Source organism: Tursiops truncatus, chromosome 11 (assembly GCF_011762595.2).
Source record: "Tursiops truncatus isolate mTurTru1 chromosome 11, mTurTru1.mat.Y, whole genome shotgun sequence".
Taxonomy (NCBI): Eukaryota; Metazoa; Chordata; class Mammalia; order Artiodactyla; family Delphinidae; genus Tursiops; species Tursiops truncatus.
Window position 1 is genome coordinate 65,429,075 of NC_047044.1, and position 60,948 is coordinate 65,490,022.

Genomic DNA, 60,948 nt, shown 5'->3' on the forward strand with positions numbered 1-60,948 from the left:
GTGGGTGGTGAGGGAGGATCGGGTCCTACCACTGCCTCAACTCGGCACCCACAAAACCCAGAAGACTGTACGATCGGGTCTTCACTCAAATCCAGGTGATGTAATGCATCTCATACAGTGATGTTATCCACGCTGTACAACATTCAAAGTGTGGTAAGGAGTTGAGGTTGGTATCCCTAGACTAGGTAACTCCTTCCTGGGTACTGACTACAGGAGCGGGTCTCAATCCCTTTTTTGGGAGCCCCATATGGCCACCCCATCAGTGGTTGATGAGTAACTCCCTCTTGGCAATCTTCCATACATCCTCTCCCTCTCTCCTGTAGTTCTCCTCTCTCTGGAGGTTCCAATCCTCTGGTCTCCTGGCTTCTGAGTGGGTTTTCAGTTATTCTCATTATCTACTCCACATGGTTCTACCGTGAGATGGGGAAGATTCAGATGTCTGTGGGTGGAGGCAGTCCCTGACTTCCCCTCTTGCAGTCCCCTCTTCCCCTCTTGGGGGAAGAGTTCCTGATAATGATCTGGTCTCTGGGTGAGACCACATTACGTTGCAAAGGTTAATCTCCTGCTAGTATAATTTTCCTACCTTATTCGGTTAAAACAGCATAGTCCTCCTTCCTGGATTTCAGTTGTATTTCCTAAAGCTGCCTTCCACTACCATACTACCCTAGATAAACTAGGTGGCCCAGCCATCTCTATCACATTAAGTCAATTTATTTTATTCTTGGCACTCAATATTAGGTAAAAACTTACTTGAACTCTCTTACATACGAATTGCCTCTCTCCCCATCTTCCCCCTGCCCCCAACCCCACTAGAATGTAAGCTCCATGGGAACAAGGGCATCACCCCTCTCAGGATATTCACTACTTTATACTCAATTCCTATCAAGGTGCGTGACACAAGGTAGTAAGTTTAGGATCTGCATTTCCAGTTGTTGGTTACTTTTATCACATGGGCACTTCAATGACAACTTGGAAAAAACTGAATTCAGGAAAGATGTTCTCAGAAAACCTCCTCTTCCTCCTTTCTACCATTTGCCCCAGCTGGAGAATTCAGTCATCCTGAAATCAACCTTCTTCTCCTTTCTCCCACATTCTCCACACAAAGGAACTCCCACATTCCTTTCTTCTTGCACCATTTTCCTCCTTCTTACCCTGCACCCATCTCACCCGCTGCACTCCCTTGCCACATCTACTTGGCTCCCAGCTTGTGCCAATTCTTCATCCTCAATCATCCCTCCTTCCCATGTGTAAGTGTTACCACTGCTGTGAAGCTCTTTCCTTCCCACCACAGTTATTGGCTGCCATCTTTGAGCATCACACCACTGTGTCCCTTGATTCACTCAGTACTTTTTAGGTCCCTTTAGGGTCTCACACTTTCTCAAGAATCTGATCAAAGTCATGGGTCCAAGAAAATCCATATACACTCAAAACTTGACATAAAATGGCAGGACCCTGTATTTTAAACGTTTTACTGCAATATGCGTCGTGATTATTTTGTTATAAGTATTTATTCACAGGGGACACACCTGTCTCCCTCACTAGAATGTAAGCAGTTCTAGGGCAAGTTTGTATGTTTTATCTTTTTCCTTTAATCTCTTTGTGTGTAGCACTGTGCTTCGTATGTACTAGATACTGAAAAATGTTAATGAGCAGACTATCTAGGGTGATACTTAGGTTATTTTATTTCGATATTTAGGTTAATACAATGTCTTCTTAATATCAGTCACATGAGTAGCACCTTCACAGTGCTTGCCATATCAGCTACAACTTGTCCTATTGTTTACTTACTTACCATTTAGGGTAGATTGTTTGCAAAATTATTGCCAAAGATCCCTTCCACCTCTGAACACAAGTGCCCCCAAAAGATGCAAAGTCTATTTCTCTTCCCTTGAATCTAGACCTGTCCTGTCACTTGCTTTGACCAATAAAATGGGGCAGGAGGGATGCTTTGTGACTTCCAGATCTAGGCCTTAAAAGACCCTTCAGCTTTTTTTTTTTTTTCTTCACTGTCTTGGGATCATGCACAATATAAAAAAGCCCAGGGCAGACTACAGAGACCACACAGAAAGAGAGGGGCTCAGCCAGCTACAGCCATTCTGGTCAATCCAGCTGGGCTGCCAGAAACATGACTGAAGCCATCTTGGACCTTCCAGTCCCAGTCGAGCTCTCAAGCCACAAGAATGATCCCAGCAGACATCATGTGGAAAAGAATTGCACAGCTGAGCCCAGCAATCCATAGAATCCTAATAAGTCATTGTTTCTTTTTTTCTTTTTTTTTTTTTACATCTTTATTGGGGTATAATTTCTTTACAATGGTGTGTTAGTTTCTGCTTTAAAACAAAGTGAATCAGTTATACATATACATATGTTCCCATATCCCCTCCCTCTTGCGTCTCCCTCCCTCCCACTCTCCCTATCCCACCCCTCCAGGCGGTCACAAAGCACCGAGCTGATCTCCCTGTGCCATGCGGCTGCTTCCCACTAGCTATCTACCTTACATTTGGTAGTGTATATATGTCCATGCCTCTCTCTCACTTTGTCACAGCTTACCTTTCCCCCTCCCCATATCCTCAAGTCCATTCTCCAGTAGGTCTGTGTCTTTATTCCTGTCTTACTCCTAGGTTCTTCATGACATTTTTTTTCTTAAATTCCATATATATGTGTTAGCATACGGTATTTGTCTTTCTCTTTCTGACTTACTTCACTCTGTATGACAGACTCTAGGTCTATTTACCTCATTACAAATAGCTCAATTTCATTTCTTTTTATGGCTGAGTAATATTCCATTGTATATATGTGCCACATCTTCTTTATCCATTCATCCGATGATGGACACTTAGGTTGTTTCCATCTCCGGGCTATTGTAAATAGAGCTGCAATGAACATTTTGGTACATGACTCTTTTTGAATTAAGTCATTGTTTCTTTAAGCCAATATGTTTTGGGATAGTTTGTTAACACAGCAATAGATAATAGATATCTGCTTTTCTTTAAATCATCTCTTTTTGTTTTACCTCTTTTGTTAAAATTTTTCTTACTTCTATAAATAGAAAATTAGTGTCACTTTTCATAAGACTAAACATGATGAAAGAAAAACAAAGCAATATTATTCACTTCTATCCAGATACTACTGCCTACAGAAGCCTCTATATTAGTTTCAAAATAAGACCTCCAAATGTCAGAGAGGTATTAAAGATACCCCAGAAGTAAACTGGAACTCTCTCCTTGGTGTAAGCTAGACTGTAAGAAGATATAGTGAAAGTAATGTGGTCATTCAGAAATATGATATCATGTAGTGCTCTATCACCAAAAATCATTGTCATGCTGCTATAGTTAATAAGTAATAATGCAGAGAGTAAACATCTACAGCAAACCTTGTGAGGAAGTTACTCGAATGGTTGACACTTGGAAGATGCAGTATTAACCTAACACCTCAACATTGAGATAAGCTACAGACAGTCCACATTTTTAGGGCCTGCTATACAACAGTACAATGCTAAACAGAGAGGGATGTGAATAAAAGATAAAACTTAAAGCGATCATGTCCTAGAAATGCTTATATTCTAGTAGAGAAGACAGGTGTGTAAATAAATAGTTATAACACATTAACCATGGTAAACGTAACTGGATTCGATTTAAACTCGAAAGCCCATGGACTCAAACTCCAAATCCCTGACATTTTATGTAAGAGCTTGAGGGTAGATGGCTATTTCCAGGCCCATAACTTTCATCAGCTTCTCAAAGGAGTCCAGTGGGACACATTCTATCATTTAGGACACACTGGATTAGATAATGGTTCGATTGTTGCTACCTCAAGACTTTTCCAGATTGCCTGGACACTTATTTTTAGTCGGTAATTCTGAAATCCAAACTCTTACCTTCTCTTTCCTCCTCGTGGTTTTACCTTTCTCACATAGGTATACAAAAGCTCTCTTAAATTCTCTGATCACCAGACTTCCCTCAAGATCTCTACTACAATGTAAGTTCTTTGAAGCTAGAGATATGTCATATAACTTCCTGCCTTCCATTATCAATAAACATCTGTTAAATGAAGAACACACCTCCTAGAACTCCTGCAGGGAGTTTCTCCTGCTGTCTAGGACTGATTTTGAAACGTGTTTTCTATTGCTCAGACGCTGAATACTGAATGGGTATTTAATCTGAAACGTGTGCCAAATAAAATATTGGGGGGAAGAAAAGCACCAAGTTCTTCCTGCCATGTGTTCTATGCGTATATTCATCAATGTCTGCAGGGACGGGCATTTTCTGTCTGTGCCTGTTTCGGTCAATGTTGAATATTTTAAATGGTTTGGGGACCGAGTTTACTGACATTCTGCATAAAGCAGCATTGCGATGTGCTTCACACACGGGGCCTCGGGGCCTCTCCCAGGCATGAGAGTGCTGCTGTTAATACGTATGCTTTCCTCACTGTTTCTTCTTTTATCCCATTCCTCCAACATAGCGATTTTGTTTCTCTCTGGAACTTAAATTCAGTGAAAAATAGAGACCTCTAAAATATTAGTACTTTCATCAGAATTTAAAAAAAAATTTTCTTTAGCCGTATTGTGAAGCGAGGGAGCTGAAGTCTCCTCTGTTCAAAGCTCTTAAAGGTTTGACCTTTAAATTTCTTCTAAAATAGTTTTTGCATGAAAACCCAAGAAAGGGAGGATTGTGGTTTGTACCTTGGCATGGAATTTTATACGAGCGGGACGGAAACAGAGAGGTGGTGTTGAAGCCGTCTGCAGGGTTGCTGGCACTGATTGGGGCAGGAGTGGCCCAGTGTCCAAACAAGCACATAATTCATATGACTAATTCTAGCTTTTGCCCAATCCTCTGCCCCACCCCCATAAAACGATCAACATATACGGAAATCTTAGCAAAGCCATCATTTCATTCCCTCGAAATGACGGATTCTCCTCATACCCATGCCTGAACTTTTCCACAAAAGAAGGGGACCTTCGGGGCAAGAGGTTGCAAAGGGCAACAAATCAAAGTGAGCACCCCTGCAAAACCTTCTGTGAAGGGAGAGAACTAAACATCTTTCTTTCCAAGACATTTTCTGGGGGTGTGCTTCTGAGCCATAGAAGCACTGGTGTATGGCTCTGAAAATATTTTATTTATGTATATAATTATATAGGCATATGCATATATACACAGATACACAAAAACTCTAAACTTTACCTTTTTTTCTAAATACTTTTTAACCTAAACTTTAATTTTTAAGGACTAAGTATTGTCTAAATACACTCCTTAGTTCCATGTGTCCTATTCCAGTACTTGAAACTCCCTTTTCATTCCTCTGTAGCTCTGAACCTTTTTAATTACACCTCATTATAATTAGGAGTTTGAACAGACTAGCCGTGACATGACACAATCACTTGCAGAGACGAACACATGTGTGTATTAATATGTGTAATAGAAAACACCTGCCGCTTGTAATGTACAGTTCACCTGATACAAAATAGCAGATTTGGGGGAGAATGCAGCATCAATAGAGTAAGCGCCAGAGGCAAGGCGGGACCCACACAATGATTGCAACGACAGCCCTTGGAAGAGAAGGAGAGTTGTTTTCTTTCTTTCTTTCTTTCTTTTTTTTTTAGGAGAGTTGTTTTCACGCTCAATCCTCACACCTTTTCTCTTAGAGCTTCTTCCAGAAGGGAACAAAACAGACGTGTGCGTGTTCCTGAGTTGAGGTAGAAAGTTCTAGAAGTAGATGTTAGGTGTCTGAGATGCCAACGAAGCAGCTGAATAAAGCAGGGTCCATAAGGACAGGGTTAAACCAGAAGTCCTGGAATGTTTCGCTCCAAGTTCAAAAGTCTACTCTTCTCTGATTAGGGGCAATTGAACGAGCATAAAAACCTGCTTCTCCCCAGATCTAAAGAGCTAAAGGAAAAAGTGGAGTGTTTACTGAAAGGTGGTGGGAGGATGAACAGGCAGGGAGGCGCCATCCAAGCCCAGTGCCTCAGAAGCTGTGGACGGAGGGGGAGGCTCCGGGGTGCTTTGAGCCTCTCCACTCAGTGGATGGGACAGCGAGGCCATCCGTCCCCTGAGCACACCTGGAGCTCCCCTCCACCTGGTGAAGACACCCCGTGCGCCTGGATGGACTGTGCACTCACACAAACACCCCTGGGGTGGGCTGCGGTGCAGACAAGAGCAGGAGAAAGACATGGAATCTGAGTCTTTGAAGTAAAATCTCCTTTCCCTGACTCCTCCATCCACGCGGATAATGGTGTGGAAGAACCGAGAAACAGTCAGAATGTCTGGGTCTGTTCTCTGCTCTACCGTTTACTTGCATATGACCTTATGTAAGTGACTAAACTGGTCCCAGCCCAAGTCTTTTTTTTTTTAATTCTTTTCCATTTTGGTTTATTACAGGATATTGAATATAGTTTCCTGTGCTGTACAGTAGGACCTTGTTGTTTATCCATTCTATATATAATAGTTTGCATCTGCTAATCCCAAACTCCCAATTCAACCCTCCCTCACCCTTACTTCCCCTTGGCAACCACGTCTCCTCTCTATGTCTGTAAGTCTGTTTCTGTTTCATAGACACGTTCATTTGTGTCATATTTTAGATTCCACATATAAGTGATATCATAGGGTATTTGTCTTTTCTCTTTCCTCAGAAAGAAGATGCGGTACATATATACAATGGAATATGGCAACACTTCGTTTAGTATATAATCTCCAGGTCCATCCATGTTGCTGCAAGTGGCATTATTTTATTGTTTTTTACGGCCGAGTAAAATTCCATTGTATATATGTGCCACATCTTCTTTACGCATTCATCTGTTGATGGGCACTTGGGTTGCTTCCATGTCTTGGCTATTGTAAATAGTGCTGCTATGAACATAGGGGTGCATGAATCTTTTCAAATTATAGTTTTGTCCGGATATATGCCCAGGAGTGGGACTGCTGGATCCTATGTGAGCCCAAGTCTTTTTAAACTGCAAAATGGACATAAGTGTAGTGTTTACCAAAACAAAGTGGTGAGGGAACAGCTCCTGTACTTGTGTGCCTGTGAGGGAGGGGCAAAGGGGTGGCCTTTCACGGACTGCACTAGTGCACAGGGGACAGAGAACAGCAAATAGCACCTCAGTCTGTCAAATATCTCATCTGCCGGCCAGAGTCCAGCTAAGCCACACTGAGTGGACATCTGGGCCTCCGCCCGCACAGGGCCCTCTGTCCCACAGCCCTGCCTCCCTCCTGCAGCTAGGACTGACCGCTTCCTGCCTCTGCCGCTTGTGCACTGGAGCCCAGCCCCTCTCACCTCCTCCAAGACAGTGCTCCGAACAGTCCGCTGGCTCTTGCTTCACTGAGCTGTTATTCTCTACTGGATCATTCCCAGCACACAACCGTGCTGCCGTAATTTCTCCCACTTAAAAACATTTTAAAACTTTCCTGGTCCGACATCGTCCTCCAGCTACCACCCTATTTCTCTTCCTTTTGAGAGGAAAACTCCTCTAAAGAGGACCCTAGAGCCTGCCTCCTGTCCACCTCCTCCCATTCCTTCTGGAATCCATTCCAAACAGCTCTCAGCCTCATTACTTCATCAAAATAGTTCCTGTCGAAGTCACCAATGACTTCCACGTTGCTGTCCCCAAGGTCAGCTCCCAGCCCTCCTCTAGCCCACTCTGTCAGCCATACCTGACACGCTGGATTCCTCCCTCTTTCTGAAAACCCTTGATTCACTCAGTTTCTGGGACTTCATTCTGCCCAGAATCCTAGAACAGTATTCCAACCCACTTGGAATAAAAGCCAGAAGCCTTAGAATGGCTTTAAAGGCCGTTTTTGAGTCCTGGAAATGTTTTTCTTCTAGATAACCACAGAACTTCTTCCCTCAATTCCATCAGTTCAAACGTTAGCTTATCAGCCTGGGGGTCTCTCCCTGGCACCCTAGGTACAATAACGGCCTCCCTAATGCCCTCATTCCCTTGCCAGAAGATTAATATTACAATTGCCCTTGTAAGATATATTGTATAAATTATACAATTACAGGTTTACTTATTTTATATAAACTGGTTTTGCCCACTGCCCTATCCCCAGCACCTACAACACTGTCTGCCCATAGTAGGGATCTGGGTATTTATAAAATGATTGAGTGAAGCAATTCTAAGCCCTGGAAACTAGACAGAGGCTGTGCACACAGGCAGCCTTCAGTATTTAGTGAGAGAGGGAAAGTTGTCAGAATAGAAGTGGACAGAACTAGGGATGTTTTGTCCACCCTACTTATATTGGGCTGGATGGAGCTCTCCCTGTCCAAGGGTGAGACAGGACAAAAGCAACCTGATGCCTTTGAAAAGATTCTACCGTACCAGGGAAAATCTTGATGTCCTGGTTGGTGTCCTAAATAGAGGTGTATGAAAACACGATCTCCATGAAATCAGAGGACGGACGTTCAAGAATGAATAGGCTATGATGAAAGGAGAAAAGAGAATGAAGCCACTGGAATATGAAGAAAACATGCAAGGAAATTCAAAATGCCGTATCAGAATGAAAGTCTTCCTTTGAATCAATAATGATTCTAATTGGTCCTGCAGAAAATCACCTGTAGTGAGGATGGATAGCTTGAGTAGCTCTTCTGAAATGCAGCACATAGGTGGGGAAAAAATGCATAAACAAGAATAAAAGACATTTTCCAATATATTAACAATGTTAGGATCTTCAATGATTTTTTTCTCACTTCTATATACTTTTTCCTATTCCTAAATTTTCCATAACTTATGTGTAGAATTATAATAATATCCAAAAAAGGGAAAGGGAAAAAATAAATACATATATCTTAAATTATTTTTTCACAGTCTTTGGGTTTTTTGAGAGAGCAGGAAATTATTCCCTAGCTGACTGTGCCCATGCAGCCTAGTAATGCAATTCTTTCCCCCTGGCACTCAACTACCTAATTCAGAAGAGACCATGAAATTCATTCTAGTAGTAATTACTGTAGGATTTGGCTTTTTTAATATGACTAATCTCAGGAAGGTTCCAATACTTTGGGTAAGATTAGGAGCACTGAGAAATCATGAAACTGGGAACACTTTATTTCATAATCCTCTGCCTGTCATGGTGATGGGTACACAACCATTTTGTTTAAATGCCTGTTAGGATGGAGAGTGCCAATTCCACCTAAACGTACACATTCTGAGTAAGGGGTGAAAAAATGTTCTTGGGCTGCTGGGCCTAAGTGAATGTTAGAGCTTTGATGGAAACTCTGCCTTGCTGTCCTACAGCCCTAATGTGGTGGTCTTGGTTGCTTCGGGCATACTTCCAAGACTGCAGTTAGGCCTTTAAAACGTCCATTGGTTCTGCCACTATGTAGTGCTATTTCTTTCCCTCCTCCCCCAAACTTGCAAGCTCATTTCTTCTTAAATGCGCCATGAGACGATGCATGAACACATTTTATTTCCTCAATGGAAATGAGGATGCTGTACAGCTGTTAGACTTGAAATCACCAGGTGGTGCTTGGAAGCAGGAAGTAAGATGCTGTTGCCAGGGTAACCACACATTCTTCCAGTGATGGCAAGAGCTGCCATGTTTTCTGTGCTCTTAGGAATATATGTTATAAAAGGATTGGCTTAGTGCATAGGAATATTTACTATTTTAAAAGAACACGCATTTCTTCATAAACCAGCAGAATATTTTTTCATATGCCTGAAAGAAAGATTTTATCTTTGCAGGGCATTAGGTCTCATCTTTCTTTGCCAATAGAATTGTAAGGATCCAGTAATAACTCGTATTTTATGTTACCCATAACGTACTTGTGCATCTCATTTTACACATTAGATGGATTCATTTTAAGTATGAAATTAGAGTTTAGTATTCATACCACTGTGAATTCTATAAGAAAATATATTTACAGAATGTATTCAATTCATCAGTTATGAAAATCATTATTTCCATTCACAGTAGAATCTCAGAGATATAGAGGCTAATCCTCTGAGCTCCTCAAACTTGCACTGGAGTTGACAGACCTGTAGGGCAGTTTGGGACCACCCTGGCAAGGAAGAAGCAGTCCCATAACACACAGAACAAACGAAAAAGAAGCCAATAACACAAATTTCCCTCCTTCCTTCCTTCCTCCCTCCCTCCCTTCCTTCCCTCCTTTGAGTTCTGTGTACTGAGCTCCTACTTCATACTAGGACTGTGGCAGGTGCTGTGAGACTTTCTCTAGGGATTAAACCCAGCAATGGAGGTACAGGTAGTATGTTAGGTTCATCTTCAACTGTACTAGATTTTGTCAAATTGTTTTCTAAAGTAGTAATGCCAGTGAAATTCTCCCACGAGCAATGCATAGGAATTCTCTTTGTTCTATGTCCTCACAAACACTTGGTCTCTGGTGGATGTGAAATCCTACCTTCTGACAGTTTTCATATTGCATTTTGCCCTGATCACTATGCTCTCGTGATTACTGGCTGTGTGAGATTTCTTTTCTGTGCACTGCCTGGTCGTATCATTTCCCGATTTTTCTATTGGGTTGTCTTCTTATCGATCTATAGAGATTATTTATATATTCTGGGCATTAATTTTTTTTTTTTTTTTGGGGGGGTACGCGGGCCTCTCACTGTTGTGGCCTCTCCCGTTGTGGAGCACAGGCTCCGGACGCGCAGGCTCAGCGGCCATGGCTCACGGGCCCAGCCGCTCCGCGGCATGTGGGATCTTCCCGGACCGGGGCACGAACCCGTGTCCCCTGCATGGGCAGGCGGACTCTCAACCACTGCGCCACCAGGGAAGCCCATGATTTTTTTTATATGTTTAAATCTCTTTCGTACTTGCACACTTGTCTTTCACTTGTTTGTGTCTTTTCATCACAGAAGTATCTAATTTTAACATCGTCAAGTTTATTTATCCATATTTTTCTTTGTATATTGTTTAAGAAATCCCTACCTATCCCAAGTTCATAAAATATTTTCTTTTACATGTTTAAATATATGATTCTCATATTTAAGCCTTTAATCTCTAATTGATTTTCGTGTATAGTATGATATAGGAATCTAATGTTACTTTTTTTCCTGTTATAATAAAATCCATTACTAAGCCATCAAACTTTTCCCCAGAATGACCTCTCATATATACCAAGTTTTCATATATGTGTAGATCAGGTTCTAAACTTTCCATTCTGTGTCATCAGCATGTATATCTAAGCCTTTGCTATTACTATTCCGCCTTGATTACTACAGCTTCATGATAAGTTTTCATATCTATTAAAGTAAAATTCTGCACTTCTTTGAAAGTAAAATTCTATTCTTCTTCAAAATTATCTGAACTATTTTCTGGCTCTTTGCTCTCGTATGTATGATTTAGAATAATTTGTTGAACTGCTACTGTCGTCATGAGTATTTTATGCTATGGATTGCACAGCTGATTTTTACATACAAAGGTTAAATAGATATATACAATCTGATGAGTGGGAGCTCCACTACCAAGTAAGTTATATATACAAATTAGAAAAGTGCCATATCCCCAAATCATATCAAAAAATGATTGCTGTGTAACTTTGGTTGATTATGGATATTGACAGACATTGGGTCTTTCGTCGGTAAGAGCCTTGGCCATCTCACTCCGCTTTGTATGATGCTACCATCAGCAATCAGTGGCCAATAATTCTTTCTCCTCCTGATTAGTGTCAGTAGCTGGTAGAAGTTTCTACAGTTCATGATGACACAGGAGGAGGTCCCAGCACTGGCTCACTGGCCGGTGTGCGAGGTGAGACTGGAATATGTCCCACCTCATCCACGCTGCTCCCTGGCACCTCCAAGCTGCTTGCCCCTCAGAGTCCTCAACATTAATCACACTTCTGGGATAGGATTTAAATTAGTCTGTACATCTTTGGAAACTTCAGGCTTGTCACTGGCTCCATAGCAAATGTAGGAATCTTGCACAGCTAGGAGAATGTTATGTGTATCTTCACATTCCTATCACATGTTTAATGCCTAGTGGCACTCAGAAATACCTTTATTAAATTGCAATAACCTAGAGCCACAATAGCTCTGTCTTCATCAAGTGCTGGCCATGAACTCTGAGCACATTTTATGCATCAAGCGTAGTGCTAGATACTTTGTACATATTGTTTCAGATTATCCTTACAGCAATCTTGCAAAGTAGGTAATATAATCCCAAATTTGCAGGTAAGGAGGCTGACGATCAGAGAAGTTATTGCCTAAGGAAAGTGTAATAACTAGCAGTGAAGATTCAAACTCAGATCTTTTCAGATTCCAAAGTCCTTGCTCCTTCCTACACCACTTCAGATCATGTCAAAACCATCAAGTTTAAAACAATAAACATAATGTGACTATTTACATTTAAGGATCCTTATTTACAAATTGTCATTTGCCCATATGATAAACAATTCAATCACTTACTTAAAATGCATTAAATGCCTATAACATGCTAGGCACTGGCAGTCCTTAAAAGCAGCTGAGAATTAACCTGAGTGTCAACACACCCTGAAAATAGTTAGAAAAAGTGAAAATGTCAAATTAGCTGGGGCATATAATATGCAAAACAAAACAGAAATTCAAGGTTCTCTGACTGATTACTTGGAAAGGCTACAGATATACTAACTACTATAAATTTTGCCCCAGAGTTGTTTATTGTCCTTTTGTCTAGTCTGAGTTGAAAACCCCAAGAATTTTAAATCATTCCAAAAGATTCTCGAAATAAATTGGGACAAATTCACAGGCCAGATACCAAGGTAGCTATTTCCCACCACATGAACTATGCAACACATAATTAAGCAAGCAAAAGATGTTTTTAAATTGTAGTACTGGTTAATGGAAAATATGGGGACAACTCTCTTTTTTTAATCAATAAAAGGTAAAGAGCCTGGTTCTCTCCCTATATCCTTTGGGTAGCATAGTACCGTTTGTAAAAATGGAGGAAATCATAATAGCCATCTCGAAAGCTCAGGTTGATTAAATGTGGTAATGCACTGAAAAGTACTTTTGAAACTCTACTGTGTTGAGTACATGTTACTTATTATTAGATAGAAGTTTGATAATAGAAACAATTGCCTCTAGAGTTATGTTTATACTACAAGTGAGAGAAAAAGCAGAGTTCTACCTCATTTCAGAATGGAAAAAAACATAGGGCAAGAGACGGGAATGGAAATGAAACGTTTCTAAATGAAAAAGGGATAAGAATAGAACCAATAGAAGTTATTTCAAGTTTGCCTAAGAATGAGAGTAAACATATTTGGAACAATGGAACTGTGAACTGCCTTTTTACAGGTGGCACTCTCTTTGACAGGAGAGTAAAGATATTACCTGATTCCAAAGTTCAGAACCACTGAAACTCTCAATAGAAGAATCTGTGGAGGTAACGTCAAAGAGTCAAGACTTTCCGCTATGTTTGGTTGAAGTCCAAACTTTAATGTGATTTTAATCTCTTGTATGTCCAATGAGGAATTTAACTGAGGATAATACTGAAAAGAAATACTGGCTGAGAAACAAGAGAGGCCAAAACCCACAAATCCTGTGAGGCCACTCCTGACATGATTTTATGTCAATAGACTGACTGGTTTTTAGCCAGGGCCTTTTCCAAGTACTCAGTCTTTCAGCTTGTAAATCATTGGAAATAGAATAAAATGCATCATCTTAAACTATAAGTGCATGTAGATAAAAAAAGACCAATGACATTGCAGAAATGATTTCTGGCTAAAAGGGTCTAATATTCTGGTGCCTTTCTCCTCATTTTTAGATGTGTATAAGGTTTGGCAGGACCTTAACCCTAAATTAAGTGCCCTAATAAAACCTCTGATAGAAAACAGTCTTGGACTGACTGTCAGCAAGATGCTTGTGGATTATCTTAAGTAGTAATTAGCAGCTGCCCAATGGATTCAATGACAAAAACCACTCAACCATCTCTTCCCCAACTCCGACTATTTAAGTAGACTAAGACTGAACAAAATGAACAGCACTTCTCCTGAGCTGAAGCATAGGCGGTGATACCCAAACACCCACTTTCAAGGCTACCACATTCAGTGTGCAGTTTGGGTTCCACACCGAATCCTGGGTGGAGGAAGGGCGGGGGCTGAAATCCAGCCTGTATTACACTTTTCAAGCCCTGCACCCTGGAATGGGACTGCATCAGCCAGGAAGAAGATGAGCCTTCTTCAAATCAAAAGCCCGTGAGTCTGAAGGGCTGCAAGGCTAGCTGTCACAAAACTGTCATAAAGACTAGTGGACCCTACCTGGCTGACTCAATTGTGAGTCCCTAAATGACTTCGGGAAAACCATGACTTTTCCATTTCCTTCAGAGTAAGCCTTTCACATTATCAAACTACAACTGCTTGACAATCCACACACTGACTACAGCCCATCTCCCACTGAAGGGTACCACCGAGGGTCTTTATCTCCAATGGGAAAAATATAAACAAATCAGTATGTAGCAAGGCCCCCGCCTGGGGCTTTAAGCAATGACATTCATACTCTCCTATACTTTCCTCACCATCTTGTTCTCCAACTTTAGCCCCAGTTGGATAGAAGCACCTAGAAGCTGTTTCACAAGAGGGGATAAATCCCAAGGATCATTTTTCTTTTAACTTGAACTAGTGATATATTGCTTAAACTGCCATTTGATATTAGCATCTCTGACATGGCAAAGACAAAATTCAAGATTTTTTATTTGTTTAAACTAACACTACCATAATGCTTCATAGGCACTAGGCATGGTTCTAAGTGCTTTCTTTATGAGTACAAACTCATTAAATCCTCACCAGTTATTATTCACACTTTACATTTGTGAAAACTGAAGTTCACAGCTGGTAAAAAGCAGAACCAGAAATCAAGGTAGGCCATCTGGGCCCAGAGTCCATGCTCCCTAGATTGCCTTACTGTAGTTGCCACTGTATTTGCAACAAAACAGTCACCTCTGAAGAATATATTTTCCAATCCTTCCACGCTGTGAATAATGCCCTAGGTTAAAGTCTTTGGCAAATAAATGCTGTGGTCCTTGAAGCCAGATATAATACCTAAATTTTTAAAAAATATTTAAAATATCTTATCAAAAGAGTATATTAGGATGCAATGTTCTCAACTTAAGTAAGCAAAGACCAGCTAAGAAGATTTGCTTCATATTCAACAGAAAACATAATTTCTGCAGAACATCTGAAATATTTTAAAGCAAGATGAAATGCTTGCCCTCAGATCCCCTCTTTCCAGGACCAAGGGATGCAAAAATCCCATATTCTTAATAATCATCTGACTTGTCACAGAAGGCATTCAGCACCTTTGCTCTTCAATTCTTTGTAAATTTAGGTTACAAAGTTTATGAAGAGAAAAATTTCAAATTGTGTTAAAAAACATAAGGGGCTGGGGAAGGGGTGTCTCTAACCAGGACTTCTCATGAAATTTCAGAATCATAAGCAGCTTGAAGAAGGAAACTAGAATACTACTTCTCAGATACATGTTCTCTTAACTTTTCTAAATGAAATTTCCAGGACAAAGGAACTTAGTAATCATAAACCAGTACTCAAAATGAACTTTGGGCTTCCCTGGTGGTCCAGTGGTTAAGACTCTGTGCTTCCACTGCAGGGGATGTGGGTCCCATCCCTGGTCAGGGAACTAAGATCCTGAATGCCGCACGGCATAGCCAAAAAAAAAAAAAAAAAGAACTTCTAATTGTGATCAAAGATATATGTATGCATGAATACATGCATGTATATGTAAATAGATATGTTTTATCCCGTTATAATCAGCTAACTTGAAGCATAATGCAAATTAAATCCAATTTAGAATCAACTTTACAAAGTAACTAGAAATTACTAATTAATTAACTAACTTCTGGTTTTCCAAAATTGAGAAAGTGGATTTTAGCCTGATGGGTTAAAAACGTAAGTGCTAGGTACTTGCTGAGAGCACATCTGGAATCACTTTATCTGGAACTGTTGTATAATGAGGTGATAACATAGCCAACTATGGCTCGCCCCCCACCGAGACAAGTGTGTGTGTCCTGGACTTAACCCCTTTTCAGTAGCGAGTTCAAATTCCAGAACAGCTTGTCCAGGGATCATGTTGGCAGGAATGTGCTTGTCTTGGAAACCTATGGACCAAAATATGCTCATCCTCAAGAAAAGCAGGTCCTGCAGATAACAGGGGCTGGTCAGTCAGTGTTCTCAGATGTCTCAGAACTTCTGGTTCTCACAGATTCTTACCCTCTTCCCAATACCAAGCCCATGTTCTCTTCAGCACTACTTGTAAAACAAAAGGCAATAAGCAAGAAGTGATAAAGAGTCCTAACAAAATATCAACCAGACCAAGATATTTGGGGAGAGGCAATTTTGGGAGGAGAAGGGCAATTTTTCACAATGGCAATGCTGAAGGCTGTGAATGGACCATAGATCTAGATCTACGTACCATAGAATGTACCATAGGTTGTCAATTCACAAGTTTTCTGGTAGAAAGAGATTTATCTAACGGCTGAATAATACGATTTATTAATTCCCATGACATGACACTCTGAAGTGCATGAGGTCACGGGAGACCTGGGTTCTGCCACCAGTCTTGCTGCTAACCAGCAGTTCAACCAGCGGTAAGTCATCTTCCTGCCTGGCCTCAGCTGTTTCCCTCCATAAAATAAGACTAGGCAGATAATCTCTAAAATCCCTCCCAATTTAGAAGCTCTCCTAGATTCAAAGTTTTTTAATGAACCTCAAATACATTTGTGCATGTCTGTGTGTGTAAATATATGTGTATATAAATGTGTGTGTGTGTATGTATACGTATGTGTGTACACACACACACACACAGGGAGAGAGAGAGAAAGAACCCAAACAACCTATTGAGAATTCGAGTAGGCATGAAAATCCAAAGGATCCTCTATACAGTCCAGGAACAATTGTTTGATTGTCATCTCCTCCTCGTGCAGGCCATATGGGTGTTCACCCAGACAGGCCTTGAGTTCTCACCATTTATACCTTTCAGCCTCTCTCATTTCCTTCTCTCTTCTTAACTACCCTGACTCCAGAAGATGTATAGTATAGGGCAGAAATTTGCAAAACTGTGAAACGATGCCATGCTTCTCCCTAAATTTTTTTATTCTAAGAAATATAGCTATTTTCACTTTAAAAAATTTATGTTAGCATTTTATGGGTTCATTTTTTTAATGAATTAAATGTTTTAATTTCTAATATGGTAAATATCAACAGAATAAGCCACCTGAAGAAAACTCTTCGTGGTCCTCAATAATTTTTGAAAGTGTGTGCATTTGGGCAGGGGGGAGCAGTTCTAAGACCAGAAAGTTTGAGAACGCCTTGTGTAGTGGTTAAGATCACAAACTCCAGAGCCAGGCTGTCTGAGGTCAAGTCCCACTTCTACCACTTAGGATTTGTGTGACATTGAGAACAGTTGCTCAACATCTCTGTGCCTCAATTTCCTCATCTATCAAATGGGGGTAATAATAATAGTGCTTACCTTATTACCTTGTCATGAGGCTTAAATGAGTTGATACGTGCTGTACGTTATCCATCATTCTCTTCGGTGTCTTTCCCTTCCTCTTCTCCACTCCGCAGTTCATTCTCTTTTATTCTCATTCTCATTCATTCTCTCTCTCTCTCTCTCTCTCTCTCTCTCTCTCTCGTTCTCTCGCTCTCTCGCTCTCGCTCTCCGGCCCTCGCTCTCCCCCCACCACCATTTTTACTTGTTTGGTTTTGCTTGGTTTGGTTTGATTTGCTCTGCTCTAACTACTGCTGCTTCTGCCCTAGGCCAGCAAGTAGCTGTGACTGGCGCTGCTTCTCCAAGAGTTAAAGGCTTAGCTGCCGAGACCTTCCCCAAGGACCACAACGACCGCTTTCCTACCCCTGTGCTGTGGCAGCCAGTTATACTTTGAATTTGCCCTTCACAAACACTCCATCAGCAAAAGACAACTGGAAAATCAAAGTAAGCAAGGCTAAGTTTTTAAAAACACGCTATGTCAGATGAAGTAGAATGTAAAGTAGAAACTTTAGCCTCAGGAATAATCAATGAAACAGAAGGAAGTAGAGAGAAAATGCAGGCAATTACATTCATTCCTTAAAGGAAAAGGTGATATTTATGCAAACTCTTGCCAAATTCGAACTGTTTTCTTTCACAGCCTTCCATCTCCTTTCTTAAATCTTTCTTCCACTTCCCAAAACGCCACCCCCCAACTCCTAGAACCTTCAAGCCATCAACTGGCCTCAACATTCTGATGAACTGATCAGATTCCGATCAGAGGCCGATCATGAGCACGTTCTGAGGGCCCTTTAACCTTGGGGTGGGGGTCAGGGTTGAGTTTTATTAAGTATACAATCACAGTCCCTTGTTTCTGTATTAATATTCTAATCTATAAAGTATTTTCACATAAATATTCCTTTAATTCTTGACAATCAGCATGGGATTATTCCTATTTTATAGTTCTGGAAACTGAGGCTCAGAAAAGTGAGGCCACAAAACTTTGAACTCACAGAACCGAAACTGGATTACAAATGAAATTGGAGAACTGTGAAAGACTCGGGGAGGGGGAGAGAGACTTGGCCAGGAGGGGCGGGGCCTGATGGAGAAAGGTGGAGCTAGGCTATTTTTGTTAGGGGGTTACCACTTAAGCAAATCTGCTTTACTGTGGAATTAACCTCTATTAATTCCCCAGGGTTTTTCACAGCGTCTTTATTGCCTCCACAACTCAAGCTATCCATTCTCTAAAAATTCCAAGATTTATTTATTTATTTGTTTGTTTATTTATTTGACAAATTTTTTGTACAATGGCTACCTTGGCGATACTGTTCTAAGGAGGAGTTTAAGGAAGGTACACCCGTATGTTTTATATTTGTGCTGCTTCAGAATAGAGTGTTTGTAAATTGAGAACTGTCCGTATGGCATGTGTGATGTCATTAAATATATATTCGGTCAGTCCAAAAGTATCTGGCATTTGTCCTTTACCAACATTACTGAGTATTTTAGTTTCTCAGTCATGCGAGCTTAAACTGCACAGCCGAATCTAATGAATGTCAAACTTGTGCAGTGACTCAAGTCGATTAAAGTATTTTTAAGCAGAAAAAAATTAAGAGTCACAAAGGATCAATTGGGGTGAATAGTCATGTTAGGGGAATACAAAGAGGAATCCTTTTGAACCATCCGTTCTTCTGAATATGTTTAAATGTGCGTTAAATACAACTGTTAAGAAAAAAATGTTTATGTGAAATAACACACATCTGAAATGGGAATGTGTTGTTCTTTGTATGTAAAAGAACTGCTATGCAATCTGAAATATTTTTTAGTAATAGAAATATATGTAAGTTAATAAAACTATGCCCTTTTACCTATTTTTGGTAACTATCAGCTCTGTCCAATAGTACTTTCTGCAGTAATGAAAATCTCTGCCCAATAGAGGAGCCACTCGTCACATGTGGCTGTTGAGCCCCTGAAATGTACCTAATGCTACTGAGTAACTAAATTTTTAATTTAATTTTAATCAATTTAAATTTAAATAGCCTCTTGTGGCTACTGGCTGTCTTAGAGAGTTATCAGGTTCCCCTCAGCTGTAAAAAAAAATCCTATGATTCTATCATTCTAAAGACCCCAAATTGTGAGGTCAGGATTAAGACTGGGGTTATTTATTAATTGGGTGCAGAAATAAAGTAAGCTAACCTGACAAAATTTTTCAGAGGTTGTTTTTGCTCTTATTTAATAAACATCAAAAAGTATTATGTGCAAAATAACAAGTTGGACAATGGGATATATACCCATGCTCAAAATATATATCCCTGACCGGGTAGTTTATATCTAGTGGTAAAGAAAGAAAGAAAGAAAGATGATAGATAGATAGATAGATAGATAGATAGGAAGAAAGAGAAAGAAAACAAGGAAATATAAGAAAGGAGGAAAGTGGGAGGAGTTTGGACAGAGACTATGTCCCAGTGGGTACACTGGTCTCACAGTTTCTGTTAAATCCCAACTCAGTACATCTAACAAGACAAGGCTGACCAGTAAACTCATCCTTTTAACTAGTATTGCTTACTAAGCTCCTATTTTAGGACAAACAACTGTGCTGACCTCTGGTGACACACTGCTGAGAAAGACAGGATGCCCTTCCGGAAACTTAAGAATCTTCTAGGAAGTAGAGTCAGGTGAGCAAGCAATGAGAATACAATGTACCACTGCAGGCATAGATTCTAGGTGCCCCAGGAGCACAGAGAAGAGGCTTCTAACCCAGTCTTGGAGGCTCAGGGAAGGCTTCAAGAGCAGAAAAGAAAGTTCCAGGAAGAAAAAAAAGAAAAAACCTGGAGTATCTTCCCTATTGAATCCACCTAATATTTATATTTCTTTGTGGAAATTTCCTTTTCATTGGGCATTATGTCATCGACCATTTCAAGGGTGTTCACTTCTTGAGTACATTTCAATCGATATATATTATTCAAACTGATGATTGAACAGCTTCATCATTTTCCTGGAGGGCTTACCATGTCCTAGGCGCTAAAGGTATATGTGGAGACATTTCTCCTAAGGAAAATAAGTTCCCAGGTCAAATATTTCAATAATCTTCCATGCAAGAAAAATGTAATACTGCCCTGGGATGCATGGTTTCTTCTTAAGAGTTTCTTTTTTAAATTATGTGATTTTCTATCCAAACTAAATTTAGACATTTCTCCGAAATAAACTTTAGGAAGGCTAAATAAGTAAAAGGAAAAAAATCCCCAACGAAATGTAAATTTAATATTTCAATGCAATTATGCTTGTTAGTAGGGAATTTCTATAGCATTGTGACCACAACGTGGGATTTACCTCGGACAGTTTGGGTTCAAATTACAGTTCTTCCACTTACAAGCTGGAGGGGACTTGTTATCTAACTCGACTGTGCCTCAACTTCTTATCTCTAAGGAATGAAGCTAAGCTGGTTAATGGGACAATAACAGCTCCTACTTCACACAGTGGATGAATTAAATAATCGCATATTTATAAACAACTGAAAATAGTGCCCGCCCCAAGTACTACAAGGACATCAGCTATTCTTATTAATTACAATAATTCTAATTGCAGAAACCTACGAGAAAACAATACACACAGTTCTGGTGGGAAAGTTAAAACTGGTGTGGAAAAAAAGGGACATCCGGCAAGTCCCCAGTCTGTACTTTTGCCTCAAGGTGGGAGTGAGAGAAAAAAGCCCCCAGAACAGACTGTGAGGAAACCTGAAAAGAGCAAATCCATAACGCTGTCTTCCCAGGCAAAGCAGTCGGTAAACAAAGATCTTAACTTCCTAATTCGGGCTAGTATATATATTTTTTTAATTTGCTTCCAAGACTTTGATGGAGCGACTTGAGGAAAAGGAAACGGTCACAATTACTAGAAAGAACTTAAAAAAACACTGGAGATGAAGCAGTTGGAATACTTCTGGAACAAATGTTTCCTTGTAAGAGCAGAGATAGGGGCGGGGTGTCTGTGTAATGTCTACTCAACGCAATAGAAGGATCAGAGGAAATCTTCGCCGATTTCGATTTCCAAAAGTCTTAACGGGGAACCATCTGGAACCTGCTGCACAACAAATCCCACGTTCACCGAATCCTCGAGGATTTCCTCGTGGGTCCGGGAGTTTCATCTGACAAATACCAGTGTCTCTGGGACTCCCCGGGTACAAGGGATGGGTCAAGGCCTCTCACCCTTTCGTCCCTCCCTCCGGTGCACGCTTTCACAGCCACAGTACCCCACGGCAAGAGCCACGTACACAGGCACCGACAGCTGCCAACAGGGCGTGATCGCTTCCCAGACTGCAATCTCCCCAGCAGGGCATTCCCACGCGGCCAGGGGAGTCCGTGAAAACTCCGCAGGGCCTCGAGGCCCCCTGCGGCTTTCCTCAAAGGACCCCGAGAAGAGCCCTGATGTTTAGAGCAGTGTAGGTTTTGCAGGTCGCAGGCGCGGGCTGGGCGCGCCCGGTGCAAGCCCGGCTGGCGTGCACTTGGCAGCCTCCCAGCTGACGGAGCTGGACCAAGGGGGCATTGCGGGGGCCGAGATAAATGCTCGCGTCTCCGCACCACTAGTCTCCTCTCTCCTGGACTCCCCGGCCTCCCCCATCACTTCACTCTTCTCCTCCCCCCCCGCCTTCCCCTCCCCGGTTCCCCTCCTCTCCCCTCCGCTACCCTACCCGGGGTCCGGGAGGCGGCGCCTGCTGAGTCACCGTCACGTGGCCCCGGGTGCGCAGGGGCGGGCTGCGCCTCGGCGGCACTGGCGCTCGGAGCCCTAGTGGAAAATTTTCGGAAACCTACTGGGGCTGCGCGCCCGAGGCCCCGCCTCTCTCCCCTCTGCCCCACCCCCACCCCCACCCCCTTCCCGGTCCCCGGCCTTCCGGCCGCAGCCTGGCGCGCCGCTGTGGAGGTTCCTTTCTCCCCGGGAGCGGCGCTGCGCACGCCCCGCCCGCCGCCGCCCCCTAGGCTGGCGCCGCCCGCGCCGCTGGCCCTCCGGCCGGCAGCCCTCACTTCCTTAGCGACCCTTCTTGGAGCTCCGAGCCGCCGTGCGGTCTTGCCCCCGACCTTGTGTGTACCCGGCTGGCATCCTGAGAGGCGAGGAGCGGCGTCCTGGCGCCTTCGCCTTCGCCTCTGGGGCGCCGCAGCCCCCTCGGCCCCGCCACCTCCGATCCGCGTGACACGGGTCCCCCCCATACCTCTTGGGGGGGGGTGGAAGACAAAGGAAGGAGATGGTTCCAGTGGGCGTCTTGCCTTCTACTCATTTAACGCCCTGCATTGCCTCGTCGTTCGAACACATCGTGTACTCGGCCCTATTGTAAATAGTTTACTTACCCCCGCTTACCACCAGGAAAATAAACAAGTTGTTTTCCCTACCCCATAACATTCCCCACTTCGTTTTTCCAGCCACGAATAAAATGTATTCCTGAGACAGCAACTTTGGGGAGTTCGTTGGCCTCACCCACCCAGGGGTGACAAATGGTTACACAATGACGATATTTCACTCAAAAGGGGTGTGTTAATGTGCGTGGATCACTTCAAGAAAGCAAACATTTCACAGTTTCCTCGACTGGTGGACTCTTGGACTGTCCTTTCGGATGGGTGTCGCTGAATGGGGAGGGGGGTTGAGAAGTGGCGTCGGCACCAGGTGTCTCACGATGAGGTTAGTTAGAGGTGGACGCAGGCGTCTTAATCGGACACCAGGTACCAAAGATTTCGTCCAAAACAGTGGGAGTTTTACCTGAATAAAGATCCCGGAACCAAGCCCAGATATTAAAATGCTTTCCAGCTAAGAACCAGAATTGCAGGTATGTTAATTTTAATAAATCCTTATTTCAGTATCTTAGCTCTGGGCAAAGAAAGATACGGAAACTGACTGAAGGCCAGGAATATAAGTCCATGGTGGCTTAAGAATGTTTTGAGTAGAACACATCATTCAGTCGCTGTCATTTTTCTCTGGACAAGAAAACAGACTGTTAACAATTAAGCGTAAAAATAAAAGTATTTTTAAATCGCTCTATTTTGGAAAATTATGAGTCTGAAATTTTAAAGTCGCTTACTGCTCATTAGCAGGTGTCAGTTTACCCAGTGAAGGAACCATGGTCAATTTAAAACAATCCATCATCTTTCTGACACTGTTTTCATTCATATTCATTAGTATATACCACACCTACCAAAATGGACCATTCCAAGGTCATAGGAAAATGCCATTGGGTAAAAACCAGAAAAAGGTCTTTAATCAAGTCATTTCTTCCCCCTTTATTTGGTGAGGAGATGAGATAAACAGAGTACTGATACTCTAGGAAGTTCTACAGTCCTGACATAAATATGTTTATACTAAAATGTCTGTAAAGCTATCTAAATATTGCTAAATTTTTTTAAGGTTGAGTTTCTGTGCACACCATAATTTTCTTTTTCAATGAGTGGTGAGGTATGCACTCACAAAACGTTAATGCTTGTGAACGTATGGATTCATAATAAAAAGTGGTTTTTTTGCGTGACTATGTTACCATGCCAGTAGGATCAGAGACATCCACAGCAGTACTTCCCGGAAATATCATCTCTCTTAATAAAATTGACTCACAGAATTGGTACTTCTTTCTTTTTCAGTGGATGTGGCCCTGTCTGCACATGAGCCCTGAAACCACTGCAGCCAACGCGTGACCATGACAGGCAATAGCTCCAGCATGCTGAAGATGGCAGAATGAAAAGACGGTGAGCTCTTAATCTTTGAGGAGATTAAAAGGCCTAGGACTAGAGGCCTAAAAGAATTAACCTTAGGACTGCCCTATCTGTAGACTTCCGGTTATACGAGATAGTAAGTGTCATTATTTAAGCCACTTATAATTGCATATTGTGTTTCTTGCAATAAAAACTCTTCTGCTACTGACAACCTCTCTGTGGTAGCTAGCCTCCAGAAGGCCCCAACGATCCTCACCTTCTGGTAGTCACATCTTTGTATAATCCCCTTGTACATTGGATCGGGGCTTGCTTTTGTGACTAGTAGAATATGGCGGAAATATAAAATGTGATTTCCAAGTCTAGTTTATAAAGGCATTGCCTTGATCTCTCTTGGATCACTTGCTTTGGAATCAGCCACGTACCATGTCATGAGGATGCTCAGTCAGGCTTGTGGAGAAACCTTCTTGGAGAAAAATCAACTGGCCAGTACCAACTTGCCAGCATGTGAGTAAGTGACCTTAGAAACAGATCATCCAACCTTAGGCCATCAGATAACTACAGAAATAGTTATCATATGGCTACAACCTCATAAAAGACTCCAAGCTAAAACACACAATTGAATTGCTCTCGAATTTCTGATTCATACAAACTTTGAGAGTTTCAGCCACTGAGTTTTGGAATAATTTTTACACAGCAACTGCTACCTAGTAGAGTATCCTTCAATACCAGAAAAACACGCCAAAGTCACCTGGGTGCTCAGACTTACTACTATTGCTTGGGGCTTAGGAGCTGTCTTAACAAAGATAAAATATAGCCCTTCATTTGTTGGGCCCCTACTAAGCATAATCTCAAGAATAAAATATAAAATATGACAAGAAAAAAAAGAAAGGAATTTATTGAGGAACCTGGGAGAGATTAATGCTAAGAAAATATGGAAGTCATTGGAATAAAGGGAGGCATCTGAGCTGAAGGGAAATGGGGGGCGGGGGTGGGAGTTCACTATTGCTCCATAATGCCAGTGTCCATACTTGAATTTTCAATAACACTGTCTGGACAAGAATGTCAAAATGTGTACATTGCAAAAAGTCATATTAATTAGGTAAAATGAAGCCATTAGAAAGCAATTCTTGAAATCAGTTCTCATGCTTGTGGCTTACAGAAGACTGGCCTCAAGGAAAAATCTGTCCTTTTCCACCATCAAGTCATTGCAACAGACGTTTATTATGTGCTAGGCACTGACGGATAAAGTTAAATGTGCTAATTCAATCAACACTGTTGAACTCCTTCAGTGTATGAGGCACTGTTCTAGGCAGTGATGATTCAACGATGAGCAAACCAAAAGACTTATCCTTACTTATCCTTGTCTCCAGAAAGGAGTTTGAGAGGGAAAATGCAGGAAGGGGGAAGAAATCATAGGCAAATAAACAAATAATGAAATAATCTGTTCTTATACCATGAAAAAATACAAAAACTAAAATACGACAATGAGGAAATGGAGATTGCATGCAAGGGGCAACTTTTGCTAGGATGGCCAAGGAAGACTTTTTTTTATAAGTTAGAATAATCTCTTTTTATTTTTAATTTTTAAATAAATGTATTTATTTATTTTTGGCTGCGTTGGGTCTTGGTTGCTGCGTGTGGGCTTTCTCTAGTCGCGGCGAGCGGGGGCTACTCTTCATTGCAGTGCGCGGGCTTCTCATTCCGGTGGCTTCTCTTGTTGTGGAGCATGGGCTCTAGGCACACGGGCTTCAGTAGTTGTGGCTCGCAGGCTTCAGTAGTTGTGGCTTGCGGGCTCTAGAGCGCAGGCTCAGTAGTTGTGGCACATGGGCTTAGTTGCTCCACGGATGTGGGATCTTCCCGAACCAGGGCTCGAACCCGTGTCCCCGCCGTTGGCAGGCTGATTCTTAGCCACTGCGCCACCAGGCAAGTCCAGAAGACTTTTTTTTTTTTCAGGAGTGATATTTAAACAGACCTAAGTGATGCTACCCAAACATAGAGACAAGGAGATTTCCAGGTGGAAGAAACAGCAAGTACAATGCCCTGAAAAGGGAATAACTTAAGAGTATTTCAGGGACAAAAAGAAAATCATTGTGGCTAATACATAGTGAAAAGGAACAGTATAAATCAACTGTACTCCAATAAAAAATAATTTTAAAAGAAGATAGAATGATGCAACAAAAAGAAAAGAAAAGAAAAGGAAAAGAGTGGCAGGAGACAAGGCTGAGGAGGTAGGCAAGGGCACAACCAGGCAAGGCCATGGTGAGTGAGGAATATGGACTTCATTCTGGTTGCAATTAGAAACCACTGAGGGCTTTCACAATTTATTCTTTTAAGCAAGGGATTTCATTTACGTTCTGAGAAGATCTTACTTTCTGCCAGGTGGAGAGCAGACAATGAACACCAAGAACGGAAGCCCAGAGATGAGTTAGGCTGTGGCGTTTGCAGTGATCCAGGAGAGAGGCGATGGCCGCTTGGACTAGGATCCGAGTAGTGGAGATGGCAAGATTCTGAATATATTTGGAGGCAGAACCCTCAAGACTTGCTGATGGATTGGGTATTTGAGGAAAAGGAGGGCTCCCTCATGAATGGTAGCATTATACTTCTAAATTGTAAAGAATTAGGAGAGGAACAGTTTTGCTAGGGAAGTCAAGAGTTCTGCTTTGGGCTTCCCTTTGGGCGCAGTGGTTGAGAGTCTGCCTGCCGATGCAGGGGACACGGGTTCGTGCCCCGGTCCAGGAAGGTCCCACATGCCGTGGAGCGGCTGGGCCCGTGAGCCATGGCCGCTGAGCCTGCGCGTCCGGAGCCTGTGCTCCGCAACGGGAGAGGCCACAGCAGTGAGAGGCCCGCGTACCGCAAAAAAAAAAAAAAGAGTTCTGCTTTGACCAGTAAGGAATGAGATAGATGCTGTTTAGACATATTAGATAATATGCGTTCTACTGTGTACTCCTACATTTATTCATTCAACAAAAATGTATTACCAGGTACTGTTCTAGGTACTGGAGCTAACAGTGATCAAAGCAGGTTAAACCTCTGCCTTCATGGAACTTATATTCTAGTGAGGGAGACCAACAGTAAACAGATAAATAAATATAATTCGGGTAGTGGTAGGTACTTAAATAGATACTTCAGTGTATTTCATTCATCCAAATACTCAAAAAGTACCTTCTTTTTACAAGTGACTAGGTCAGTTGTGATCAGCCAGATTCTACCCTAAAAGATATTAACAGAAAATGTCGTACATAGACAACACGAAAAGAAGTGGCACAAAAAGATACTTACAAAGCACTACGTTCAAAGTATTGAATAGAATGAGATCAGTTGCAAATGGGAGCATCAAATAAAGAGAAATTAATGAAAGGTCTGGCATTTAAGGTGGGCCTCAAAGGAAAGATAAGAGTTTAGATACATGGTGATAGCAGGGAAGAGGAGGTATGAAGAATATTCCAAGCGGTGGGTAAAGTTTGAATGGGATATGGGAAATGGTTCGAGAACAGTGGCAAACGCACAGCGTAGAAGAAGGGGAATGTATTAGTTATCAATGGCCGAGTAATAAACTACTGCAAAACTTAGTGGCATAAAACAACAAACATTTATTATCACTTATTTCTGTGGGTCAGGAATCCAGGCTGGGCTTAGCTGGGTCCTCTCACTAACGTATTAGCTGGGACTGCAGTCATCTCAAGGTTCAGCTGGCCATGACCAGCTTCAATGCTTACTCTTGTGACTCTTGGCAGGCCTCCCTGGGCTGTTGCCAGAGACGTTAGTTCCTTGCCCTGTGGGCATCTCTGTAGGACAGTTCACAAGATGGCAGCTGGTTTCCCTCAAAGCAAATGAGGGAGAGAGCAAGAGAGAACAAGATGGAAGCCAGAGACTTTTTGTAACCTAATCTTAGAAGTAACATACCATCACTTTTGCTGAATAGAAGCACATCAGTAGGTCCAACCCATATTCAAGGAAAGGGGATTACAAATGAGTATGAATATCAGGTGAGGTGCACTGAGCTTCATCTCAGAAGCTGCCTACCACAAGGAACAGTGGGGGATTAGGATGGAAATATAGGCTAGTGCCACTTCAAGGGAAGCCACGAAAGCCAACCTGAGAATGAAACTACTCGGCTGGACATGAAGGGTAGAGACAAGCAAAGATAATGTGGGAGCCCACTTCGGGCAAACTGAAATGCTGGATAAATAGAATTTTGAGGACCATCCTGAAGACGATCTTGTTCAACCACAGGTTGGGAAACAGCTAGAGCCCCCAGAAACAGACCCACTCTATTTTATTAGGTGATAATGGTCAAATAATTCTACAGAAGAGAGCTATCTACCCTCCCTAAAAACTTCTACCGACCTATCTTGACAATGCAGTGCATTCCTGAAAATCCAGAGTTGGCAACTAGTATTTGTGATTATTTTCCTGTCTTAGGATAGGTTTACTCTTAGTAGCTTTGAAAATTCTTTGATCCCAGCCCACAGTAAGAAATAGATTTTACTTCATAACTCAGAATATATACATATTTGTACATAATCCAAATTAGTTTTATAGAATAGTACTAGCATTACTATATATGGCATACTGATATTTTAAATTCTATTTTGTTCTATTGAATTAAAGAAAAAAAAAAGCGTGTAGTAATCCACTGAATTCATCACTGTCCTTTCCTGGGTCCCATTCTGCAGGTCTGAAAGACACTGTTCTGCTAAAACATTTGCTTAGGAATAGAGCAAAGTCATAGCACTTCTGACCAACAAGAATTTGGCGGTATAATTTCCTAGAAATTGGGTCAGGGTACTGTGTCCCATGCACTCTAGCCCAGGGCATAAGGGCAAAAACTCAAGCACATCAGGCCTCACTTGGAAGCCACTTGAGTAACCAGATATGCCTCAAGTGGCCTCTGAAAACATGAATCAAATTTGCAAACGAAAAATCAATGTTTCAATACCTCCCCCTCTTTTTTGTCATTTACTGTTCAGGTTCTTGTCATAGAGAAGTCAGAACAGGATTACAGGCCTCCCCCCAACACACACGCACACACCCCCTCAATTTTACAGGTTTCCTTAAGCCTGCACTGCAATCCAAACCACCAAAACATCCAATGGACAAGAGAACTAGTCTGAGAGTAGGATTTGCCAACCATAACCACCTCTGACTATGCAGGGGACTAACCTGGATGAAGAACTGATTTAAGGTCTTTTGATTTTCATCAGTTGAAACCTGATAGAAAGGAACTTCCAGCGAGTCCTCTCTAACCCACTACTAAGATTGCTTTCCAGACAAGAGTTGATCGGTGTTATTAGGGAATGTGCGTGGAAGCAAGGTAAGTTTTTTCAGCCCCAAATGTGTATCAAGTGCCAAACTTGCCCTGGGGAGCTCACAGTCTCCCTGGTAAGACTACAAACTTGAACAATTTTGAGTACACGACAGCATAGGTTTTAAAAAGTCCTCGCCACATGGGTTAGAAAACAGTCCCTGCAATAAGAGGGGTGACGAGGGAGCCTTTCCTGAGGCTCAGTGACTAAGCCTTGAGTGATGGTGAGAAGCTGGGCACTAAAGCAAGCAAGAGTATTGTTTAGGTGAGACTGGTCTGACCAGTCGAAGGGGTGGGGGAAGAAAGCAGTATAAAGGGGAAATCGGGTCCCCCCACGTCAATCATGAACACTGGTGCAGGCCGAGGGCACCCGCAGCCTCACGTGCCACGGAAATAGACAGTTGTACAGATTTCCTCAGGAAAACATTGAAAGCAAAAATTGTGATCACACCCAACCCTGCCCAATCTCTCCCACATCCTCAAAAGGAAGAGAGCAGTAAGTCAGATCGTTTGTTTATTCATTCATTCAACCAACAATTCTCTCTCCTAAGAGGCCTTTGTTTCCAGCCTTTCCGGCAGCACCGAGTATTCCACAGCGAAGGGGCCCCCTAGTTGCCTGGCTCAGCAAGACCACATCAACACTGGAAGGGGAGGACCAGCATTCCAACCGAGGCAGCGCCTATGTAAATACAAGGAGAGAGAGGCGAGGAGAGCTCTCCAGTTGGGGTGGGGTGGTGGGATGACTGCAATGTGTTTGCGAAGGGAAAGTGGGACTCCTACACTTCATCGGAAGAGCGAAGCCCCCAACCAAGGACCCCTTTCAAGGAGTCTGGCTTATTGGGCAGGAGGTAGCTTTACCCTTAATAGGGTTTTCCGTGTCCGTATAGAAAGGATCTCCCGAAATGGAGCTGCCAACCGACCTAATCAGGCTAGTTTTGAAGAGTGAAAGCAGGTCTAGGAGGAGAAGAAAGAACGAGAACAGAAACCTACCATGGAGACAACGTTGCTGCGTTGGCCCAACTTTGCTAGAGAAAACCCCCCATGTAAATCACAAAAATAACCGGCAGGAAAGGATTGGGTGGGTGAGATGTGTCCCCAAAAAGCCTCAAGGAGAAAGCAAAGCCTGCTGGAAACTCGGACAAAAGGGTATTTGAAGGAGAAGGTTCCTGAAAGACAACCGCATGTCTTGGGCACCAGTCCGGGCTGAAAGGGACAGACCGGGGGAAGCACGGGGGCCGTCTTTCCAAGGCTGACCAGGAGACAGCAGAGCGGGGTTGGCCCGGGAGGAGGGGGGCGCCAGCGGGCGGGGCTCGGCGGCCCGAGTCAGCCGCCGGGGACGGACGCGGGTGGGGCGGGGTGGGGCCTTGCGGGCCCGGGCGGGCGGGGGGCGGAGCCCAGGTGGTGTTGATACACAAAGAGCAGGCACCCGGCGGCTGGGGCCCCGCCCACTGACGCGTCCTCCAAGGCGGCCGCTATAACCCGCTGCTCGCGCCGCTGGCTCCAAAGCCGCGCGAGGCTGCCGAGCTGGAGCGCTTTTCCTGCAGAACCGCCAGCTGCCCGACCACGCGTTCCCGCACACTCGCTCCTTTCCCTTCAGACGGCGGACGCCGGACGATTGGAGCGGCAACTTGCCATTTCCTTGTTTAGTTAAAATTGCTTTCCTGCCTCTAGTTGGATTTTCCGTTTTGTTTTTCTTTTTTTTACAATTTTTGTTTGAGAAAAACTCACCGAAGGCGTTTGCGTGTTGTTTCCGGGATACAGGAGTCGAGCCTACCGAGGTAATGCGCGCGGGGGCGTCTGCAAAGGGCTCGGGGCCCGGGCGGGAGTGGGGGAGGGGCGTCCGGGAGGGGCCGCGGCGGGAAGGCAGCTGCCGCGGTCGTTTACTCCTGGGGAGGGCTTTTTCGGTGTGCTAGCCAGCCTTCGATCCCGGTCCGCACCGAGGTCGCGGCCCTCCTCCGGGCGAGGGAGGGGCGCGGGGGCCGCGTGCCCGCCCGGAGCGGAGCCGCATCCTCCTGTTAGGGGGAGGGGAGCCAGCCGGGCCCCGAGGCTCCGTTGCGACAAGTCTTGTGACTGAATTGAATTAATAAAAATAATTACATAAACGGGTCTTGGAATTTGGGGGCGACGGGAGTGGGTTCGGGCTTTTAGTGTAGCGGAGGCCAGGATTGGGGAAGACAAGCGGGAACGTTTGACAATCGGCGATCGATATTGCATCAGTTTCCTTTTCGGGCAGAGGAGGGGCCGGCCGGGCGAAGCGCTCGCTAGCCAAATGCCTGTGGACTGGTGTGCTCGAGGGCACGGGCGTGCGCGTGTAAACAAACCCTTGACGCCTCTGCGCGCCCTCTGCTCCCTTTCTCGGGAGAGGACTCATGTTCGCCCTTTCCGCCCCCTTCGAGTCTGTCTGCTGCTGAGGCATTTCGCCATCTGGGGGCTCCAGGTGTGAAAGGACGAATTACGCGGCATTGCTATTGTAAATGTTAGAAAGGGGGAGCTGTGCGCCTGGGCTACATGCAGTGCACACCTAGCCAATGCCTGGGTGGGATGTTTGCCCTGCGTGCCTGTGCACGACCTAGGAGGCTGCGGGAAAAGCAAAACAGAGCCCCCGCACCCCTCCCGTGAAACTTGAGAGAATGGAGAGGGAGAAACACTAAATTCCGTTGGAGAGGGTCATCGGGGTCCGGGGGGGCGTGGGCCTCTGCAGGCGCAGCGCTGCAGGGGGACCATCTTTGTTCTCCGCGGCTCCGCGGTCTGTACTTTTCCGCCCCTCGGCGCGCGCCCCCGCCCTTCGCGCTCGGCTGGTACTTTTCCACTCGCCTGGCCGGGGATGAATCAGCCTAGCAGCGCCGCCCGGCGGCGTCACGTGACCAGGGCGGGCTCTGCAGCCCTGACGCGTCGCCTCTACCTTCACAGGCAGCCGCGCGGGCCAGTGCATCTCCAAGGACAAAAGGAGCCGAGCGTTACTCGCTGCGCCTGATTCCTCCTGCCGACCAGCATGAAGAAAGCCGAAATGGGAAGGTTCAGTATTTCCCCAGATGAGGACAGCAGCAGCTACAGTTCCAACAGTGACTTCAACTACTCCTACCCCACCAAACAAGCTGCTCTGAAAAGGTGGGAGAAGTTGTGTGCTTTTTAAAAAAACAGCCTGTGTGCATCGGAGGTTCTTTACCTGGAACTCTTCTTCTGTTGCTTTAAATTACTGTAGCGTTTGGAGAGAGCGTGTAATCTCTGGAAGATTATCCGGTGGTTGCCATGACATGGTTTCGTGTGAAAGTCGACTACTACTTAATACGCATTTAAGTAAAGATGTGTGACAGCTAAATGCGGGGACCGTTTTCTGTTGAAGCATTCCTTTGTATATTTCAATCCAATTTAGGATTTTTTTTTTCTTTTTTTGTAGCCATTATGCAGATGTAGATCCTGAAAACCAGAACTTTTTACTTGAGTCGAATTTGGGGAAGAAGAAGTATGAAACAGACTTTGTAAGTTAAAAATAATTTATGTTTCTGTGGCTTTATGGAGTAAAAGAATAGTTTTACTTTTAGATTTCAAATCTAACTTGCCCAAAGCTGGTTTTCTCCATTTAATTATTGTTATATGTTTGGTTATCGTTTTCCCTCTATGTAGCATCCAGGTACTACTTCCTTTGGAATGTCAGTATTTAATCTGAGCAATGCGATTGTGGGCAGTGGAATCCTTGGGCTTTCTTATGCCATGGCTAATACTGGAATTGCTCTTTTTATGTAAGTATGTGTAAGTAGTGAGTCTGCCATGCAGGGCAGTAAATATGATGATACAACATATATTTTGGCTCCAGAGACTGAATTTACAGTTGAAGTAGTTGGCTTAAAAATCATTTGCTTAAAAGTTAAAATATGAGAAATCTGAAAATCTCTTTATTCTGCTACGTAACTGCATGATATCAAAAAAGCCAATTAGGTAGGAAAAATTAGGACAACTCTTAAAACCGATAATTAAACCAAAAAGTCTTTAAAGTCAAAGGGGATAGTTACAGTTGAATAGGGCTTGAATATTTAAAAAGAACTGTTGATAAATCCAGGGTAGAATTTTTATTCTGGCAAACTCTGAAGCAAGAAATATTAAAAGCATGGTATCCTTCAAGTCAGTTTGGTAAATTGACAGTCTCCCCAAGGACCTGTGGCTCCTTTTGTACATAAAGAAAACAACTTTTTTTTTTTTTTTAATGTATAGGGTGTGGTGGTATTTGTCTAACCTAGAACATGTTTTTAAGAAAAGTGAGTCAATTTTCTGGACCCTGAAAAGCAACCCATATGTGATTTTTTAATTTATTTTTTGTTTTCTTTTTAATATTTATCTCTTCCAGGTCTATGTGATTGCCACAGCAAAAGATGAATATTTTAATAAGTACCTGCTTTGAATTCCCTTTTTTTTCCCCCTAGTTGTCCAGTTAGAATTAGTTACTCCTGTGCTTTCCAGCGTAAATACCTAGAATAGAATTTTGGAGCTGTAGAAGACTTTAGAACAGCAGTTTTTAACCATTTGCGGGGGGGGGGGGTCACTGACCTTTGGAGAATGTAAAAGCATGGACCTTATTCCCAGGAAAAAACAAGCGTAAAAGAAAAATACATGTGAAGTTTAGTATGCGTTTTCAGTGATGTTTGTATCATAGCAACTAAGATTGGGCTTCTGTGGGCTCCTGGCTAAGGAACTTTCAGTGGAAGATAGTGTGATTTACTATCAGGCAAAGAAACCACATATGCACGTAGCATGGAATTGTCTCTTTGCTACAGATATGTTTTAGTTAACTGACTGGTGCCTTCTACTCAAGTTATTTTTTTCTAGCAGAGTAGAATGTTCATGAAAAGAAAAGCAGACCTTCGCAAAGCTCTGCTTCGTGGTGAAATTCCACGCTGAAGTTAAGCATGGCTTTGAGCTTTGGAAGCTAGGATTCACTCAGCTTGCTTCATGAGCATGAGACTTTTTGACATCTAAGACCAAGAGCCAGGAATTTTTGTAGAAAGGACCCTAGAGTTTCAAAGTTTTTAGTGGGGTACTTGAATGGCATCATTGTTAAATATTTGAAACCCTTCCTAACTCTTAACATAAAAACTGGAGGCAGTTTTTAAATGCTCCCAGTGTGGTTATGGTGCAGAATTTACATGAGATGACATGGCACCTTTGTTTCGTGAGAGAAAGCAAAATTCTGATATGTTACCCTTGCACTTTTGAAATTATTTATACTCTAATAGGGTCTGTATAAATTTGATGATTAACCATTTAATAAATGGTTAAATAATATTAAGAGTGCTAAAGTGAGTTTTTAAATCCATCAGTATTTTACAACGTATATTTGGAGGTACAGACGTAAATGGTTCAAAAGCCACATGGCTGCTATCATCTGGTTAAACAACTCTTGTAGCTTACCCTATAACGTAGACTCAACTTGAGGTTGAAAGTGACCTCAAGGGTTATGAAGTCTGTTCGTTCCTCATTGTCCTTTCTGTGTAAAAGAAAGGACTGAATTTGTCAGCACACTTTGAACATTGTCTTTGATTAAGCCATGCTTTGTCCAGTTAGAGATGAGGCTGATTGTGTCATTTCCACTGCAGATTAGACCCCATGAAACTTGGGGCATTAGAATGGCAGCTTAATGCTACCACCTATGTTTAACTAAGAGACATCAGTTTCTTTGCCAGTACCATATAAGGTACTGTATTCAGTTTGCCAGTAAAGAATTTGGAAAATGTGACTGTCTTCTTGTTTGCAGAGTTTTCTATGAGTTTCCCTGATTTTGATTTGTTGTTGTTCCTTTTAATAAAAAGAAATTTATATTCTTCTTGGCTTGCGTGGGGGGAAGAAAGTAAAGCTGGAATGAGAGAGGACGTGTGCCCTAAAGGAAAGCGTAGTGGCTTAGTAGAGAACTTTTGGTTCCTCTCTATTCTTTTTTTTTTTTTTCTCCTGTTCCATCCAAGCGAAAGTACTGAGGGAGGAGACAGCCCAGTCGGACTGATAGCCTGCTTGTTCTAGCGCAGGCATTGTTTAACTGACAATGCTGGGCCTGTCTTCCATACCATGGTGTGCAATGTAGTATATGGTTCCAGTAGTTACTTCTCTGATTTGTGCCCATTTGTTTGTAAAGCTGTGCCTGACACTTAACATGTCAGTATCTTTCCCTCCACTTCCTTTATAGTCCCATTCCTTTGCTTATCTACGTGGTCCAAGTAGTCTCAAGACCTTTCCTGAATCTGTCTCATTTGTATTTCACAAGTAACTGGCAGGTGTTAAAACCATTTTATAGATAAAAGGAACTATACAATGCAGAGAAGTGGCAAGTACACAGCTAATTATCATGGTGCCAGGATCAAAATATAAGTCTTGTAACTCTACCACTGAAAAGTTAGGTTTTCCAGTGTCTCCCAGCACCTTTGGTTCAGTGGGTGAACGCTGTTCTTAACCAGTACTGTAGAGTTATTACCTGAGACATGATGCAGTCATGTTTAGTGCCAGGTAAGAGAACTTGTTGACACTCTAGTCAGGAGAGTGAACACCTGTCCTTGGGGGCATTCTGTCTAGTACACAAAATATTAGGACAAGTTCCATATTTAATCTTTAAATAAAGCCAAAAAGAATTGTTTTTAAATATAGACGTGCTTATTTATAACCCTGTGCCTTTTCCTTCTCTCATCAGAATCCTGTTGACATTTGTGTCAATCTTTTCCCTGTATTCTGTTCATCTCCTTTTGAAGACTGCCAATGAAGGAGGTATGGTAGCATTTTTGATATTTCTAAAACAGGTATGCCTGTCATGATTTTCTTCCTCTTATAAAATACTTGCTTCATGCTTCTGTGTTCCTTAAATTACAGGGTCTTTATTATATGAACAACTGGGACATAAGGCATTTGGAATGGTTGGAAAGCTTGCAGCTTCTGGATCCATTACAATGCAGAACATCGGAGGTAAGAATTTTTAAAGGACGATTTGGGTAGACTTTTTTGCTCTTTATGTAGCGGAGAGTGGTGACACATTACTTTTGGTGTCACATGCCACATTTTGCACTTGTAATGGTATAATTTTGTTTTCCTCCAGCTATGTCAAGCTACCTCTTCATAGTGAAATATGAGTTACCTTTGGTGATCCAGGCATTAATGAACATTGAAGATACAACTGGGTAGGTGCTAAGTAAGGTTACTCCTAAGAAACAATTACAGTCTAAAATGGTTAGATACATTTTTATCAAAGTTGGATACAAAATGATTATCAGTAAATTATTTTTTGCAAATGCTCCTGTTGAAACTGACCAAGAAGTCCTGCCGGAAACTGATTTGAAACTTTGAGAATGAAAGGCCAAAGACAGTAGTTATAGGACAAGTTATACTAGTTCTATAACTCTGAATAACAAATTTCTAACCTGCGTGTGAAAACAGGTTTTCTGGAACTACTTCCCTTTTCTCTTTATTTTTACTGTCCCAAGATATTATAGTTGAATAACTCATACCCCAACCTAAGTTAGGATTAACATTTTGAATTACATTAAAAATCAATTCCTGTCTGATTTTTGTGAATTTGAAATTTCATATATTTAAAGTGCAGAATACCAGAAAATGTATGGCTATGCTGTACAAACCTTGTCCTTCTAGCGAAGTTATTCATCCGAGTGGACTAACAGGTTTTTATCTAAAGTACACATGAGGAGGGATAATGTACTTCACAGCTTACATGCAGCTCATTATCTCAAAATAGAGAGGTTTGGTTATCTCTGTGGCATTTGAAATTTAGTTTAGTAAGCTGATCTTTAAATATTAGTTTTCTGTGTGTGGGGGGTCTTTATTGCTGAAGTGAGCAGAGTACAATTGACAGGGCAATTAGAATTTGAAAATAAGCGATTTTAAATGGTGTAGTTGATTACCTAAAAAGGAAAAGGCATTGCTAGAATTCTTAGGAGAGATGCATAACATTTTCTCTTGAGTTCAGAAGGGATCTTTTTACTGTTGGAGTCAAGGTGGGTCAAGGTGTCACAACATACTCTTGGCAACCTGGAATAAGTTCTTGTTTTAGGGGACTGGGTTTTGTTGTTTTGTTTTTGCCTATGTATTTTATCGAAGCGTGAGAAATTCCTTGTTGAAATGTTTAGTAAGTACATTTGCTAACAAATGTCTGAAAGAAACTTGTTATAAAATTTCCTTGTTTCCAGCATCAAAAAAAGTGAGCTAAAGCTATGATGAAGTTGGCACACAGTTTTCTAAAAATGCTTAAAGATAAGATTACTGGCTTAACAATGCCACTTTGTTCCCTACATTAGTATCAAGCCTTTAAGAAGCATTTTATGTTATGAATCAGCTGGCAGCCTTCCCAGAGCAAACAGTGGGACAAAAGTTACCCTGTTTGAGATCCCATCTCTAACCTGAGTGAATATTCATTGAGCGCTCAAAGTTAGAAATCTATTCTGTCTATGTGGGCTTTTTGAATAAGCGATACTCTTTCCAAACCTGTCTTTTTTTAAAGTATAAAACGAGTCTTGTGAAAAGAAATGTATGTTATTCTGAGTATTTTTGTGGCTGGTTGTGACCTTGTTTTTCTTTTCTTTAATTCAGATTGTGGTATCTGAACGGTGACTATTTGGTTCTGTTGGTCTCACTGGTGCTCATTCTTCCCTTGTCCCTGCTGAGGAATTTAGGTGAGCACACCCATCTCTAAAGAAAATTGAAATGAGCCTCACCAGCTGGTTGGCTTCCTTTTCATAGAAATTAATAAGAGCTAAAGAGCCCCGAAAACATACCTTTGTGAATTTCAGCATTCAGAACTTGTAGGTCTTTGAAAAATTCTAGCAGGATGGTTACCAAAGGGCCCAAATAGTCTGTTGACATTTACAACATCTTGTGCTTTATAAAAATAAAAAAGGATAGTTGTTATTGATTTAGTTATTAACAAGTATTTTTAAGTTATTCTACATCTTACTGTATAAGCATTAGAAATTTGATGTGTCCACACTGAAGTCTTGCAAGCAGAATTGAGTTATATTTGCCCTAAACCTGTTTTAGTAAACGAATACCAATTTTTTTTTTCTCCTTATAGGATATTTGGGGTACACCAGTGGCCTTTCCTTGTTGTGTATGATGTTCTTTCTGATTGTGGTAGGTATAATTTTTCTTTAAAGCTAGAGATTCTTTTTCTAAGCCCTGTCACATTATTCAGTCTAACAAATGCAAAATAATGTATTTTCAGGTGGTTTGCAAGAAATTTCAGATTTCTTGTCCTGCAGAAGTTGCTTTTCTTATTAATGAAACCGTAAACAGCACCTTAGCACAGCCAACAGCTTTTGTACCTGATGTGGCTTTTAATATGACTGAAGGTGATTCTTGCCAACCACATTATTTTATCTTCAACTCACAGGTAACTATAATCTTTGTGTCCTCAGAGGAAGATTTTAGGGAAGAAAACAGGGAAAATACCCACTAGAAATTTTAAAACACTCCCAAGGTAAAGGAAGATCAGGTAATAGCTGCCCTTTAGGAAACATGATTAGCTCATTATTGAGGACTGAGAAGAAAGTGTTGGTTTGTAGCTTAAAATAGATTGAGAGATGAAATGATCATCTGATGTTCATAACTGATACATTGGGAAATGGAGGATATCGATCACACTTAGTGAAAAAATTAGAAGAGTGGGAGCTAATTGTGCCAGAAAACATCATTTTAGGCTTTGATTCTAAGATTAATAAATATAAATACAAGCTGCAGAACTGTGATAACATGAGTTTGTTATATCAGGATATTAAGAAAGTGTTTACGTTTTTTGCAGACTGTCTATGCTGTGCCAATTCTGACCTTTTCATTTGTCTGTCATCCTGCTGTTCTTCCCATTTATGAAGAGCTTAAAGGGTGAGTGCTTTTTACCTACTTTTATATACATTTATTGGAAAAACTAGAAAAATTTTCAATTACTGCTATAACTGCTGCTAAAGTATGCATCTGTATTTTCCTTTGAATTTGTATAGCCGCAGCCGTAGAAGAATGATGAACGTGTCCAAGATTTCATTTTTTGCTATGTTTCTCATGTACCTGCTTGCTGCCCTCTTTGGATACCTGACGTTTTATGGTAAATAATGTCTAGTTTACAAAAAGGATAGTTAACGAAATGGAATTGATACTTTTATATGTATACTTCTGTCACTTTAAAAACTCGGTCTGTTTTGGTATATTTCATATTTGTGATGAACGATTGAATTTAGAGCTTAGAATTTCCTGTAGCGTATATTGAGTCAGTGACTTCTAGAATCCACGTTCCCAAATCTACCATTAGCCATTCGAGGGCATTTTTTACGTGATGTGCTTGCATTTAGGTTCTCCCACCCCCTTCAGATTAATACAGCACACACACACACACTGTAAGCCAGACCATGGGATTGAGCTATTTAGCTCCTGTTGTTTTTAATGGGGGTCATGTGGCTAAATCTCTCCTTGGTATTTCGAAACTTTTTTTCAATGTTATTTTAATTGCATTAACCCTAATTCCAAATTAATCTTATTAACCTCTTAGTTTGTGGTCGTTTTGTGAGTAGCTAATAACTTTGGTGCAGATTTTCCCGTTAAGTTAGATTTTCTAACTAATCTCCAAAGAGGACAGCACACTTGAAGCTGTTTCTTTTCTTGGCCTTTCTCTGTAGAACACGTTGAGTCAGAATTGCTTCATACCTACTCTTCCATCATGGGAGCTGATGTTCTGCTTCTCGTCGTCCGTTTGGCTGTGTTGGTGGCTGTCACCCTGACAGTACCTGTAGTTATTTTCCCAGTAAGTAACCTTTCAGTAGGAGTGAATTGTGAAACATGAAGATTTGTGTGATTTCTGTGTTTTGGGAGAAGGGAAACACTGCTACAGCAGTATCGAGTTGATGCGGGTTTTTGAAGGTTTTTTTTTTTTAAATGTTTCATACATCTTTAAAACATATCCTGGGGGGCTTCCCTGGTGGCGCGGTGGTTGGGAGTCTGCCTGCCGATGCAGGGGACGCGGGTTCGTGCCCCGGTCCGGGAAGATCCCACATGCTGCGGACAGGCTGGGCCCATGAGCCATGGCTGCTGAGCCTGCGCGTCCGGAGCCTGTGCTCCGCAATGGGAGAGGCCACAACAGTGAGAGGCCCGTGTACCGCAAAAAAAAAAAAAAAAAAAAAAAAAAAAAAAACATATCCTGGGACACTTTTTTCCATAATTGAAGACACAGTGATCTTTCTAGTGTTCAGATATTTAGAAAACAGCAATTGAGGAGGGGTACAATTTTAGTATTTAAATAGCTGCTAGTTGATATATATATCCTGTTGTTTGGGGTTTGTTTTTTTCATTAATTAAATCTGCAGTTTTTATTTATCCACTTATTTTTGCAGATCCGGAGTTCCATAACTCACTTGCTGTGTGCAACCAAAGATTTCAGTTGGTGGCGTCATAGTATCATTACAATGTCTATCTTGGCATTTACCAATTTACTTGTCATCTTTGTACCAACTATTAGGGATATCTTTGGTTTCATTGGTAAGTTTTAGGAAGTATCAAAGTTGCTTGAAATATCAGGGATTTTAATGTTTATAAAATGAATAACAAGTGATTCTTAAGAACTGGTAAATGTTCTTTTACAGGTGCATCTGCAGCTGCTATGTTAATTTTTATTCTTCCATCTGCCTTTTATATCAAGTTAGTGAAGAAAGAACCTATGAAGTCTGTACAAAAGATTGGGGTGAGTGAGAGATTATGACTGGAGAAATAATAATAATCTAATGCCAGAAGTTCCTCAACTGATTTTAATTTTAGTCTCCTAAATGTCGTTTATTGTAGTTTCATTTTAAGTTTCTAGTAAACAAATATATCTGTAACTGTGTACTTCACAGATGGAAGATTGGGAGAGGAGGTGAGAGATGGTTTGCCATCTAATATGTATGCTTAAGTTAACTGCAAGAAAGTTATTAGATATTTTAGGAATAGAGATAGAGTGTAAAGTAAAAATAATACAGACTCAACTTTCAACGTTGTTTAACCAGTATTTGTTGGACTGCCTACTACTGTATGACCAGCACTTAAATGGGCCTGGAGTATATAAAAGAGAAATAATGGGGTATTTAGTCAAATGAGACTAACCATTTTCAAAGCAAAGCTTGGGGGTTAGGGAGGGGGCTACTATTAGACTTTAAAGTATAATAACGACTGATTTTACAAAGAATATATGGTATGTTAACCACAAATGATCCTGGTGGGGATATTTAGGAGAAAGACTGCATTTCAGTCCTTATTCGCCACTACTATTGTAGTCTGAGTAAACTACTAGAATTGTTTGTGAACCAACAACTGTCATCTTATTTCACCTAAAATATGTAGTGCAGTAACTGAAGGGGGTAGGATTAGGAGTAGACCTCCTCATGTCTCTTAGAAAAACCTCCAGCTTCGACTCAGGCTGCATTTTTAAGATGACTTGGATTTGATTTTGTAAGTTAAATTTTTTTCCTTCTAAAAAATGTAAAAATCCCAGTCCAGTTCTATTATATGAAATAATTTATTTAGCAAAGAAAATTGTTTACCATTTCATACAAAGGAATGAAAAGGGAAAGTTTGAGAAGGTTTCAAAGATACAGTTACTTAGTACTCTATAGATAACCCCTTGATCACTCACTTAAGACAGTTTAACTATCTTTAGCAAGGTAAAACTGTAGCTCTGTGAAGTATTATGGACATGCTTTTAGTAATTATAAGCCCATTTTTAAAAGTAGAAAGAGGGGGCTTCCCTGGTGGCGCAATGGTTGAGAGTCTGCCTGCCGATGCAGGGGACGCGGGTTCGTGCCTCGGTCCGGGAGGATCCCACATGCCACGGAGCAGCTGGGCCCGTGAGCCATGGCCGCTGAGCCTGCGCGTCCGGAGCCTGTGCTCTGCAACGGGAGAGGCCACAACAGTGAGACACCCGTGTACCGCAAAAAGAAAAAAAAAAAAAAAAAGGAATATTTAGCATATGTTTTGTTGCTTGCTGATCCGTTTTCTCTGTGTGCTCATTGCAGGCTCTGTTCTTCCTGTTAAGTGGCGTAGTGGTGATGACCGGAAGCATGACCTTGATTGTGTTGGATTGGGTCCACAATGCCTCCGGAGGTGGCCATTAACCAGCAGCACCACTAAAACTCGATAGTCCATTTGATGCCAGTGTTGAGTCAACTCTCAGCTACTATGAAATTTCACCTAATTTTTCAGTTTCACTTCCTTTTGAAGTGCAGATTCCTCGCTGGTTCTTCTGAGTGCAGAATAAGTGAACTCTTTGTTTGTTTTGTTTTGTTTTTAAAGAAACTATTCTGTATGATAGAAATGGATATTAACAACAAAACCACGAGTCTCGGGTTAAGGGAAGTGACAATTTTATTCCATTCCAGAGAATGGACGAACTCTTAACTTTAATCAAGCCACATGTTTGGCTGTGTCATTGTTTAACTTGGATATTTTATGATTTTACTTGAATGTGCCTAATGGAACCATTCGATGTGAGAAACAATTCTTCTTAATTTACAGCAAAGTATTGAAATAACCATTGGGAAAAATACTATTATTTTTTTGTACCAAAAATATTTAAAGACCTCAGAAGCACTATTCTTTAAAAATTGCTTTTTTTGAACTTTATCCAAAAGCAGTTGTCAGTGAATTCTGTTAAAAAATAATTCATTGTTATTTAAAAACAAATACTAGTATTATGAAATGATTTGCCTTTTTGTAGGCATACTAAGCCAAATACTTTTTTTACCCAAAATAATTTTTAGAGAAAATGATGTAATGAAACATTGTACCATGAATAGGAGCATAGTTTTTATTTCCATTCAGACTTCACCATGAAAGGATAATTGGTTGATTGTGGCTATACCAAATCAGATGAACTCTCATCATCACCTTTCTTCTCTGTCCCCAAATAATTTGGTTCATTTAGACTCTGAAGTATTTATGGCTTCAATCTATTAGAATGGAAGATAATGCAGATATTTCTATGGGAAATAAAATAACTAATTTTGAGGTACCAAATAGTGCAATTGGGTAAAACAGGGTTTATTCAGTTGCATCTGCCTCCAGAGTTGTGTTAACAGCTCTGGGTTTTTTTTTGGGCCAGCCCTTTTTTGGCATTGCTTCCAGCAGTGGAAAATGGGCATTTGATGGCTGTAGGCCAAAACTATTCTACCCAGAGAGTACAACTTTTCAAAATGCTCATCTGCTCCTGGAAGTGTGAATTACTTGACAATGTATGGTTTAGTTGTGTTCATGTTTTGTCTACAGTAGAGGTCTAATCCATAGGTTACACCAATATTTGGTACAATATAAGTTCTCTTCGTATAGGCCACTGGGTTTCTCATGCAGTAAGCTTTTTAAAAAACTCATGTGCACTGGCTTGTCATCTCATTCTCGTACAACATAGAATTACTTGTTTACATCCAACAAATGGTTAGCTAGGGAAAACAGTGCAACCTGAGTGTAACTATTGGTCCGACTGCATGACCACCCTTCCTATTTTAATCCCAGTTAGAAGTGAAAAAATTATTTGGCTTTAAGAGCACATTTATTGTACGTCATGGTGTATGGTGAATATATTATTAAATAATGTGGTACTTTGCTCATCAGGCATAATGTCTAAAATCTAATATACATAATTCCATTAGTGGTTGGGGGAAGCAAATAATGGAATCATTCATTGGTCACCTGGCTATAAGGTTGTTCTCTTGAACTAAACATTGCTAGTTTTAGGCAAGGGCCAGAAATGTGGCAGACATGATTTTTGTTATGCATTCTTGTATTATATGTGACTAAATTACAGACAAGATGCGTCTGTAATCAAAGACCCTTGTGGAACTGGAAGACGTCTTGTAGTGCTACATTGGGTGAAACCAATGGTCCGTTTTTGTTTGTTTCTACGAAAATTAAAGTGGGGACCATCTCGAAAGGCAGTGAGAAGACAGATTCTACAGCACTGCTTTCATTCAGTTGGGCTCTTGGCACTCCATTCGACTCCAGAACCTCACCTCTAGCTCAGACCAAGAATTGGCACTTCTGGTTGGATTCCTGGAAAGAATTGCTCGTTGTGTATCTTAAGACTTGACCAGGGAATACCAAGTAAAGAGTTGTTCTCTACAGTTTACATCCTTTCTTATGGGAGAAAATACCATGGCAACCAGGAAGAAATGAAAAAACAAAATTCTTCTCACGGCAAATCGATGTGGGAGGCTCCTCCAATCTCCTGGCTGTTTGAGGTTCAGAATCAACTGCCACGGGTAAATTCCATTGCATGATTTTCTTGGAGCTATCTCGTCTACCTGGAGGTTCCTAAACAGTGAATTCCCAGTAATGAGCAGTCTTCAGTATTAAAACCACTGTCGTGTCACCTCATTTTGCATTACTGTCTTCCGTGGATGTTTCAGTTATAACTGTAATGTTATTTATAGAACAGCATTAATCCATTAAAGCTAACCTATTTTTCAATATTTATGATAATCTTATGTACATACATTGTCTGTCCATATGTATTTGTAAATAGGTTGTATATAATGTCAGGTTTGGGTCTTGGGTTCAAATGTATATATTCCTATAAGTTTCTTAACTGCATTTTGATGAATTCACATTATGTATCTATAAGAATGGTCCCAAAAGTACCTGTACAGAGATTTCAATAAACAAATTGTGTAAACACTAAAAATTTAAAATACTGTGTAAATTGTATTTGCAATAAACAGACTGGCTGAACATCACATTTTTTTCATGAAAACTTGGTGCAAGTTCAGATCTCTTACTTAAATTTTAAATAAGGTCTAAATTTTCAAAATGCAGTAGTTAACAAAATGATCTAGTGTAATAAAATCAAATATGATCTAGTGTGATTTAAGACCTTTGAGAGCCTGGGTGTGTTAAGCTTTCTGTATATAATGTAAATATCCCCACTGTACTGTTAGAGGCCAACAATTCCAGTATGACTTGTTGGCAAAGAGTGCTACACCGTTTCAATGAAACATCCTATGTTTGTTTTAACTGAACTAAAATAAATACATGCTTAATCCTGAGTAGCGGTGTTTTATTTAAAGTAATGATAAGTCGTGTCTGGTGCATTTTGTAAGCACAGCAACCTAGCACTTAGTAGGGTTCCATACAATGTTAGTGATTATAATGAAGAGAATGGTCAGGAAGTTTAAGTTGCTTTTAAGTTCCTAATGATGATAACCAAGTGTGAGGAGGAATGAAAAAAATGCTTAGCATCTGGAAGACCCAGGCTTGGGCCTGCTCTAAGCAGTGCGTCAAAATCACATCTGGGGAGCTTTTTTAAAATGCAGCTTGCTGGGGACTTCCCTGGCGGTCCAGTGGTTAAGACTCTATGCTTCCACTGCAGGGAACACGAGTTTGATCCTCGGTTGTGGAAATAAGATCCCGCGTGCTGCTGGGCTTGGCCAAAGAAAAAAAAAAAGGCAGTTTTCGGGAGCACGTGTGTATGTAGTCTGATTCCATAGGTTTGGAGAGCACCTTTTCTCCCAGAAAGCTACTCAAGTGATTTCTGATGCACAAATAAAGTAAGAAACAGGCCTGGGAAGAAGTCGGGTGAGTTCAGCCTTTGTGGAGTAGTCCCAGCAAAGGAGAGGAAGTGCTATGGCAGTGGTTCCAAAGGCAAGGGAACCTTAATGCAAGAAATTTATATCCATTTACTAACAATGTTGGAAAGGGAAAGAATTATTTGTGACTAGAAAGTACAGCAGTTTGCAACAAATCTCAAGAACAAAAGACAAGTAGAGTTTTTAGTCATTCATCTGAGAAGCTTTGATTGAACACCTGTGTGCAACTAACAGTGCCCATGGGAAAGAGGCTGGGGTAATGTGTCAGACTCGGGTTTTCACAGAATCCATACAGTTCTCAGTTAAGCCATTTTTTAAAAAATACTGAAGTGAACCCAGGATGCCAAGTTATTGATCTGAAATTTAAAATACACATTTGGCGGATGGGTCCCTTGGGATAAAAATTCAGTCCTACAGCCAGAGAGCCAGATATTTCCAGTAAGCCTGAGGAATAGCCGAGGAACATCTCGGAAGAACCAGGGCTGATTCTCAACTTGGAAGTGCTCTTACCTAGAGAATTGGCTTAGTTAAGTTTCTGGTAACAAAGTAAAGAAGATGCACTTAAATTAGCTTCAGCAAAAATGGTGGCTGAGGGAGAGAGCTTAGCAGGAGACTGGGGTACCTCAGAAAATTAGAAGTTAGATAAACAGGCTAGATTTATTCTAGAGACCTCAGTGACAGGTGTGGAGACTTCACTGTGGGGCTCTACAGTTAGATTCCGAGCACTTTCTTCAGCCAGCCTCTCGAGATAAACATTGGCTAATGATGGGTCCTGCTCTCTAGTCAGGTGGGCAGGTGATACAGCACAGCACGGCTGTGAGACCCACCCCTAAGGTTGGGAAAATAGTTCTCACAGGAAGAGTCCTGTATCCCGGGAAACACCTCAGTTCAGGCAAACTGGGATGGTTGGTCTAATAAAACAGCCCAGAGATACTGATAAACTGTTTCTTTGGATTTCCTTTTTCCAATATAACTGTCAAATGAATAAATATGCCCTTCACAGCAGAGTTTTGGTGAGGCTCAAAATTTCAGCAAAAATGTACTAAATGCTTGCAAAATAAATACAGCTAGTACCATGAAATCAAACACTCAGACTTCAAAGGTAAAGTTCAGTCGTCTTTAACGAGAGGGCTCCAACCGGAAGGCTTTCTTGCCTAGCCTATGATCTACCTCCAGGTACCGGAAGCCATCTTTAACCTCTACCACATATAAGTGAGTCTGTGGCTGTGACATCCTTTTCCAAATCCCAGCCTAATTTGGTAGTCCCCCCACGCAGGGTGAGGGAAACATTAACACAGCAAGCCTGATTGCTCACTACTTATGTCTTCGAGGGAATCATGAGTGACCGCTGGCCAGCTCCTGGGAATGCTGCCCTCAGAATGTTCGTTATGTGAGTGACTGACGATTTTGTTATATACACTTGAAGCAACGTATCATCCTCTACTGGCTTTTCAGGTTGCTTTACCAACACCAAGATTGCTGATGTGCACCTGATTTCATCGTTGGGGTTCTAAGTCTTGGTTGCCAAGTCTGGTTGCAGAGCAGAATAGGCCTATGGGACCAGGAGTACCGCCCCCCTCCGCCTCCTGCCCCCGGCCTATAAAAGCCATGGACCTTGAGGCACATTAGGGCTTCCCCAGGCAAGGACATTCCGCACACGTCCCTATAGTTCAGTGCTGGGAAAAGAGCATTCTTGTGTGGCCTCGGACAAGGAAGGTCTTGGAAGCCCGTGACAAACCTCTCTGGACCCCCCCTGTTGCATATTTTTTCCTGTTGCTTTTGTTCTGTATCCTTTGTTGTAATAAACCTTAGCATTGACTATTAACTGCTATCGAGCCCTTCTGGTGAATCACCAAATGAAACACTTACGGTGTCTTTTCTCTCTACATCATCAGTTGTCCAACCTCATCAGCATCTCTTGCCTTCTCCAGGAAGAACCTATTCACAATGAAAGCCCCAAAGCAAGTTTTACTAAATATTACCTGGGGTGTGGGGTGTTGGAGGGTTAGATAGTAAAGGGACTTTTGACACTGCACATGCCACCGTGTGCAACTTCAGAAAATCCCATTTGACATATTTTTCCCCCAAGTCGGCCTGGCTGTGCTGTGAACTAGAGATTTTCTCTGTCCGCCCTTCCTCCCACACCAATACTCAGCCTGTCCTCTATTCTCATGAGTAGTTCAGCTCTGTCCTCATATCTGCCAGTTCATCTCAGAGGAACAAAAGTTTGGAGTCATCAGGACCCACCCTCCTGAGATAGCAGTTTACTGGTCATATCTTTTTATTTCCAGTCTGCTTTTGAAGATCTCACTTCTGCTCCCTCCCTTCCTAAATGACTTACCTTAGTATTCTTTCTAACCACGTATATTATTTTCCCTGAATGGAGTTCTGGTAAGTTTAACTCTTTCATCTGATTGTTTTTTAAAACTACGTGACATAGAGCCCAACCTGTAAAGTAGATAAGAGCAAAGCTGGGCTGGTTGAAACAGTCAGAGGTGAGGTCTGGAGCCTAAGTGCTCTGCCTCCCAACCTCTTTGCACCTGCTTCATCCCTCCATAATGATCCACAAGACGAAGCCTTAACCTAGGGCTTTATGCAACGGGGTTCGAAAAACGTGACTCTAAATTCTTTCAGGAGTATGAGACCTCAAGATAATAGGAATCCTGCCAGCCTGAAGCTCAGCTGCTGAGTCCCCTCTTTCTCTCCTTATTGCCAGGATGGTGGCCTTGGCTTCCTGTCTACAACTCAATCGTCTTTGTCTCAGTACAATCCAAGAGCCTCAAGATGGACACGAAGTTCACACAGAGTTCCAGTCTCCTTGACTGTGAATGTGTTGCTGAGGAGATCCTCAAGTCCTTCCAGGTGTATCTAAGGTGGAGCAGGTGAAGAAATCAAAGTGGAAAAGAGACACAATGTCAACTAATCCATTTCCTGTCCCCTACTCAAGAATGATGCCATTGCCAAGAATTGCTTTCAGGTTGCCGAAATTGTAGTCTTTCTAAATAGGTAGGGTAAGAAACCTTAAAAAAAATGTTGACCTTTGGTTACATCTAGTTCTGGAGGTCTTTAATTTTAAAAGGACAAGATATCATAAACCAATCTTCTGAACCCTCTGTTTCTCAGAGATTTGGGGAATTATTCCTAGGTCCTAAGTGTATAACTTTAAGCTTCCAAAGTTATATACATGCTTACTGAAAATGTGGCAAAATCACACATCGACATAGTTTTTAAGAGTGAGGTATCTGGTCTAAATAAGCAATAAAATACCCAAATATATTGAAGATGCCACTTTAAGGATACAATTCTAGCAAGCAGCCGTTTAGTTTTCTTCAGGGGAAGGGCACACCTTAAGTTTTGGTAAATGATGTATTTTCTTCCAGTGTCTCCAATCTACTGTAACCTATCATGGAATCGTTGTGTGTTCCAAGCCGAAACCAAGCTATATTTCTTTTTAATTTCCTTTCATTTTCTTTGTATTTTGCCTTGAAAGTGACTCAAAGTCTCAAGAGATGTGGAACTCATGGTTCACAACACTTCTGCTCCAGATAGAGGGATTGTATTTTTAAACTGATCCCTAAATAGAAAGATCCAAAGAAGGAAATATGTGAAATATGAAAATCTCTTCTCAAAATGCATGAGAGCCTCATAAATTTGAAAATGTTCTTCCCTCATAAACTGTTCCAAAAAGAAATATTTAGTACTTACCACCTGCATTGGAGGCAATGAAGCAAGCAAGAGACCGCTCTTTCTTGCTCGTGGGGGAGAAGCTAGTGAAACAAGACTCTTTCTTCACACACACACACACACACACACACACACACACACACACACACACTACACACAAGCAATAATACTTACAAGGCCAGCAGAGATTTCACTGCGGTACTTATTGAAGAAGAGTTCATAATCAACGATGCCAGGAGTTGCTCCACACTGGTTGTCACTATGCCACAGTTCATGGAAAGCTCTCCTGGTCTAGGTGGAAAAGCATGACCTTGTAGCTGTGCAAAGTTGGGTTCAGGATCTGATTTGCCATTACCAGCTGTGTGATCTCCAACAAGTTCCTTAACCTGCCCATGCCTCATCTGGCTAACCTTTTAATAGAATTTAGCATAACTCCCATCAGGTAGTGCTTAGCACACACCAGGTACTGTGCTGAGCGTAGTCACTAGAGGCGGTCCTGAGGGAGATGAGCCAGAAGCCTCATCCACAGCAGCAACCTTCAAGTCCAGGACTTCTGGGCAATGTACAGTGGTCTCTTCATTGGGGCTGATGCCCTGTTATGTCTACATTAGGTCTGGATGTGATTCTTCTTGCTCCAAGTCTTATGAACCAAAAAGATAAGTTATCAGCCCTCAATATACTATACACTGAGAGTCAGAGGCAGGATAAATGAGCTAAATACTCCTGGAAGTCCAGGTCTGTAGCAATTCTAAAATACTGCTGGGCCGGGCTTCCCTGGTGGCGCAGTGGTTGAGAGTCCGCCTGCCGATGCAGGGGACGTGAGTTCGTGCCCCGGTCCGGGAAGATTCCACATGCCGCGGAGCGGCTGGGCCCGTGAGCCGTGGCCGCTGAGCCTGCGCGTCCGGAGCCTGTGCTCCGCGACGGGAGAGGCCACAGCAGTGAGAGGCCCGTGTACCGCAAAAAAAATAAAATAAAATAAAATACTGTTGGGCCAACCTGAGGAGGGCTTCCTACCCTGGGATAGGATAAGTTATTTAATTAAGTTCCAGTTCTGCCCTTAAGAACTGGATTCTTCCTTTTATGATATCCTGTTTAGCCTTATCAGAAGTGGGAATGAGTGAATAGCTCTTCCTTAGGTGTGAGGCAGTTTTTCCAGCCCATTTTCTACTCAGAGAAGGTTAGGCCCAAGGGTTGTTTTAAATCCTGAGCAGTCAATTTCTCTTCTCCAGGCTAGTGGTCCCTTTAGCATTTGAACTCACTCGAAAAATTTAGTCCTATTCTTGTCTGATTCCAGTGAATTTCATATGCCAATAGCCATACCCACAGTTCTTTGTGAGATATACTTCCTTTTTAAATTCGAGCTTATTTTGAGATAAAATTAATATATCATACAATTCACCCATTTAAAGTATAAGATTCAATGGTTTTTCGTATCTTCACAGAGTTATGCAAACTTTGCCAGTACTTACAAAACGTTTTCATCATCTCAGAAAGAAACCCCACACCCGTTAGCAGTCACTCCCGATTTCCCCAACCTTCTCCCACCCCAGCTCACTCTACTCCCAGCAAGAGGCAAAAATATACTTTCTGTCTCTATGAATTTGCCCATTCTGGACATTTCGTATAAATCGGATCATATAATATACGGTCCTTTGTGCCTGGCTTCTTTTACTTAGCATAATATTTCCAAGGTTCATCCACATTGTAGCACGTATCTGCACTTAATTTCCTTTTATTGATGAATAGTATTTCACTGTATGGATATACAGTATTTTATTTATCCATCAAGCAATAGACATTTGAATTGTTTCCACGTTCTTTCTATTATGTATAATGCTGCCACAAACATTTATGTACAAGTTTTTGAAAGGACATAAGTTTTCATTTCTCTTTACTCATACATCTTGAATTTTCTACATGTCTTTGCTTTATTGCCTCTCTCTCTATCTCTGTCTCTTTCTGTCTCAATTGCAATTACCATGGGCCTATCTTTGGTGAGAAAGACACACCTTAATTCATTCACCCTATTTGGTTGGGAAAGACACACCTTAATTCACTCACCCTATCTTGTCCAACTGAAAAGATATAGCAGGTGTCACCTTAACCCATACAGATTTTAACAATATACCTTATGGTTGTATCTTGCTTTGATCCTTGCTCCAGGGCTATTTTAATCAGACTTTGTTATCAGAGCATTGCTCAATGCTACTTTTTACTGTTTGTGGATCAGAAATGGTTGCATTTTGCAACCTTATTAATTCCCAAATTTGTGGACACTCTCTATTCCCTTTCCTGCTTGCAAACTGGCCAATTGTTTTCTGAGCTCATCTATTTCTTATAATACCTTGCCAAACATAGTCATTAACAACCAACACAGGCTATAAACATTCTATTTTCCAACCTCTTCTTCTAAGGCTACAAATTCTTGAGGACTTGATGTGCCCACCAAATTACCTCAGATGACAATTTTATCAAATGTTTTGCCACTGCATAATGTGGATATACATCCATTCATCCTCCAATAATAGTTTTCTGCTACCTGCTACCAGCCCCTAAGCCAGTACCTCATTGTATGGGAATTTAATTAAAATAGAACTCTCTATGACATCCAGGCTAGACTAGGTGATGCTCTGGTAAAAAAAAAAAAACCAAACCAAACCCCCAGCATCTCAGCAGCTTAATTTACAAAATTTAGTTCTTGCTTATGCTACGTGCTCAGTGCAGCTCACCAAGGCAATGAGAAAGTAAAAATAGCTTGGACAGTAAAAATCTGTCCTACCATTCATCAGATTGGAATAAAAGACACAGATAAAGCCAGCCGCATAAGTTAACAGGAAACAATATTTCCCCCAAGGACACACAGCAGCTGGAAAGTGTCATAACAATCCCCTTCGTTAAGTGACTACCACTTTCTTCCTCGCTGAGAAACTGTTCTCTAAAATCGGAGACTATCAGAAATGTAAGTAATTTGATTTAAATTGTTGTTTGAAAAGATATCAGTAAGAGAGGAACAACCTACTCTTGCTGGGCCGGGTTGGGGGGGGTGTCTAAGTTACTCTGATGCAGAGAGCCATCTGGATTTGCAGCCCAGATGCAGAGTTTCAGATAAGGGGTTTCTGCACACAGTGTCCCACATCTATCTTAGCTTTCTTTTTTCCAGGGAAACAAGACCCTGGGTCTACTTTGCAGTCTGAGTGTGATGTTGACCACTTTACACTGCCTTACTTTGCTTGGAGCCTATCAAAACACTGATTTATTTAAATTTAACTCAGACTCTACCCTGGCCCAGAATTCTCTCTATCCTAGTTCCATCTTTCACTTTGGTTGGTGAGATGCACCACAGTTTCTCTGCTTTATGATCTCCTTCATAGCAATGGGCCGATAAATTTGATTTTGCCTAACAAAGGGTTTGTTTTTGGTGGTTTGGGGTTGACTGGGCTAAGACAAGGGATTCAACTCATTGTAAACTTTTGACAATGGAAGATTTGTATTTTGTATAATGAAATAAATATAGTTCTTGTCAGGCTCTGCCTTGGCCCTAAACTGTCTTAGTTTTCTGAAGATGAGTTACTCCTTTCCTGGAAAAATGAAGCCAATTGGTCTATATGACACAAGCCCTCACTCACAAAAGCTATTAGGTTTAGAAATAACAATAGCTAAAGTCCTAAAACTTCAGGGCAATTTGAGTACCAGGCCATCTCTTAAAATTCCATTGGAGCACAGCCAGGCTGCCACTGAGCCCATTTCTATCTCTGTCTCTCTAAGACACTAATTTCCTAGATAGAGGGAAGCCCCGCACTGTGTCCTGGGTAGTTGACATCTCTCACTAATACGTGTAGAATAAAAGAGAAGGGAAGAGTTGTAAATATGCAATCTTTTCTCCACTCTCTATCCATCAGTGCGGTTCTCCCTAAAGAATAAGGAAGTCGATATTGGGAACTGCACCAAGAAGCCTCAGAGTTAGAAATCAGGGACATACAGAGAGAAAGGGGTAGGACACCAGCCATTGTCCCAACAAGAAACAGATGTGGACAGGATAAAAAGAATTAATAAGGGAAGATGAAGAATCTGGGACAAGCAATAGCAGGGAACCTTTATCACCACTTGCCTGAAAAGGCAACAGGAGGGAAACGTAGAGCCTATTAAGAGCCAACAAACTGCAAATCCATCATCAGTCACTTCTCATTCCTTCCTCCCCTACAGCCCCAGCCCTGAGCAACCACTAACATAGCTTCTGTCTCTACGAATTTGCCTATTCTAGACATTTCATATAAATGGAATCCTACAATACATGGTCTTTTGTGACTGGTTTCTTTCACTTGGCATAATGTTTCAAAGTCCATCCATCTTGTAGTTTACCTTGGTACTTCATTCCTTTTCGTGACTGAATAATATTCCATTGTATGGATTATACTACATTTTGTTCGTCCATTCACCAGCTGACGGGCATTTGGGTTGTTCCCACTTTTTGGCTATTGTGAATAATGCTGCCGTAAACATTTGTATACAAGTGTTTCTGTGGCCCTATGTTTTCAGTCCTTTGTAGTGTATACCTAGGAGTGAAATTGTCAGGTTATACATAATTCTATTTTTTACCTTTTGAGGAACTGCTAAACTGTTTTCCAAAGTGGCTATACCATTTTGCATTTCCACTAGCACAGTTCTAATTTCTCCATATCCTCAAAAATGTTTTTTTGTCCGTGTTTTTGATTATTGCCATTCTTCTAATATCCATTTGATACCAGATTATTGAGTCAGCCTCTGGGATACGATAGGAATAGAGGTCTTGGTGGGGTAGATGCATCAGAGAGGGGTTGGAGTCAGGGTCTTTACACAGAGAATTGTGTAGTTGGCTTAGGAAGGTGATGAAGTTGATGACTTCTATGCTTTGGTCTTCCAATTCGGGATACATGCAGGGGATATATGTGTTGGGAGCAGAGCCTAATGGTGTCTCCCATTTTGATAGTCTCAGTCAGTTGTTTTTTTGCTTTCTGTTCTTTGGAACTACCCAGGTGCTGGAGAAATTGTGATGCTGAGAAGTTCAGAGAAATCATGGCGGACAAACAGATAATTGATGTGGAAGTGGATGTATCGTGGGAGAAGTGGTATCCTGTTTGCCAACACCAGGTTATTTGGTTCTTAGGCTAGCCCAGCTGTTTGTAGAATGTCTGGCAACAGATTGACCTACTCTGCTAGGCCCAGGTTAATATGCTCCCTCGGTCTGTGGGTGGCAGGGGGTTACTGGAGTGATTTGAAATTCTTTTTCCCAAAATTGGCATGCGAAAGGAGTAATGGAGAGACTGAGTCTATGGAGAGAAAAAGTATGCCTTGACAAGCAGAGTAGAGCGAGTGAGAATAAAAGCAAATAGGGCTGCTATGTAGAAGAGTAGTGCATCACTTTGGTGAATCACAGGTGTTAGAATGGTTTGGAACAGGCACTGGTGAAAAATGAGGCCTAATGTAGTGAGTCCCAAGGTATCTGAAGTGAGTGCAATAGTCCCTACGGGGTCTACAATGACCAGATGTCGTGGGTACCTAGTCATTGGGTCATATCAAGAGTGGGGCCATCAGAAGTGGCTTCCGAAGTTTCCAAATACGTCAGAAAGGCTTGTTGGGGGGCAGTTCTGGGTTCAGATATCTCTAATCAGGAAGGACAGGTAGCTGTCCCTGGAAATGAGGATCTTCTTTCCCTTCACTTCCACCATAGCCCTAAGGTTGTTTGGACCCAGGAAGGAATCATTTCATTTGACTTTAAAGAGATTGCAAAGGATTGACTCTGTCTCTATCTCTCTTTTAATTTATTTTTGTTTTACTCTGGAGCCTATGTTCTTAGAAGAGCCAGCAGTGAATTAGCTCACTGAACATTACAGGTAATTTCTGATAATAACTGATATTATAAGTTAATAATCAGTTATTAAGCCTGGTTGGCAGGCTAAGGAGATTTGTGCTGTTATTTCTAATCTGTTTTATGGATTAGAATTTGTTTTTCTCAATAAGTATAATTAAATGTATGATCCAAATAAGCTCTGAATCTAATCCCATGATTTTTTCTGTGTAGAAATTTTTCTATAATTAAGAATGATCGGCGCTCTCCGGAGCGCCATGCTGGGCGCGGCAGGCGCGGGGCTCGTGCGGCGCCTACGGGCAGGGACGCAGGTGTGGCTGTGGGGCTCGCGCGGCGCTCCCTCACCTTACCGCACGCTGCCAGTGGGCTCCACGCGGGAGACTGGCGGCCCTCAGCCGGGCGGGGGCCGCTCGGGCGGCGGCCGAGCCTGCCTGCGGCGGCGATCGTGAACTCGGCGCCCCGCCCTCTGCAGCCCTACCTGCGCCTCATGCGTTTGGACAAGCCCATAGGAACCTGGCTACTGTATCTGCCATGTACTTGGAGCATTGGTCTGGCAGCTGAAACAGGTTGTTTTCCAGATTGGTACATGTTATCCCTCTTTGGCACTGGAGCTGTTCTGATGCCTGGAGCAGGCTGTACTATTAATGACATGTGGGACCAGGACTACGATAAAAAAAAAAGTAGATTCGTCCCAGAAAGGAACAGAGAGGCTCCTCTCAATTCTGCAGAGTAAGATGGTGGCATCACTTTTGAATGCCACATAAAGCAACAGGATCATTTAGTGTCCTCACTGAAACCCAGCGTGAGAAGCGCCTGTATCAGTTGAATAGCTGGTGTTGCAAAGTGCAGTGTGCTTCCTTTCTCCACAGAGGAGCGGCCATGGGGGCAAGGTTACAAGAACAGCAAGTCGCCCAGTAGCTGCTGGAGACATTTCAACTTTTCAATCCTTTGTTTTTCTTGGGGGACAGCTGACCTTGGCACTGCGTGTTCTTCTGTGTCTGAATTACTACAGTATAGCTCTTGGACCAGCATCCCTACTTCTTGTCATCACCTACCCGCTAATGAAGAGAATTACATACTGGCCTCAATTAGCCTTGGGGTTGACTTTTAATTGGGGAGCATTACTTGGATGGTCTGCTGTCAAGCGCTCCTGTGATCCATCTGTTTGCCTTCCTCTTTATTTTTCTGGAATTATGTGGACTCTAATATACGATACTATCTATGCTCATCAGGACAAGAGAGATGATGCTCGGATCGGGTTTAAGTCCACGGCACTGCTGTTCCGTGAAGATACCAAGCAGTGGCTCAGTGGCTTCACTGTGGCGATGCTGGGGCCACTGAGCCTGCTGGGAGTGAACGTCGGTCAAACTGTGCCCTACTACACTGCTGTGGTTGTTGTAGGAGCCCATCTGGCTCACCAGATTTACACTCTGGACATCCACAGACCTGAGGATTGTTGGGATAAATTCACCTCCAACCGAACAATAGGACTAATAATTTTTTAAGGAATTGTCCTTGGGAATTTGTGGAAAGAAAAGGAGACAGATTAAACAAAGAAAAATATAGATAATAGAATAGAAAATTAGCAAATTAAGTTTAACTGGGGATTTTTAAAACAAACTTTTACAAAATGCTCTCAGGTCTTATTACCACATAACTAGATTTGAATAACAGTCTTACAATATGTTAATGAATTACAAACCAGTAGATGAAGTTGTAGAGCATTTTTGCCTGGATTTTAGTTCAACTATGTACTAGTCAAATTCTTCCCCGTCACAGAAACCAGGAACTCTTCAGGATTTGCGATCACCTGGAGTATTTAAGTTATAATTCTCATCTGCAGTTACAGGAATTATATGAGTTTTGGCACTTTAGAAAAAAACTTGATGTGTGTCTCATCTAAATGACTGTCTCTGTAGGAAAATGGTCTCTCTTTTTAGGGCAAAGTAAAGGCTGCTACAGGAAGTTGAGGCTTATTGTTCTTTGCATTGAACTTTACTTACTGCCAAAAGCTGTAATTCAGGAAACCGTTCTGTTTTTTATATTTTAGGAGAATTTAAATCAGTAAATAAAATTTTTTACCTGTTAAAAAAAAAAAAGAATGATAATTAGCCCCACATATCAGTTGCCACACTTATAAGATTAAAAACATTGCATAACTTAAAACCTGTAATATTATTTCAATCTATCTTCTTCCTGTAGCATTTTTTTTTTTTTTTTTTTTTTGTGGTACGCGGGCCTCTCGCTGTTGTGGCCTCTCCTGTTGCAGAGCACAGGCTCCGGACGCGCAGGCTCAGCGGCCATGGCTCACGGGCCCAGCCGCTCCGCGACATGTGGAATCCTCCCAGACCAGAACACGAACCCGCGTCCCCTGCATTGGCAGGTGGACTCTCAACCACTGCGCCACCAGCACCAGGGAAGCCCCTTCCTGTAGCATATTGATGACACTGTTCATTTTAATCCTTAGAGAGGATCAAATGGAAATACAATCAAAAACTCAAATTAGTTTTTCGAGTGGACTTTGTCATTGCTTGCTAGTTTCTCAGTTTCTGGAAGAATTCATTGTTTAAATGAATTGGGCATGGAAAATGACTCATACCCTGGTAGAGAACAGAGGTAGAATTTGGAAGGAGCTTTGCTAGAACTTCATTAGTCATTCTCTTTAATTCTTCATGTCAAATGCATAATGCTGTTTTGGCATTACTCTTAAGAATTATTCAATCTCTCCAGGAAGCTTTAAGTGTTCTGAAAACAAACATTGCCTCAGAATTTTCAACTGGTGAGTGTGAATAGAGAATGCAAACATTTCCATAATCCTCCAAGAGGGTTTGAGCCAATTTGCTGTTAATGCTCCCTGCTTCTCCCGGGAAACTCCTATTTCTAAGGTGAAGATGTTTTCAGAAAAAGTTGGCTTTATGTAAATAACCTTCAGGTGCTTTATGAAAATACTATAACACTTCTATGGTGAAATTATTTATAGACGTGATAACAAAGAAAATTACAACAGTTCCGTTAGAACCTAGTCGGCTCTTCTTTTCCTTTTTTAAAAGCAGCTTTATTGAAATATAGTTCACGTACTATTAAATTCACACGATAAAATTTACCCTCTTAAAGGGTACAACTCAGTGGGTTTTAAGTATATTCACAGAGTTAAATATACTAACTACAAATTTGCATATTTTTATATATAAATATAAATAATTAATTACATAAAAATATAAATACATTCTATTGTATGGATATAACACATTTTGTTTATCTTTTCCTCAGGGGATGGACATTTAGGCTGGGGTCAATACGGGGCTATTATGAATAATGCTGTTATCAATGTTCATGTACAAGTCTTTGGACATATGTTTTCAATCCCAATCATATTTTAAATACGCATTTGTATCGGTTATTGATGTGCTTTCTTCTACTGTGTGCTTTCTTCTGAGACAAAGATACTATATACTCATTTACACTGTCTCTTTCTTTAAGCCTAAGTGAGGAAGAGAGAAGCTGAGGGAGGTAAAAGGGAGGGTCACCCAGGGCCCCAAAACACTCTTTTCGTGATACGAAATGAAGGGGTAAATTCACCACGGCTATCTTCCAATTGCATGTTTCTTTTTTTTTTTTTTTTTTTTTTAAAATATGAGCTTTTTTTTTTTTTTTTTTTTTTTTGCGGTACGCGGGCCTCTCACTGTTGTGGCCTCTCCCGTGGTGAAGCACAGGCTCCGGACACGCAGGCTCAGAGGCCATGGCTCACGGGCCCAGCCGCTCCGCGGCATGTGGGATCTTCCCAGACCGGGGCACGAACCTGTGTCCCCTGCATCGGCAGGCAGACTCTCAACCACTGCGCCACCAGGGAAGCCCCTGTTTCTTTTTTTTTATGTGAAAAAAATGTAAGTAGGCAAACTAAGAATATACACACACACATATGCATAAACCTATGAATATGTGTTTGTGTGTGTGTGTGTGTGTGTAAAGGCTTCATCCAAAAGATAAATAAAAAGTAATTAAGAAAGATTAGTTTTGGGCTTCCCTGGTGGCGCAGTGGTTGAGAATCTGCCTTCTAATGCAGGGGACACGGGGTCGTGCCCCGGTCCGGGAAAATCCCACATGCCGCGGAGCGGCTGGGCCCGTGAGCCATGGCCGCTGAGCCTGCGCGTCCGGAGCCTGTGCTCCGCAACGGAAGAGGCCACAACAGTGAGAGGCCCGCGTACCGCAAAAAAAAAAAAAAAGAAAAAGAAAGAAAGATTAGTTTCAAATGTAAGTATCAATGTTTTGGGTTTTTTTTAAAATAAATTTATTTTTATTTGTTTATTTTTGGCTGCACTGGGTCTCTGTTGCTGTGCGCAGGCTTTCTCCAGTTGCGGCGAGCAGGGGCTACTCTTCGTTGAGGTGCACGGGCTTCTCATTGCGGTGTCTTCTCTTGTTGCGGAGCACGGGCTCTAGGCATGCGGGCTTCAGTAGTTGGGACACACAGGCTCAGTAGTTGTGGCTCGCGGGCTCTAGAGCACAGGCTCAGTAGTTGTGGCGCACAGACTTAGTTGCTCCGCGGCATGTGGTATCTTCCCGGACCAGGGCTCGAACCTGTGTCCCCTGCATTGGCAAGAGGATTCTTAACCACTGCGCCACAAGGGAAGCCCGGGAAGCCCCTCAATGTTGTTTTTAAGAGTATCTCTTTTGAATATCTGATCTCCAGTTCTTTTTGGGAAATCCAATTTTGCACAACTAGGTCTTGAATGACTTTATTTTACCCTTGTTCTAAGAAGCAATATGCTTACTCAGGCCCAGTTTGTGATTATAGGGTAAACTCAAGGGAAATAAGGTTTTTTCCCCTGCTTGCATCTTTTCTAAATTTAATTGAAAAATCATTCTTTCTTTTATAAAATCCATTACCAATCCTCATTTTATTGATATCATCTGATAATTAAGCAATGATCTGTGTGTAATTCCAATTGCAAAGTGAACTGGCTGTGTTATGCTGACATGGTCATCTCAATAGCAAGCAGAATGAGAGAGAGTGAATGCTCTCACCTCCTGCTGGGACTTCTCAGTATAATGATAACAAGCATCGGCTCTTATTGGTGCCAGGCACCATCATCATATCATTTCATATGCATTTTGTTTAGTTATCACAAAATACTCCAATGGTACCTTATTATCTCCATTTCACAGATGAGTAAACTGAGAGGTTGCAAAAGTCCCCAGAGTCACATAGGTAGTTACTTCTGGAGCTCAAATTCAAACCCAGGTCTTTCTGACTCCAGAGTCTACTTTTTTACCCACTCCTTTATAGTGCCTTTATATGTAATGAACCTGGATGAGGGCAAATAAACCTATAAAAACATTTACCAAATGACCTCACCTGTTTAGAACTCAGCTATTAGACAAACTCCTTTGAATAGAACAGAACTAAGGGTTGGGAAAGAAACTAAAAGGACCAATATGTGGTCAAAATAGAGTTTATAAACCCCATA

The 60,948-nt window shown here is 41.8% G+C and overlaps 1 protein-coding gene, 2 long non-coding RNA genes and 1 pseudogene across 5 annotated transcripts in view; 3 read left to right on the forward strand and 1 right to left on the reverse strand.

Moving 5' to 3' along the window:
- Nucleotides 1-726, reverse strand: part of LOC109549876 (uncharacterized) — an 18,103-nt gene extending 17,377 nt beyond the window's left edge. Inside the window, exon 1 of the long non-coding RNA XR_004528986.2 lies at nucleotides 1-726. This exon is cut by the window's left edge and continues 2,182 nt beyond it. This is a non-coding gene — a long non-coding RNA (uncharacterized lncRNA).
- Nucleotides 727-22,101: 21,375 nt separating this feature from the next.
- On the forward strand, nucleotides 22,102-25,690 carry LOC109549877 (uncharacterized). Its single transcript, XR_004528987.2, has 2 exons — nucleotides 22,102-23,207; nucleotides 24,010-25,690. It is a non-coding gene; the product is annotated as an uncharacterized lncRNA (long non-coding RNA).
- Nucleotides 25,691-30,877: 5,187 nt separating this feature from the next.
- Nucleotides 30,878-45,414, forward strand: SLC38A2 (solute carrier family 38 member 2). Of its 3 annotated transcripts, XM_019934560.3 has the most exons (16): nucleotides 30,879-31,164; nucleotides 32,297-32,494; nucleotides 32,784-32,865; nucleotides 33,011-33,126; nucleotides 36,054-36,127; nucleotides 36,230-36,322; nucleotides 36,453-36,534; nucleotides 37,958-38,040; nucleotides 38,439-38,497; nucleotides 38,589-38,756; nucleotides 39,165-39,244; nucleotides 39,361-39,461; nucleotides 40,030-40,154; nucleotides 40,741-40,885; nucleotides 40,990-41,087; nucleotides 42,394-45,414. In XM_019934560.3, exons 2-16 carry the CDS (start codon nucleotides 32,379-32,381, stop codon nucleotides 42,490-42,492), a joined length of 1,521 nt encoding a protein of 506 aa, XP_019790119.1. In that variant the 5' UTR covers nucleotides 30,879-31,164; nucleotides 32,297-32,378; the 3' UTR covers nucleotides 42,493-45,414. The 3 variants fall into 3 exon arrangements, 2 of the variants coding, with proteins under 2 accessions (XP_019790119.1, XP_019790120.1); XR_012324436.1 differs by lacking the exon at nucleotides 40,741-40,885 and having other exon boundaries at nucleotides 30,878-31,164; XM_019934561.3 differs by lacking the exons at nucleotides 30,879-31,164; nucleotides 33,011-33,126 and having other exon boundaries at nucleotides 32,336-32,494.
- A 10,326-nt stretch (nucleotides 45,415-55,740) lies between these two features.
- LOC101317261 (4-hydroxybenzoate polyprenyltransferase, mitochondrial-like) lies at nucleotides 55,741-57,573 on the forward strand (annotated as a pseudogene).
- The last annotated feature ends 3,375 nt before the right edge of the window (nucleotides 57,574-60,948 follow it).

Coding starts and splice junctions, on each gene's coding strand:
- SLC38A2 (XM_019934560.3), top strand. CDS start 32,379: ATGAAGAAAGCCGAAATGGGAAGGTTCAGTATTTCCCCAGATGAGGAC. Junction 32,495..32,783: donor AAACAAGCTGCTCTGAAAAG/GTGGGAGAAGTT, acceptor CTTTTTTTGTAG/CCATTATGCAGATGTAGATC. Junction 36,128..36,229: donor GAAGACTGCCAATGAAGGAG/GTATGGTAGCAT, acceptor CTTAAATTACAG/GGTCTTTATTATATGAACAA.